The sequence below is a fragment of the Vidua macroura genome, chromosome 1 (assembly GCF_024509145.1).
Source record: "Vidua macroura isolate BioBank_ID:100142 chromosome 1, ASM2450914v1, whole genome shotgun sequence".
Classification (NCBI taxonomy): Eukaryota; Metazoa; Chordata; class Aves; order Passeriformes; family Viduidae; genus Vidua; species Vidua macroura.
This window is the reverse complement of record NC_071571.1, coordinates 22535356-22607444: the sequence shown is the minus strand read 5'-3', so window position 1 is coordinate 22607444 and position 72089 is coordinate 22535356. Positions and strand designations below refer to the sequence as shown.

The following is a 72089-nucleotide window of genomic DNA, read 5'->3' as shown; positions in this document are numbered from 1 at the left end:
AATGGGAGCTATTTTTTACTTCAATATTATTTGAATAGTAAATGTTGAAATGCATGTGAAATGAGTTGCCTTACAAAGACACAGAAATTTCTGCTCTTCTTTCTAGTGCACTGAACAGAAATTTATTCTTGTTAACTGCAGCTTCCAAATGAGACAGCTCACAATATTTAAAAAATTGAAGTAAAATCACCATAGTAGATGGAGTGCTGACATTGTTATGCCACATTCAGAGCTTCATGTTAAAAACCCAACTCCTAGATCAAATGACATTTTTGAAGTACTTAATCACTTTTCAACATATTTTTTTCTATTACTTTTCTGCTTACAGAACCTTTCCTAACTTCCTTGGCTTTACCCACTTTTACTTTGGGGATGATAAAATTCTGATTCACTTCATCTGAAAGCCTTATTTTCAAGAAACAGATGATATTTCAGTAGACTACATCAGATCTAGGTTCTGTTTGAACTACTTCATCTTCTTGTATTTCAATTAATTGTCTGAAGAGGAGGCAGTCCATCTTTCCAAATGACTCTCCAAGTTTCTGTTTGCCAGTATGACCATCTTGTTGACCCCTCTAACCCAGCTTGTAGATCCTAATCCTTCAACTGGTATCTGAAGCCATCTGTGGCCTTTCCCATTCTCTCTCCAGCATTGCCACTGATAAACGATGGAGTGTACCACTTCCAGTTGTCTTTTTCTTTCTGTCTTCCCATTCACTTCCCTTCCCTTCCCTTCCCTTCCCTTCCCTTCCCTTCCCTTCCCTTCCCTTCCCTTCCCTTCCCTTCCCTTCCCTTCCCTTCCCTTCCCTTCCCTTCCCTTCCCTTCCCTTCCCCTCTTCGTTCCCTTCCCTTCCCTTTGTATCTCTGGCAGATGTTTCTGAACAATATACACTCGATTCCCCTTTATGGCATTCTCTGTATCAATGGCTGTGTGCATGTTTTTAGCCAGTCTCTGTTGAATGGAAGTTGTTCAGCACATCAGAATCTGCTGGGAAAACAGGCAAATATGGGAGTAAGACATGAGATGCCTTTATGCCAGAAGGCATGAATGGATCAACTGTTTCTTTTTTGTTCTGTAAACAACTACAGAGGTCCTGGACAATGTGTCTTTGCTAGACAAATGAAAGGAAACTAGGATGCTGTTCCTGATGGTTTCAGAGTCAGAGACCTTTCCTCCAGACTGCCCTCTCCCAGCAAGGAAATCCCACAAAGATGTAGAGTAAAAACCCACAGACCACTCATGCTAACAAAACCAGATTAACAAAAATAAGATCCAGCAAACTTCCAAGTCACATCATGAAACACAATCTAGAGGAGTGATCAGGATATAAAAAATCATACACACATCTGTCATGACATCAGTGTACTCCCTTCCCTTTAAGTTTAATATAAAATATAAGAAACAGCAGTTATTATCAGAGGTTTTCTGGTGCCATTAGACAGTTTAACGGCATCTGGTATCATTATTCACTTAACAGTAACAGCAGAAAACATTTCCTTCATAAACCCCAGTTGCTCTGGGAAACATGGTGCCCTTAGAGCCATCAGAGCAGGAGCTCCAGCCTCCAAAGTACTGCAAAGTCAAGGTTAATGCCCTTCCAAAGCATTTAAGTAGGGCTGTTTGTAGCAACTTGAACTGAGGAACAAGGTAACACTCCAGACCTTCTCTGCCTCTCACACTGCCCCCATGATGTAGGCTGAGCACGGGCAAGGACTTCAGGTGGGCAAGGACACAGCTAGGACAGCTGACCCCAAGTGACCAAAGGGATATTCTGTGACACATAACATATGAAAAGTCATAAAAACTGAGGGTTTGAACTTTCCAAGGTAGCTGCTGCTCAGAGACTGGTTGGGATCACTCTTCCTGTGGGAGGTGGTGAGTGGCTGCCTTTACATTACTTGTGGGTTTTCTTCACTAATTAAATAGTCTTTATCTCAACTCAGAAGGTGTTCTTGCTTTTACTCTTCCAATTCTTTTCCCACTGCAAGGAGCAGGAGAAGGAGGGTGTGAGGGAGGGGTTGGTAGGTGCTTAGTTGCTGTCTGGGTTAAACCTACCACATAAGGTCTTGACTAAAAAGCTCTAATGTGAAATGTGAAGTTATCGTGCTGCTTAAAATATATCTCTGTTACAGACTTAAGCACTCATCGCTTGCTGAAATGAAATAGCAGAAGTATCATATTCTCAAAGTCTGTGAAAACAAAGTATTTAATACAAAAGCATGCTCATGTGGGCATACTTAAGAATAAATAGAGATTCTGTATTGTAAAGCACTTTCAGAATCCCCATCTTGTAGGGTTCAGAACCCTGGATTACCAAGAAACATCTCTATGAATGGAAGCTGTTGTGCAGAGCACCTTTAGGAAGTGCTGTAGGTACTTTAAATAGATTTTAATAATTAAACAAGGGACAAAACAGAGCAAGTCTAGTATTTCTTCCCAGTAATAATGTAACTACAGTTTCTGTTCCAGTGTTATGCAAATATGGGCTACAACTGCAAGTTATATCTTTTCTGTGGAAAGAGGCTGCATGCCAACAGAAGTGTACATCCTATTCTATTTTTATTTTACCTTTATTTTTGGAAGGAAAAAAAATGTCATTATAAAGGAGGGAATATTGGCTAGTATTTTGGGCTTCTGTATTTCTTTAAATTCAGAACATAACTACAACCCCTCCAGCCTCCCTTGTTTTCTAGGTATTTTCTAAAATATTCAAATGGGAGAATATTCAAATAGACAAAACGACCTACTGAGGTTTCTTCTAACTGAAGTATTTTCTTTCAGATGAACTTTTTGTATGCCACTTTTCTACACAGAGGTGTTCTACTGCATACTTATGAACTTGTGGAAATGTTGAAGTTTAATGGCAGGGCTGTCAGACCCCAAACAACAGAAGCACAAACTGCACCACCACTGCAAAAACTCTACAGAGTGAAAACAAAATGAAAAAAAAATGCTAATTTAACACAAGCGGTACTCTGAAGCATAAGCACCAACATAACAAAAGAGGAAATTAAACTGATTCCACAAAAATAGTCATACAAAGCAGAAAAATGAAGCTGGCATATACAATAGCCTGTGCTATATTACTATGAGAGCTACAAGCAAGATAACTGAACTCTTGTACACAAAAGATTTTGAAATATAGACGATGATAAGCACAACTTTAAAAACCATGTCAAAAGTTATACATAACCATTATTAAATATAAAGCATTATCATGTATCAAATCAAGAAATAGAAAAATACAAAAAATTAGGCTGGTCAAAATTTTCCACTTTTTTGCAGAAGCATAATGGTTTCTGGAAAGATGCCATTAAGAAAAGATTTTTCAGAACAAAAATTGGACCTAGCTGTCAACTCATCTCTGTAAAAGAGAATATTATCTGGTGATCACAAAATACAGCTGGGCTGTGTGATACACATGCTGAAACACTATCAGCTTGTCTAGAGTGGGCTGGATCTTCTTTAAGAAGAGGAGAGTTGGCCTCTCCTCCTGTTACAGACAAAAAAGGGATCTGAAATCTCAGTACTTTGAAGAATAGATAAAACGTTTATTTCCCAACTCAAAATTAAGGCATACTACACTTCTACAGTAAAGGAGCCTTTACTCACAACTCTTCCCTTATGTTAAACAAAAGAGCACATACACCTATACACAAGAAAAATGCCCACAGAGATATCCAAACTTGCAGGAAACAGAATACAAACAAATTAAAGCAACAAGTCCCTGTGGTCCCATTTGGAAATACTGCACAGGAAATCCAAGTTGTAAGGTGAAACTATTCTGACTAGGAATGCAAATAGAAGCTAAATAGAAAACAGTTTAATTGTAAGTTATTTTGCAATATTTAAGAATTCAAGAAGGCAGAAAGAAGACAACTTCATAATAAAACACTTGCTTTTCATTAGCATTTTTGTGGAGTTTGTAAAATCTCTAGAGAATGTGTTGCCTGAATATGAAGTCACATTTTGAATACTGTGTAAGTAATAAGACATCTTCCCCTCCCTAGAAAACACCAGATCCTTCACTATACTCCAGTTTTCCTTCACTGTTCTTCTCTTTACTCTCTCCAGGCTGGAGATGGATTTGTCAGCAGCTCCAGCTCTTTTGTAAAAGACAACTCATTTCTGCAAAAAGAATTATTTTCTTCTCTTTTATTTATGCCAGGCATTTGAGTAAGATAAATCAGAAACTGTAAAAGATGAACCAATACAAAGCCAAGACTACACCTGGAGTTTTGCCAGCAAAAGTAGCATTGTTTAACAAAATTACCCCTAAGAAACATTACCACTATGATTTTTATGTGCCCCTAGCTCCAAACATAAAAATGCCAATATTGGATGAAACCACTCAGCCAGTGTGCTTTCTCTGTCTCTCAATAGATAAGCTCTGTGGTTTCTGTTGAGGGAGTGCACATATCCTTCCAGTGAGAGTCACCTCCAGATGTTTTCCATTTGTCCCCTCCTCCAACATGTGCTCTGCTGTCCTCAGACATGCTTCACTGTTCCACATCTTGGGGAAAAACTCACCCCCACCCCAAGCCCTGCCAAGGCTTTTACCAGTCCTGAAGTGCCTTTACTGCAGGAAGGCAGAGACAGCAATATCAGGCTATGAGGTCAGTTCAGTGGAGCTCTCCACAGAAACCTTCCCTCTGTCTGCCTATTTCTTTTTTTACTCAACTTGTCCACATCACACATAATTTTGTGTATCTGTCATAATTCTCCTTGGTGGTCTTTTCCAGGCTTAGCGATCCTTACTCTATTTGCTTTCTCCTTACAACACAGCTGTCCCACAACTGCCCTACTTGGGTTGTCCAGTTCCAGCAAAGCCTTTCCAAGAAGGACTCCAGAGGGCACCTTGATAGATTACTGAAGAGAGAGCAAGAAAACAGTGACATCTTAAGTAAAGGCATGCAAAGGAAGAAACATCCTAGACTCCCTCTGCTATCACCTCCCCAGATCCTTCAAAGTGACAAGTTAAAATCAGAGAAGGAGCAGGGCAGTATGTCTACCATCTAGAAAAGAACACACTAGCAACATAGCGCTAGCTTCCTCTCCCAAATGCCTCTGGTTAGCATGAGGGAAATCATTTATAGCAAGTAAAGACGGTAAAGTTTATACTAGATATAACAAATAAAGACAGGATTCAATGAGCAAGTAAAGACCCAACCTGCCTGACATTGATATCCATAGTTTAAATATATTGTCTTAGAGACAGAAATTAATTTATTCTGTACTTGCATTCATGTTTGGATACAACTGCTTTGTATAGCCTTAGAATAAATACCAAATTTCCCCTTATACTTGCAAGAAGATTTGTGTTTATTACCTTAAAAGATTGAAAGCCATTATGAATATTTCTAATATCCTTTGCTACTTCTTGAACATACACTTCCTTAAAACCAGCCAATCTTTAAAGTTATAGTCAAAGATAAATGCAGCATAAGTTAGAAAACTCATTTTCTTAGAAGAAGCCTAAAGAAGAATTCATCTGTTCATATTAAAGCATAACATAAAAGGACTTAGTAGTGGGGAAGAAAAATGATGGGGGGGAGATACCTATGCATGCATCAAAGCTTCACTTTAATAATATAAAAGAAATAGGTATCAGGCTGAAGCAGCATTAAATAGAGACTTCATAAAGAAAACTTAAGTATGGAAGAATTTTGATTTTCTCTCCCAAGTTTTTTGTAACACACTTTTTTTCTTCCAAAAGAACTAAACTAAACCTGAAAGACCAGTTTATATACCTGCTGTGGCTGCAAGGGACAAAAAAATTTATGACATGATTTGTCAATTGTCATGTTAATCACTTCTGCACTTCTTGTCAGCAATCAGTCAAGGCTGCTAATATTTACCTGAGCAATAACCATTGTTTCCAACAAGAAAAACTACCACCTTGTGCCCATTTTTCTTATTAAGTATAATTTTACAAATTAAGGCTTTGATTCCATAAGTACGCACATTTTTGACAAGTTTATGTATTTCCCTGCAAGCCAGTGAGGCTCTCAGCACACAGAGCACAGAGCACTTCATGCTTTGCAAAAGCTTTACTAAGAATTTAGGAACCAAATACTAAAATCTAGTTCAGTATCTAATAATATGAATCCAACTTAGAAATACATGGTAACCTGCTTATTAAAAGGTACTTAAAACATTGACCCCATCTAGGTTACCAGAACAGTAGGTTTTTGAAATGTGGTTTTGTGATCAAATTCAAGAGATTTATCAGTCTATATGGAAAGGGAGAAAAATAACAGACACAGCAGAAGATTAAAGAGGGATAACAGAAAACATAGGGAATGATGAATTTGAGGACTCTAATATTTAGGCCCTGCCCATATCTTCCTAAGAAATAAAAAATAAAATGGTAATCAATACTCATTTTCAAATCCAGAGTACACAATAGGTTTATAGCTCACATTAATTCTAGAGAGAGCTTTATGATGCTTTTAGTAGCACAGGACAATAATTAGAATTGTCAAAATACACCTCAGCATTGGTACTTCATTTTCCATTCGTCTTGGTTGTTAACTTCAGCCATTAAGACAAAAAAAAAAAAACCTCAAAACCAAACAAACAGCAAAAAAAAATCTGCTTTAATGTCCACAATTCACTAACCCATAGCTGATTTTTGTTTATGAGTTTTGGGATTAATTTTTTAGTATTTACACACTAATTAACTAGTTTGAGAGAAAACCATCTCCAGGGGACCATTAATTAATTACAGACATATTGTTTATTAATCCATATTCTTCTTTTCCAAAACTGTGCAGCTAGAGTGAACATAATTTACTCCCTTCTCTTATAAGCTTAATAATAAATCTGTTTCACTGCACTCTTAATTACAGCCCAGTTTTAAAGCATCCCCCACCTTGATCAAGCAGGACCCTAAGGGTACCATTTTTTAGCATAATGAGCACAATCTTTTGAACTATTCCAATGAAGAAGTTTGGTGTTCAGGACAGAGCTTTATGAACCAGTTTGCAAGGTGCACTTCATCCTGCTATTACAAAATGGCAGCAATTCTAGCAATTGCAATACAAAATGCAAGCAAACATAAGGCAATTCACCTCTTAAAGTGTAAACTGGAAAAAAGAAAGTAGTAAAATAGTAAAATAGATGATCATGCACCAGTCTTAGGCAGAAAAACAAAATAAAAGTATGCTACTCTTTCAAAAGTAGAGGTTGTTCAGCTGTGCTTTTTTGATGTTGACAGCAGCTTTATGCATAAGCAAAAAACTTACAAGTACAACACAGCCTTTTCAAATTAAGCATACAGCCCTACTATCATCAACTCACAGACCCTTTCCTAGAAATCAAGCATTAGACCGCAAGGTGTTAAAGCCAAAATTACAACTGGGAATCCTGTTGACAGCCAGTACAATGAAATGAGTAATTCTGGCTAGACTCTGGTTCCCTGGCCTTTTTTTCCACAGGATATTTCTTAATGCTAATGCCAATTCCAGAACTGGAAACATTTCAGGAACAAGTCTATAAGCGGAGCAATTCACCATAAGAAGCACTTAAAGGCCACACTTCAAATCAAGAATTGAGAGGCTTCAACTAACCTGCATTTGCTCCACACAACTCCATATAAAGTTAGAAACATATCTAAGGAAGAAGTAAATGTGAAAAATGAGGTTAAAAAGTGCACACAGCAGCAGTAAGTGGGATGGGATATTCCCCCTTCCCCTAGGTTTATGGAGGAAGAACTACATGTTAGAAGAAGTATCTCCCTTCCCACCTTACTATGTAACCCGCTACTAACCAGAAAAAAAGTTCTTCATTTTTCTCTTCAGCCCTTCCAGTGTCCTTTACAAAGGGAATACTCAAGACATGTTGCAGAATTCCCTTTATTTGACAAAGGTTATTTTTGCTCTAATGCTTTTGGCAGCACAAATGTTTCCTCTTTCCAGATAAATCAATCTAGAGCCTCAAAATGACTGACTTTGCTAGGAAGGGATGATTCTAGGCAAAAGATACTTTATTTCTGTTGGAAGCATGTGGTTCTTTTAAAGGTTTATAAATATAGGTGATTTCCATGGATAGGTTATTCCCTCAGAGCCTCTTGTTTTTGAAACTGACCTCACGGAAGAGCAAGCAGAAGAGAAGCTTAAATACACATCTTACACATGTTAATAAAAACAAGAGCCCCTTTTTTTGTAATTCCTCATGGAAACACTTGATAAGAGGTAAAACTACAGATTCCTGTAAGAGGAAAAAAATTCAAACCTCAGCAATAAGCTCTGTCTTGCTTGCTCTGGAGTACCAAGTGTTGGGATCTGGAGAGGGAAAGAAACTGAAGGACTATTCCAGGGGTGTCTTTGGCAGATGAGCAGTGGATAGGAATGAGTTTCTAAAGGTAAACATTTTATTACAGATGTTTCTAGAGAACCTTCACAATTACATTTCTTCTAAGCTTTAATAAACAAGTGGTTTGAAACAGTATCTTTTACAGTCTTTACAGTACTGGACCTCAGTTATTTCCAATATACCATATGGAATCACAGATTAAGCAAATGACTTCTCCTTACAGAAACAATTGGAATATTACAGGTGATCACACATGGAAAAACTAAAATAAATCAATCACATGTGACACAAGCAATGCAAAAAGCTTCCAAAAATGCAGAAAGAAAGCAGCCTGTAAAAAAGTTCACAAGTCACAGAATGGTGGAGATTGGAAGGCTCCTCTGCAGGTCATCTGGTCCAACCCATCTGCTCAAGCAGGGCCACCTAAATCACAGTGCACAGGATGGGCAGGTTGTCCAGATGGCTTCTCCACAGATGGTGACTCCACAACCTTAATGGGAAATTTCTCTTTCTGCTAGGTCACTCACAGTAAAAATGTGTTTCCTGATGTTCAGAGGTTTTCAGTTCCCTGTCTCAGTTCATGCCCACTGCCTCTGGTCCTGTCACGTGGCACCACTGAGAAGAGCCTGACTTTGTCTTCCGTACATCCGCCCTTCAGGCATGGGTAAGATCCCCCACTGCACCTTCTCTTCTCCAGGCTGAACAGTCCCAGTTCTCTGTCATGCATCACAAGAGAAGCTCCAGTCCCTTAATCACTTTAGTGGCTCTTCTTCATGTCTCTCTTGCACTGAGGAACCCAGAACTACCTGTACAGCAGGTGTGGCCTCATCAGTGCTGAGTGGAAGGGAGGGACCACCTCCCCTTCACCTGTTGGCGACACTCCTCCCAGTGCACCCCAGGATACCAGCACCCACCTGTGCAGCAAGGGCATGGTGCAAGCTCACATTCAACTTCATGTCCACCAGGACCCCCAGGTTCTTTTCTGCAAAGCTGGTCAGTTTCCAACATAATAGGTTTTAATAAACAGTGTGGTCTGAACCTGGAGACTGAGCCTCTTTTTGAACTCCAGGCAAAATTCCATCCTGTATCCATCTAAAGGCCGTGGTGAGTGACACAGCGCTCATTCTGGATGTTGTTGTCTCTCACAACGTGGCTCATACCGCTAGTGACACACCATGAGTGATCCTGAGGCAAAATGGTGAGGTTGTGAATGATGACGGTTTAATCCAATTTCTTCCTGATTAATTATCTATTTGAAATCTTGAAGAAGGCTAAGAAGCAAACTTAGATTATAACTAATATATTCCAACTGAATATCTCATATTCCATCTATGTTCTTTGGCACAAGGAAAAAGAATTACATTTTCCATTTTTTGCCTTCCTCTCCAAGAGGCCTTCTCTCTGATTTTTCACAAGCAATAGAAACTGAACAAGGAAGATAGCCACAGCATTCTCCCAGATCTTAACAATAAAGTAAACCCAATTCACATAGGCTTCCAAGATAAGGATCCACTTACAGTAGAATATCTGCTCTGAAGTCTTGCATCACCACTGAACCCCAGAGGCCTCTTGAAATCACCTCCTCAGCAGTGAGAATTTAAATATATTCATGAGTTCTGCTGAGTCCCAGGGGACTGGGTTCACACTGCTGTCCTCTCTGAAGCTTAACTGACAATACCAAAATGAAACATCACTTTGACTGTAAAAGTCTACATAATTTCTGCACCACCTGTAGGTGAATGAAATCATTCATTCATTCACTGTGCTGGGAATAAACCTACCAGAGAATCTCAGTTAGAATATTGTCTAAATTAATGCATAAGACAGAACTTTAAGAGAAGGATTATTGTGTTCTATGACAGTATTTGCTCAAATATGATAGAATTTTCTTTCATAACTTTTTTTTTACTTTTCAAGAAACATTTTATTGAATATCATAGTTTTGTGTCGTTGAATAGCATCACAAACATAGTTTGAGCCTATTGTCTTTGTCCATATAAAATGCATGACTAAGCATTCTCTCCACACCACTGAAAAAAACCTGTTCTTAAGATATAAAAAATATATGCAGTGTAACTTATAACTGCTTAGATACTGAAAACTTACTTTCAAAGATAAAAATACCATTTTCTTACTGATTTGAACAGAAAAAAGTCCTGAAGTACTACACCATATCTTTTTGAAGGGCAAGCAAATTAGGCCTGTCCCTTCATCTTCTCTGAGCTTCTGTCATGATTTGATGATGGCCAGACAAATCACATTTAAATGAGCCATACCAGAGTAATAGCTAACTAAACAAGTGGGAAAATAAACAGCCACTCAAGTATTTCTCCAGATGCTGTCCTCTAGTTTCTGGAATTCTGTGCATCTCGAAGGTCATCAGGAGGTGCCTCTAACAAACATCCTGTTTGTATCTGGTTCCTCTCTGTGCATGAAGAGCTAAACTAAATCATCACTGCTTTTTTCTTTATTCTTTTAAACAAAAAAACTTCTTTCCCTCCAAATCAAGCAAACCTGCAGTCATGAGAGACTTCCCATATCTGAACAAGCCAGGACACGGTAAGAATGATAATGAATTTGACAAATGGAACTGGCATCATTCTTCGCATGGATAAGCTAAAAAACCTTCTTCTGAGCAAGCACAGATTGCTATTTTAACTGTAAAACTGCATCAGTAATTGGCATCGACAAAGGAGAGCAGGTTGGAGATCATTTAATCAATCTGTCTGTTTAGAAGGCCAATAAATAAATGAAAGCTACCGACCCACACTTTGCGTGGCTTCTGCCAGTGTCTGCCAGCGCCAGCAGCCTCCAGCAGCCTCCCCTCCCTGCCCACTCCACTCAGGACAGGAGCTGTGCTTCCCTGCAGCTGACTCAACAACTGGCAAGGACTTCAGAACATCCTTGCCACCACGGACAAGGTGACAACACCAGCTAAAGAACAGGACAAACAGGATAAAGGCATACAGTGAATGTAGATAAGTACACTGAGACTAAGCTATAAAGGAAAAGAGGCACAAACAGGAAAGCAAAAAGAGGAAATCAAAGAAGCATATCACTGCCTAAGAGCTAACCAACAGCTACAGGCACTGTACTTGAACTGTGATGCAGCTTTTGTCACCATATTGGTTAAAAGGAAATAATTAAAATGAAACCAAAAATTGTTATAATAAGAGGACCACCAGTTACAGAAGATAAAGAAAAGGATGGACATTTTGGTCCCATGGGGGGATGGGATAGATGTGTGCATAGGTAGTTTTCAAAAAAAAAGAAGAACACCAAACAAAACAACAAAACTTAATAGAACTTCCAGAAAAAGTAACAAGTGAAGATCTTGTTTCTCTGTCAGAAAGCAACAATAACTGTTAATGGAGAGATAAAGATAAAAATAATTAATGATTAGGCTCTCTACAAATTTCAACATGTTCTCCTTCTAACAATACAGAAAGGAAAAATTCTTAATCTGAAACAGTATTAAGAAAAATAAGCCAAAATATGCATCCTCTGCACTACTTCTTACAGCATACTTGGCATAATGAAAAGTCTTCCAGATATCAAGGCTGAAGGGCATATCTCACCTAACTAATCACGGCAAGTGACCTCCGACAAATTCCTTCAGTGTTGAATTTTCAATACAGACAACAGAAAACAAGTCCAAGAACAGCACGAAGCCAACCTCAGGTGCAGTTTCAGGATCACCATGCCTGACTCTCAATGTGCATCTCAGTGGAGAAAAAGGAAGGTAAAGATCCATTTTAAAAAATGGTGCTGAGTGTGATTGTGTACAATAATAATCCACTGGCAACAAGAAGTTTACCCTCCCTAAAATAAATAGGAAGATGCCTCAAACACATATGTATGGAAGAACACCTTTTGTATACGTGAGCTATCAAACAAGTTCACATGCAAAGAAAAGCCCTGCTGAGCACATGGCAATAAGAAAAATATTTTAAGCCACTGGATTTCCTTGGGTTGGCACATCAGTGAACATTTTCCAAAGCTAGTAATATTTTTATTTCTCAAAACTTAAGAAGGTGAACACCTGGATTCTACCAAAAAATTTAATTCAAGTGAAGTAATAACCTCAGACAGCCCCAAACACAATCAATTCTAGCTGTTACCTAGAATTGGTTATAATGCATTATGTGTTCTCTCAGGAGTCCTGCTTCCATCATTTATGATTGTTTTCAGCAGCATTCACACTTACTTTTACTTATTAAATTACTGCCAATATTTCATATTTAAATAACCTGTAATATTCAATTTTGAATTTTTAAACCTGATAAGGAGAATTTCCATACCTGAAATGAACATAAGAAGTACTAGCAGGACTCTGATTCAACTGGCTTAGAAGTAGAAAAGTTTCCTGGAAGGGGAAAAAGATAAATTCCAGAATATATAGAAAAAGAGGTGTAATCCAATAACAATTTCTTTAAGCCTTAATATCATCAAAATGACATTGTTTTACATACATAAAATCCATTTTGCTTGAACAAGCCTGTAATCTCCTTTTTCTTATCCTTTCCAAAAAATTAAGATATGTCAATTGACTCAGAACTTTGCTTACTGTGGATAAGTATCCTGCAAATATATGGTTGTCAGCAATATTGTGACACACAGCAGATGAGGCACTATACATGTAGAATTTCTCAGGAAAGTTAAAATGTAGACTGATAATTTTCATTTAGATCCCTTTATGAGAAAAAGATTTAGATATAGTCATATGTCTGTTCATAGTGTGTCTTGGAAGAAAAAAAGAACAAAAGCAATAATATTTAAGTACAGAGTAGATGGAAAAGACAAACCTATTTATTTCTTGCCTCACAGTCGGGAGATTGCCCACAAGGCCAAGAACAAGAAGATGTGGATCCCATATATAGCATATTGTGCTTTGTTGCTCTATTTAATCTATCAATAAATTACTATATCCCATATGTCCCAAGAAAATCAACAGCAGGATTTACATGTAAGCATATTTATCAAAATAATAATGGCTTATATTCAGAATCCACATTCCTGGAATGCATACACCCTCTCATCTGATGAGCAGAAACATCCCAAAATACACATGCACAAGTGAAAGAAGTAGGCCTGGAAATTCATCTTCATTTCGCAGTGTTTCTCTGATAGCTAAAACACTTGCCTGCACATCACAACAGAGCTATATATGTCAGCATTTTGGCCAAATCCTCACCAGTCATTGCTGCAGACATGGATTCAGACCAAGTTCTGCTCCTTTGCTCCATCCATTTTCAAAAAAAGTTAAGCAAAGGACACAGGCATATTAACTACTCACAAGAATCCTTCTTCTATCCAGTTTCTACAGAAGAAAAGGCAGAGAAAAGGGAGAGTAAGCAGGTTCACACTTAACCACTTTCTTATGTCATGAAAACACTACACATTTTCTACAAGGATGCACTCTCACCAAACACACCAGGCAGCAGAACACACAACAGAACATATCTGAGGCAAAAATTGAAACCACTGTCACTCCACAGATTTAAGGGATGTGCCAAGATTAAGGCTCTTCCTCAGCTACAAAAGAGGACTTTCATCTCCTAAAGGCAAAGCCTATCCCCCAACATTAAGAACGATTCCTGTACTGAACGGGTAGAGTCACTGCCAAGTGTATCTCAAAACCTTCCACATGGTCTCAGGTTTTGCTTCAAAGCCTTGAACTGGCAAAAGAAAGCAGCTATTTCATAGTCAGTTTTTCTTGGTGGCTTTCCTGCCACTTCTCAGTTACTTACCAGCTTGCACTGTGGTCACCTAGATCTGTTTCAGAAGTGTCTCACATCTTCCAGAACCTGATTTATTTCCATGTGCAATATAGCACAGGGAAATGACAGGAATCCCTGATCACCATATTATTCTAATAAATATTAGAAATTCTCTGAGTAATTGTGCAAGGCTGTCCAAGAGTTGGGCTTTTTTAAGCCACCAGGAGTTTCACAAACTAGGGTTTTTACAGAACAATGTGCCTTCTGTCCCACAGAAGGCACATCTGTCCCACAGCTGATGCAATAGGAAGCTTTAGCAGAATGGCAGTATTTGCTCTCTTCCATTCATGTCCTTCATTCTCAGACTCACCCAAAACACAATTGCTAATAATATTATCAATCTAGGGAAAACAATCTTTCCCTTAAAGCAGATGAGAACAACTTTCTAAGACCTGAAATGCTGGCACTATTCTGTTACAGATGCACACATTAGCATCACACAGTAGTCCTAAGAGATAGGACACAATTTGTATTCATATTTTGTTGGAATGGCCTCAGAGAGATGCAGAGACCAGTAAATCTGTTGGTCAAGCTGATGTCTAAGCCATCTGCTGCTGGGGAACCACTGGACCAACACCAGATCCTCAGAAGTGTAAGAGAACAGTACTGGGGAAAAGAAGACATAGAATTAGGAGCAATAGGAACAAAACCATCTCCTGGGAAATCTCTGTCATGTACAGGCTCAGGAGACAACATCATCCCCACCCATCTTCCCTCCCAAAGGTGGCAGTCTGGAAAGATCTTTATCAGGCACACAAAGACCTTTCTAACCCAAGAGGGTGGTCCTCCTGTAGGAGGTATCAGATTACACTATCAAGCTTTTACCTCCTTCTTGTCACCAAAAAAAATATTTGCCTGTGTCGTGCATCAAGTAACATTTCAAAAGTAGCAACTTCCAATACTGAGTTGTCTTCTGCCTGGAATTATGTTTCCTTTCATTTGCTCTGTGATAATACATCTGAACAGACACATTTTTCCAGACACTTGAACCACCTTTGTACACATTTGGCAAAGTAACCTAACTACCAGATGAAGTTTTTCTGACCCAGTTCCCTGGTATTATTTAGAAAATGCTCTGACACCTACATTTCTGGCATTTTTTTTCCAAATTCAATTTTAAGGGTTTTTATCTTTTTGTCATACATGTACTTCTCTCTCAAGCTACTTACTAGAAATAAAACAGTAAAAAAATGCAGAAAAGTTATTTAGTTTATTATGTGCCACCTGCATTATGGCATTCAAATACCTCTTGTTCATGCTTTACAAAGCTTTATTTTTTTCCAACTACACCCTTTCCTTTAACTGTTCAAAGTCAAAATAATCTCTGTGCAAAAGTTCTGGTTCAGAGATGGGTGTCCTTTAAACCAAGACATTTTTCATGCCAACATCCCACAGAGGGAGTAGCCTTTTTATTTGGGGTGAGAGAGACTGTGAGAGCAAGCACATTACAGCATCAAGAAGTAACTTGGCAGAGCTCCCTCCCCTTTCACACACTTCCACTTCAAACACACAGAAGTTGTTCCATGAATGAAATAAATAAAATTTGGCTTCCTCAGATTTGGAGACTCTAAATGTAGTACGGAGTAGATGAGTATTAAGGATTTTGCTGAAGTCAGAGTATTCATAACACCTCCAACTGCATTCTCATATGCTCACAAGAACTTGCATTTCAGCTTTTCCATCAGAGGAGATTCTTATCTCTACCCCTCAGCCAGCTCACATGCTTTTCCACCAAGCATCTAGGCATCTAGTGTCAGCCAGCTTCAAAGTTACTGGGTGAAGTCAGACAGCATTACAAATGCAGCAGGCACAATCACAGTACCCCAATTTCCTAAGAAAGATGGCCTTAAAAAAATGCTCTTGATAGCAGTAAAAATTAACGTTAAAATACAGCTAAACAATAGCAATAAAACTCACTATAAGAAGCATTAATCAACAAAATTCATGTTTATTTTGAGTCTGACGATTATTTTCTTTTGATTTCATTGTGACATTTTCTTTTGATTTCATTGTGACATTGATATTAATTTATTTTGTGTGTAAACATTATTTAAGTGCTCAGAGAAACCATCAACAGAAGGACAAGAACCAACAGCTTGCAACTGCTGACAATCATTTAGAAATAAATCATAATAGCAAGCAGCTAACCAAAGGAGTAGGTTACCACCAGCCTTGAGATGAGTTTAGTCACAACATCAACACTGGCTGTTATTCCAACAAATATGCTACAATTCAGCCACTTGATATTGGCCTTGATCACCTTGTAATGAAAAATAAATTTGTTCCATCATTATACGGCAGAGTGGACTTGTTACTCCAGTGGTCCAAACACATCAAAGCAATCCTGCATAGTTGGAAATTATTAATCTAAACTTTGACAAGCTACTGAAGCATAAATAAAATGTTCACTCAAGAACACTTATTTGTTTTCAGACTGCTCTTTTCATGTAGTGCTGCTCCTCAGAGGTGCTCATTTTCTATCATGATATTCAGTGTAGATAATCAGAGCTTCACCTAAAACAACAAAACAGATGCTAACTGTGCCAGAACCTACACGCAGAGTGTGAAACTTAGGTTGCTTTGAAAAACAGGGCAGCTACTTTGGGAGGGGAGGGTGGTTCACAGTTTGCCATTTTCACAGAATAGATAAGGTACATTTAAGAACACAAGGAGAAGGTGCCTTACTCAAAAAAACATGAAAACAGACAAGAACAGCCCCCCTCTCCCATGATACTCCATGACAAGGAAACCAATCCACAAACCACTGAGAACCTTCCCACTGATTTCAGCACGTACTGACACAGGCCTATGTTTCAGTTCCCACAATGTGACCAGTATGACAAAAAGGAAGAGGCTAAAGGTTAAAAAGGAAAAAACAAAACCACACGATTACTGCTTTGAATGAAAGACTGTAGAAGAAGTGGTCTGTATCCACTCCCTTATTCATATGAGTCTCTGGAAGATGTCACAACATCTTAGGAAGGTGAGTAGGCTAACACTAAATCCATTAAATAGATAAATTTAGTGTTCTCATGGACCAAAGCAAAGGTTGGCATCATTTACAGAAAACTGTTTTTTTCATTTAAAATTTAATCAAAGCAACACAAGAGCAGGTATTAAAAAGTGAGAAATCCTACACTACGCCTTCACACTATTGTTGTGCTCTCACTTTATGGGTAGGACTAAATACAGCAGTAAGATCCCTGAAAAAATTCTACAAACATAAAGTATTTTCTAACACATAACTTAATCACAGGCTTCACTGCTCATGATTCTTTTGGTCCTAATTTACTGGAGAGATTCAATTCATAACTGACAGAAAGCAATTATATGGTACACTTGCCTATCACATCTGACATCTTCATCTTTAGTAGTTTCTTTTCAAAAGACAGACAACTTCCAGCAGTGTTGTACATTTTTCAGCTACTGCAAGCAATTAAAACAGGTAGAATTAAGAACCACTGAAGTCCTCAATTTATTCCCCTCAGTTCCTGAGAGACAAACAAGTAAGCACCTCATGTAGCACCTACAACACACAGAATGAATTGACAACCTATTCAGCTGCAAATGCAGACCTTGCAGCTTTAGAAGGGTCATCTTCCTCTTCATGCCACTTTCTCTCCTCCATCAGAGATTTCAGGTCCCTGCTGGCCAGCTTCTGCTCCTGGTGTTCTGGTCACAGCTTGAAAGGCTAAAACATGAGTCCTCCTCCTCTACCTGTCAAGAGCATAAAGTCCCTCTGCAAGTTCATTGCTCCTTGTTCAAGCACTGCTTCACAGGTCAGCCTCCCTTCAGGAAAGGGGAAACACAGGCTGAGAAGAGACACACAACATCTGTCAGCAACATAAAAGAGCATCTTTTCACTAACCATACAAGGAGATTGCACTGCTTGTTAAATGAAATTTCTGTTTCAATAGTTGACTATTTCATTTCTTGTAGTAGGAGGTCCAAAGCTGACAGCTTTGGACAGCTTGGAAAATTATTTCCTCTCTCTTCTCCTTATCTGAGAGTAGCATCTGATATTCCCACTTATTGTCATCTTAACTTTCTTCATAACTGTTTCCCTGTTATATCAATACTACATATACAAGCCAGAAGACTAGACTGCTTTTTTTAATATCATGCTACGGTCTTAGTGTTTTTCAGGATGGCCTCCTAAGACCAATATGTGCATCCACTCCTCTGTCCACAGATACTGTCTTCCTTAGGTGTTATTAAATTGAGTACATTATTGTTACCAATGTCTGTTTCATCTTCTGATTTGAAGGATGTTTGAAAAGAAAGGAATTAAGTGATACCTGGTACAGCTCATTCTCTGATTCACACTTTAGGCTAGAAAATCACCAAGAACTGTGTAGAATTTGAAGAGATAATAAGGACAACATAAAATCTCAACACACTTTTCTTTCTTCTAAGAAATGACACCTAAAACTATGGAACCAGTTGATGCAAATGTCACATCAAGCTCTTCCATATTTACAGCAAATGGAAGAAAATTCTTTTGTGTATCCTTCCCACTAGGTGTCCCTTACTGCCTTTGCAGTACCTCATTGCAACAATCTGTCAGATTCCATTAAAAACATTATTTGAAAGATTATTTCTCCCCCAAGCCCCTTGAATTTAAATAAAAATTTGCTCAAGTTGTCTCCTGTTAAAGTAGAAAACCAGGTTTAAAGAAAATAAATGCAACCTGCAGATAAACAATCCTGGGAAGGGAAGGGGACAGAACTTCCATCTTCATATGACAATGCTTTTTAATAGATCCTTTTAAATTCTGAATCAAATTTAATATGAGGTATTGCTACTTACTGAGTAGGTTATAGCACAGATATACCACTGCAGCCTTCAGAAGAAAATACTGAACAGAACCAGAACAGATTTGTAAAACAAGGATTCAGAGTTTACTAAGCACGTATCTGCATGTATTTGTACAGGTGTAACTCCTAGGGTGGAATCAAGTTCCATGAGTGTTACAAGAGAAATAAAATAGTCAGGACCAAGTAGTCAAGACCACTGCATGATGCAACAGAGTTCCTGAAAAGACAGCCCAAACCCATGACCCTTCACTGCAGACCTGAGAGGGGTCGAGGTGAGTTACAGCTTTTGCAATGCATGTCAGAAAATCATGAAACATTTATATTGTTACTGCTGTATTTGAGCATCAGTGTGATCTGTTTAGAAAGAGATGGAGTCTAATTTGATCCAGAATCCAGGACATTACATCATCATTTATTTATTCTAGAATCTGGCATTACACAACAGCTATCTCACTCTATTAAGCCAAGAATTTAAGCTTACAGCAGGCAATGAAGAAGAAATGCCAGAAGCATAACATCAACACATGAAAATACTTCCATTTGCTTCCAGCTATGGTGGCAGAGGAAAGTACAAGGCAAGCATTGACTACAATATGACCAGTCATCACAGCAAGGCCTACACCTCTTCCTGCAGAAAGTTGCTCTGTGGCATGACTTGCACTGACCTGGAACTCTCAAGCACAAATTGTGAGCAGCATATTTTACAAGTTAACTTGCAAATCACATCACAGATAGGTCAAGACCCCAAACTGGTTAGACTGAATAATCAAATATCAGCTTTACCAATAGACTAGATGTTGGTTTTGTGCTCTTGGGTTGGGTTTCTTTTTAATTTAATAATAAGCATCTCTCTCAGTTGACATATTCAGCAAGAAGCCAGTGCAGCAGCACTTTACGTAAGGTATTCTCTCAGGAGTGCTGTTTTGCCCCTGCCTGTTACAGTACAGGCCTAAAGTTATAGGAATTATCACAGGCAAAGTTCTATAAAGTATTTTCCCTGCATGCAACATTTCTCAGCATTGAACAGTTTTAAATGGCCACTTTTCTTAAAGCATCCAGACGTATTGCATTTAAAAAAAACCTCTAACTGTTCCATGCAGACCCTTTGACTAACACATTGTTCTGGTAGTTATTCAGAAAATGAAAATACATAATATGCATGTATTAATTCACATGCACATCATAACACTACTATCTGTGGGTTTCTTCTAGCATCAGTGAGAAATACTAAAGGCATACCTGGACTATGTAAGGTTCAAAGACATTTAACCTACCTCATCAAAGCTGCTATCTTCCTTCTTCAAGGCTTTAAAATAAAAAGAAAAAAGAAATTATTATCTGTACTGCATTTCAATGAACACAAACCGCTAGAAAAAAAAAAAAAAAACAAAAAAAAACCAGGGCATCATTTTCCTGTTATAATAGGAAAGAATAAGCTGGCGTGAATAACAATTTTATACTCAAAATCTGAATCTGTAAATGGAATGTAGAGCAGCACAGGGAGCTTCTAAAAAAGTAAATTTACATATTTATGAAAAAATCCTCTCAGGTTAAAGAAAATAAGAGTTTGTAAGGGTGGGTTTGGGTTTTTGTTTTAATTTCTAGTGAGTGTGAAAACCTTTTATAGAGAACTTGACTGAACTTCAAAAATTAAAAGTATGACAAACACCTAACCATGTATTCAGTTTTTCAAGTACTAACTCTTTATGAAATAGTACGCACTGTAACATGCCTTTTTCTTTTCTTTTTGTAATTTTTAGTATGACTTGCACTAAAGCAGAAGAGATTTCTTTCTTACACTGTTAACAAGTAATTAATCAACAAACATATGAGAAAAACAGTTCAGAAAACATGTGAACTGGTAAGAAAATGAAGACATAACTAGTTCTGCAGTTGTAGCAAAGATTAAGCTGATGGAAAGTTTTCCTTTAGCATACTGGACTTCTTCATTGAAATACGAAGAAAATTGATTTCTCCAAATCTGCACTGAACTGTGCCAGTCGAAAGGTACGAGACTGGTTCTTTTTCTCAACCAGACCCACGAGGGACTGCACTCCGTGTGCTGCACGCCATGACCTGAAGGTGCTCTTTGTTTCCCTCTCTTGAAGAGCTAAAATTAGATTAATCATTGCATTGGTGATTGCACTCGTTCTTTTCAGTTTAAACCACAAAGGTTTTCAGTTTGAGGGACGTCATCTGAGCAACCATGCAGCTCATGCAGTGCTGCACCAGAAGTGTCCCTCCTCATAATTTAAGCGGCATAATGTTTCTTACACTCCTGCATATTTCTGCAGGAGATAAATATTTAAGCACCTAGCATGGCTGAGGATCTAGACTCCAGTTGTTCTTTTTCTCTTTTAGATGCTCCTTCTGCCTTCAAAGCACTAGTAACTTCTAAACATCTTCCAAATTTTGTCTTCAGAAGCAACTGTGTTACCAGCTTCAAAAACAAAAAACAACCAGAAAAAAATCCCATCAAAACAAAACAAAACAAAAAAACCTGAAAACCCCCAAAACAAGCAAACAAAAAAAAAGAAAAAAAACAAAAAACCCACAGTAAAAATAAAAAACAAAAAAAAAAAAAAAAAAAAAAACAAAAAAAAAAAAAAAAAAACACACAAGAAACAAACAAAACAAAAGCAATGCCAAAACTGTAGAAGTGGTATCAGAAATGGTACAGAGGCAGGACCACCTGTGCAAACGGTGTGAACCTCCAGAATCTCCACCATAGGCAGCAAGGCACAATTCCCAGTTATCTTTGTATGGAAAAGCAGGGAGTGTCCAGCCTTCCTTTCCTTTTGAAGCCCCATTTCTTTAGGACATGAAACATGGCTTCCCTGAAACCTTTGAAGATCACTGCTTTACTCTTCTAGATGTCATGCTCAGTGATAAAAACAATGAAAAAAACCCTGGTATTTTGCTGTGGAGATCTGAGGCACACATTGCACATTTTGATAGTTAAATATATTTTTATGGTTTTGAAGGATGATCAAAACATTTTCAGACTGCCAATCCCAAGTACTCAGAGCTATGAGTCAGGAAAGAGAAGGAAAGAGAGAGAGAGAGAACCCCCAGTCTGTGGAACACTTTTTCAGAACATGCTTCTAATATTCCCAATTACCATTCAGGTCACAATGACATACAAGCTATAAATTAGTAAATTACACACCTTAAGCTGTGCTGACAAGCTTTTCTCCCTTACCAAAACACAAGATTTTCACATGACCAGAATACTACAGGAATAGCCAAACAGATAGCTAAACGAAATTCACAGTGTAACAGAACAAGCAGAAATGGGAATCTGTGGTCCATTGCATATATTTGGCTTGTCTTTAGCTTCTACCTTTGACTAAATGAGGGCTTTTAAGAATCACAGACAGAGTATGAGCGTTCTGGCCACCCATTTAATGAGATTCTGTTTAATAATAATATCAGTCTCAACCAATTCACTACATAGGATCTCCCAAAGAAGACACCAAAGCAGCATATTTTATAGAACAAACTATATTAAAAATACCTTTTCCTCCTTGATGCAATCTTTTGCTTTTTAAACTGTTAAAAAAAAGTTCTGCTGAACTTAAGAAAAAAATAAACTGTTTACAAATGAACTTCTCATTATCTCAGGTATGTGAGCTATGTGGATGTACATCAGAGAAGATTAGTGGAGATAACCTTTGTATCAGTGAGGAGCTAGTAACAAAGCCCAGGGATGCTCAGAAAGGCCAGTTGCTTTCAGCACACTGTGATAAATCTCAGCAATGTTTTCTCTCTTTCTTTCTTTCTTTCTTCCTTTCCTCCTTCCTTTCTTTGTAACCCGGTGTTCGTTTTTGACTAAAGAAACTCGTAAGAAAACAGGAGTTAAATGAGCTGAAGTGATCTTAAATGTGATTCTGGTACTATATGAGCTTCAACAAATGCATAGCTAAGAACTCTTCACATGATTAAGAGATGACTATTGCTTTTATTAAATTATTCACTAATAATTTAATTACATAATTATCAAAGGGCAAAACTAAGAACCAAACCTAATAAAGGTTTAAATGCTAAATTAAACAGTGAGTCAACTGAATCTCTAAAAGTTGCTTAACATATAGTTATGATGTGTTCATTTGTATGGTCAACACAGTCTCTAAGCAAGGAAACCAAATTTTTTAAACTAATATGGATGTTCATATAAAAATGAACAGGCTGGCAGAAACTTATGAATGAAAAGAATTATGTCTATTTTTTCAGATTCTTAGCAATAGAAGTTCTTTATGATAAGATAACTTTTACAAGGGACACACCTAGAAACACCAGAAAATTTCTACCAGGAGAAAGGGTACCTAAGCTACAAAGATAGTTCATTTCTCTAGAACTGGAAGCATACAATTTCTGTAGCAAAGAGCCACCCTGTAGCACCACAGACCACACACATTTCCCCCAGCACACCACAGCACTGTATCATCCTCTGCCAGATTTGCACATAATGGAACAAAGTGAATGCTCAGGAAAAGGCTCACTGAGTGGGCAATTTCACACATCACAATTTTCAACTCAGCAAAATAAGCATTTTAAATATTAGGTACTCTAAGAGTTACAGGACCGAGCCCAGTTTTGTTTGATGAGCCAGATCTTCATCACCCTGTTCCAGGAAAGCTGGTGGATGCAAAGCATCAGTTCACAGTTAAGAAAATGGGTCATCTTCCTGAGGCTGCTGTTAGTACCCTTTGGGCCTCTGCTGTGCCTCAGGAACAACTACACTGTCTGGAAATGGTGGGGAAATAGCTACAAATGTTACCTAACATACTTGAGTGCACTGTAAAAAAAAAAAAAAAACTCATAAATTAATTGCAGCTACAATTTCTCAAATTGAGAGGATTACTTCGTGGGGAGAAGTGGGTCTGAAATGCAGTCTATTGAGTGTTAACCTGCAAGCTCTAACAAAAAAAAAAAAAAATCTCACTGCCAACGGCAATCAGGATACATTTCCATCACTCCTATCCAAAAGGCTAACATAAACTTGGGTATCTAAATCTGGTACTAAAGTTTGGAAGAATTGCATTTAGTTGACAGAATACTTACTGCCAACACTGGGCGAAGGTGTAACAGTGCTTTATCATTTCATGCATGATCATCGGATCTTTCCTACTGCAACACATGAAGGTTTGACTCACTAATTATTTGATTCAAACACCATAGTACTCTCACATCATTTACATGACTATGCTCATGATACTATGTTCTGTACTTAAACCTGCAAAAACACAAGACATTGAAGCAGAACAGAAAAAGTTAATATATCATCACTCTTTTATAGAATCACAGAATGGTTTGAGTTGGAGGAGACCTTAAAGATCATCCCAGCTCCCGTGTTATGGGCAGGGACACTTCCACTAGATCAAGTTGCTCAAAGCCCCATCCAACCTGGCCTTTACCACTGTCAGGAATTTATTATTCATGGCAAATCACAACTGAACAGATGACTGAAAAAAGTTACAAATTAAATACATATTTAATGTAATCTGCTAACCATACCAAGCAACCAGCACCTACAAAAAGAGCTTTAAAACCCAAATGTCAAATATCCAGAAAGTGTTTTTCCAATGAGGTTTTTTGTTTTCTCCCCTTCATGTCAATATAAGAGTTAAGTGCAGCACATGTTTTAACCAAGGATTTCCTGGTATGCAAGTTTAGAATTTATTTGCTTGGGCTTATCTGTGCCTCTAGTATCAGGGAGTGGACTATCTTCAAACCTCACACAGATAAATTAGAAGTTTTTTTGCTCAAAGTGCAGTTACCAGAATGATGATCAATATATTTGAGCATCTGAAGATGGAACAAACTTGCTGTCAGCAGCTGTATTTTAATCACAAAACAACCACCAGCAAACAAACAAACCAACTGCATACCAGACCCCACTCCTACACTTCTGTGCATACACACACACAACTGGAGGAGCTTTATATATAAATATCCGTGTATCTAAAACCAGGCCAGAGCTCCCAAGGAAACTAAAAGCTTGTTTAATTTGTGCAAAATGACAAGAAGAGATGATCACCCAACCGAGCCAAATAAAACATGCAGAAATTACCAGCCAGAGGGGCCTAAATCCCTAAAAGGCATTAACAGGACTGTCACTGTTACAATAAAGCAGCATCCTCGTTCAAAACATTTTCTTTGTTAATGACATCCACCATTAGTAAAACCCTTTCACAATTCTGTGGAAGAGTGTCTCTCTGTGTTTATACATGCACAGAGACATATAAGAGACCAAACACCTGACTGCTTCATTTTTTTTCCTTCTAATCAAAGAAAGTTAAATGCATTTTACAAGTTTAAGACTGATGATAGGTGAAAGCTGTTTTCATATGGAGACAGAAAGATTTGTAACAGTGACTTGATATTTGCTTTACAACTGTAACTTTGCATTTCCCCTTGAAACTCTCTGGTTTACAAGTAAGAATAAGCTTTTCTCAGTCTTTTTCATCCTGGAGTAGGACAATAAAAATACCTGATTTCAAAGACAATCATCCTCTTAAAAGCTTGCAGTGCTCGAATGCATACACAGCACGTTAAAAAGTTAAAATGCCCAAGTGTTCCGGCACAGATCCTAGGTAGGGTTACTGGGGGAGAACCAAAGGCCACAGCTCCTGGCTGCGGCACAGGCACTTCACATCCTCTCACTGGGACAAAGCAGCTCTGCAAGCTGACCCACTCTGCCAGCCAGACTGGCTGTAAGGGAAGACCTCCCAAATGGACAATGCATGGGTAAGGACTGCGGAAGGACCCACACAGAAGGTCTGCAAGCACAGGGATGCTGCATCTGCTCTCGTGTGTTACAGCACTTCCTCCAGCTGCTCTGTCCCACCAAGTCGGGGATACTTCACACCTCCTCTGAGGTGCCTTCTCTCCCTGCTCAGCTGCGTGTTGATGATGTCAGTGGGAATTAATGCTTTAAACAGTGAATTAAGCAACATAGTGTGCCAAAGGCTAAGAGAAACATCAGTCCAAGCAGACCAGAACTCTTCGGCATTGTTCTCAATAACAAATTCAACTGCAAAATAAACTGGTGTCAAAACCAAACACGGTGTGGTGGCACCGGGAGGTAACACGCTTGGCAGTGGCATTCATATGACGCTACCTCGGGATGCTTTATGTCAGTGACAGAGCGACAAGGCTTCACAGAAGATGACAGATAAGACTTCTTTTGTCTGGGCCGCTATTACCTGCTTCAGCATCTCACACCTCAACTAAAAACAACCTGCAGCCCGTACCAAAAACAAATTAGCAGACCTGCAACAAAATGAAAATAACCGACTGCTTTCTGTTGAGGTTTCTCTTTGTCAGTGGGGGCACATGAACTAACTCTCATTTACAGTTTGTTCTTCCCAGCCGATTTTGGGCTAACTCCATCACAGACCCATGCAGTACTGCTGGGGCTACCGGAGTTGTTGGTTTCGCGAGCTTTCTTCCCAAGAAACGTTTTTCGGGGACGGCGTCGTGGCGGGTGTTTCCAGCCTGGCAGGGCTGAGCCCACCGCCCCCCGTCCCCTCCCTGCCGGGACCCCCGGGTGCCGGGCAGAGCCGTCGGGGCCCGGGCCCGGGACTCACCTATTCGGCCGAAGCTCTCCGATAAAGTTCTCCGCAACTTTTTCATCCTGCTGATTTTCTCGGCGGACTGCGAGTCGATCATGTCACACATCGGGGGGCGATCCCCCCCTCCCGCCAGCCGCCAGCCCGTTCCCCCGGCCCCGGGGGGAGACACCGCCCGTGCGGCCCCGGGGCTCTCCCCGCGCCCCGAGGAGCCGCCGGGCGCCGCGGGACGGTCCTGGTCCCGCCCGGGAAAGAGCCCTACACCGCGGCTGCCGCTGCCGCTGCCGCTGCTGCTGGCCTCCGCGCCGCCGGCGCCCGGCTCATAGCCCCGGGCCGCCCCTGGCCCGGCTGCCCCGGCACGGCCGGACGCGGCGGGCGGGGCGGGGGCCACGGCAGTGCCGACGAGAGATGGAGGAGCGAAAGCAAAGTCCGGCCAGGGGCTGCGGGCGCCGGCGGCGGGAGGGAGGGCGTGAGGAAGGGAGGGAGGGTGCGCTGAGAGAAAGGAGGAGGAGGAGCCTGGGCGGGCCGGGGAGCCCGGGGAGGAAGGGCGGCGGCGGCGGGGGCGTGAGGGGGGCAGGCGGGGAGCGCCGGGGCCGGGCCGAGAGATGCGCGCTGTCTGCGGCGCGTCCCGGGCGCGGGGAGCGGTGCGGCGATTCCCGTCGGGAGCGCTCGGGGCGGCGGCGGCGCAGAGGGCCCTTGCGGTGGCGTTCGGCGGGGCAGCGGGGACACCGTGTCCGCCCGGGGCTGTCCGCGCCCCCGCTGCTGCTTCGCGGTCTCGGGACGCGCTGCCGTGCCCCCGGGCAGGCGGGGCCGGCGCTGACCGAGGGTCTGGCGGTGGAAGGAGCGGGCGGCGGGTGGGGGACGCTGACCCCGCTGCTGCTGGGGCACGGGGGGAAAGGGCACCTACCCGCCGAGAGCACCCGGCCCGTCAGGTTGAAGCTTGGGGTCCTCTCCATGCGCGTCTCCAGGCACAGCCAGATAATGTGCCTTCAAGTGCCTTAGCCTGCAACTTAATGAATGTTGGGAGCTTTTGAGCTTGTTAACTCAATTGAAGCAACATTACTGAAAAAATAAATCAGTTTAACCCATAAAAACGGGTGGTCATGTCTAGTCTAAAGCAGGTACTTTTGGAGAGCAATATGTTAGGTAAGATTCTAAAGTCCAGGTCTTTGTGGCTCAATTTGTATTTTAATGCATGTTTTCTGGTTAAAATGAACTTGAGTTTTAATGAGGCCACCTAACACAATTTACTGGGATTAGGTGGTATCTAAGCTCAGTTTCAGGAGTACATTTGTCTAGACAAATGTTTAGGTGAGTTGGGTTCAAGCCATCTGCAGCTCTGTGCTCTCGGATTGGGATTGAGCCTTTCTATTATAATGCAACGAGGATGGACAGTATGCAGCATCTTGAGGTGGAAATCGATTGCAATTCTCTATTTTAATCTACTATATGTAGAATATGCATGTATCTCTTGTGGCATACAAGATAATGGGAACTTGTCCTGCCGTATAGCAGTACAGTAGTGCTGATAAAATGTCTTACGCATAACACCTGAATGTACAGACAGTTTGATAAAAAGGTTTTTGGAAGTGTGAATCCTCTTGACCCTGCTAGCATCTTTGAAACAGGAGCTAAAATGGCATTTTCAGTGTTGGCTATATCGTGTTATGGAAGGAAATTGAAATACGGTGGAAACTGGAACCTTGCAGAGACCAGTACAAGGAAAAGGAGGATAAATAAAAATTAAGAAGAAACAGACAAAGGCACTAGAAGAAAAAAGGGAGGGAGAACACAAGTGTTTAAGGACGTTTAACTAAATAATTTCAAGAAAATTACATTTAAGTACTTAATAATGGCTCATGGTTTGATCTTTGTCTGAATCTGACATTACTATCCCTGTTCTTAGTGGAGAGGAAAATGCCATCATCATAACTAAAATATGCTGATCCAGGAGCTGAAACAGAGTTTAACATCTGAGCCCTTTGCATTTTCTGTATGCACCATTCACTCCAGGTAGCTCTGCTGTTGGCTGAGACTTGTACTAACACTGATATAATTCAGTCTGTGACTTGCTTTCAGCAATTAGGGATATCATTTCTGAGAGCTTCTTAGGAACCTGTAATTAACCATGTTTAATTGATAGATGCTGTCTTACCTAGTGAATTAGCCTAGATCCTAGCACCTAGTGAATTTGGAAAAATATTCCCTTTTTTCCTCCTTATTTCTAAGTAAACTATCACTTTATCACTTGTGAAGGACAAGTCTCTGCCAGGCTACTGCAGTCTTTCTTTCACAGAGAAACAAGCAACCCAAAAATTCTCAGAGGCATCTGGCTTTGCAGCTGCCTGGGAATCATCTACAAGCATATGTCAGGGTCTTTTAAATCAATGAAAATTTTGCCTAAATTAGACACCAGTGTGATGCCAAGTGAGAGAAACCCAGGTCTTGCCTTCTGAAAATTGTACAACCTCAGGATGCAGAGATGTTACACAGACTTTTTCCACCAGAGGACAGACAAGCTTCCAGCTGTGCACAGATTCTCCAACTGCACCCTGCAATTTGTGTCATTCTTCCCACCGTGGTCTTTATTTGACAGAAATAGTTCTGTGAAAGTCCTTCTTTGTTCTCTCCCCAGCCCAAACCTCTTCTGTTTCCAAGAGCAGTAGTATTGAAAATTCATTGAATTCAGGAATGTGGAATCACTTTTGTAGCTTTGATCAAGCTCATAAGCAGGTGGTTGTTATTTCTCATCTCTGTATTTCCTTCACCCATCTCAGGAAACCAGTAAAGCAGAAACATGCAATTAGGAAACCACAGAGATAGCAGCTACTCTGGTGATGATGTTTTGCTTCCTTGTAGGGACAGGATTTTGGCTCTGTTTTAAGTCTTTCAATGTGAGGCATAAAAAATTAGCGTGAAAAACATGCAAAATGATGTTGTTTGCTGCCTTCTTCCACAAGCCTCTACCAAGTTAAAGCATGTTTGCATTTAATGGGGCATCTGTTTTATAAAAAGCCAGGCACATTATTTACATCACCTTTTCTTATATCAACTCTCCAAAGAAACATCCTAAATAAAAACTGCTTGCAGTTACTTTATGACCCAAGCATCTCCTTTCCTGGCTTTGGTAAGGATTCACTACAAATCCTGGCCTCTGCTGCTGACACTGAGTCATGCTGAATCACTCTGCAAATGTAAGTATTATCAAGTGCAGGAAAAATAGTTGCCAAGATATCACTTGCAAGTTGGACAACAGGGAAACATTCACCTCAGTGTATCATGCAAGCCAGGAGCCCCATCATTTCAGTGTTTCACGCTGAGGTGTGGGTTATTTCCGAAGAAGGGGAGAGAGCAGGGCTGGCAGTTTGCTCATTATTGTGTAAAAGAACATATTGTTTGGAGCTACAAGCAGTGTGGTCATGGGTCTGGAGCACAGGGTGTGCCAGCAGTCTCCTTGCCGCAGATGGAGCAGCCACGGCTGCGCTATTCATTACTTGCAGGGTAAGATGAAACGACAGAAAAATAAATCCGTGGTACATGGTGCAGATGGTGGCTCGGGGTGTAACACAGATCTGTGCCCTCTCCAGATTTCAGGGCACTTGCTGTTGATTTTATGGGGTAATTTTATGTGGTCTGAGCTCTCTCTAAACCCCAGTGTTTGTTGTGTGTCCCCCCACCCCCGACCCTGTAACACTTCTTAGGGGCTCTTGAAAGGCCCTAAGTGTACTTAAGTTACATTCCTGGTGTTTGAATTTCAGAAACCTTAGGAGCACATAAACAAGCAGTGTGTGTTTGTGAAAGAGGAAGTTAATGCTGTTGATTTGGAGTGTTATGTGGGCAGAGTAAGACCTTGCATGAAGTGGTCTGTTGGAGGAAGGCAGTAAAGCTCTCTAGGGAGATGAAACAGTCAGTGTAACTTCTCTGGGGAGAGCGCTGTCTTGTCAGGCCTTCTGCTGCCAGTATCAAGTAGATTTTCATACATCTCCCTGGCTGGAGACATTCTGCATTAGGCCAGTCTGCTCACCTTGAAAAGATCTCTCTGCTGCAGCGTCTGGGACCTGAGTGCTCAGAGCTGTGTTGCTTGTTAACACACAGCAGTCCTTTTGTGACCCTCCAGTGATGAAGATGGATGTACAGTCACATAATGCACCCCCTCCTCTTCCCCCCTCCCCCAATCTCACTTTCACTTGTCCTCTAATAATACTCAGTCCAAGATGACTATTATCTGAAGAGAAAGCCAGGCTCTGCTAACACAAATGGTGTCATATCCTTAGGGACATGACCTTTAAGCTCTGCTAGCAAAATGTATTAGTGATAAAAATTAAACTTTGGCAATAGCAGAACAGTACACGTGTAATCTGCAACCACATCATAACTTGTTCCCACAAAAAGTTCTCAGAGCTGATATATTTTATGTTGCCTTATTGGTGATTGCCATTAAATCCCAGTTCTTATGCACCCGTGGAAATTTTCCCCTTGTTGATATTCCATGCACCCCTGCTGATTAATGGAGGGCACATAGGCCCAGGTACTGCCTCTCCAGCCTGGCTGCTATTGCCAAAGCCTGCTCTGTGGGGTAAGAAGGGATGAGTTAAGGTTCACACACATGGTTCCAAAGGCACAACAGGAAGAAAGTGTTTTTCCTGCTACCTTATAGCCAGCTGCTGATTCGAGGTGACCTGCGGAGCCATCCATGGTTTTACACCTCTAGTACCCCCTCGTGGTCACTTTATTTCGTGTATTAACATACGGGGTCACTTGTTTTCTGTTTCATTCTTACTTTACACCATTACATGAGGGGTTAAATGGCTGCAAGTGAAACACAACATCTTTAACCTTGATGCTTGTAGTTGAGGAGGCAGTTAGGCAGTTTCCTTGTGGTGTTTGTGAGCAGTTAATTTCCCAGGAAGGTATGGATTCTTTTTGGCTTGGCCATCACACAAAGCTGTGGGTTAACCCCCCGTAGGCAGCTGAGCACTGCACATCCACAGAACGGAAAAATAAGAGCAAACACAAGAAAACTCATGGGTTGATAATTTTATAAGCAAAGAAGTGGAATAAGAAAGAAAACAAAAGATAAGTGATGCAAAGGCAATCCCTTGCCACCTCCCCCAGACAGAGTGATGCCCAGCCTGTTCCTGAGGCAAAAGACAACTGGCTTACCTAAACAGCACTCTTCTCCACTGCATTGCTGAACATATTGTTATATGGCATGGAATATTGCTTTGGACAGTTTGGGTTGTATCTACTTGTATCCCCTCCCAACCTCTTGTGCACCCCATATCTATTCACTGGTTGGGTAGCAGGAGAAACAGAGGCAGCCTTGATGCTGTACAAAGATAAATAAATAGAGTCTATATAGCAGCATTGTTTTGGTCACAAATCCAAAAGACAGCATCGTGCAAGCTGCCATGAAGAGAATTAACTCATCCCAGCCAGACCTAGTACACACAGATGTAGAAAAATCCCACTGAGGATGCAGTGTGCAGAAAAAATAAAAAAGAAAAAAAAGAAATTAAAAAAAAAAAAAACAAAAAACTTAAATGACAATGTATCAGAAACCTACATACTTCAACTAACAAAGTAGCATTATTATTATGAACTTAAGTCTTTTATAATATATGCTTCTGTATAAAAGGTGTCATCTCAGAGATTCTGCTGGGCAAGTGTAGGTATGCTAGGTTTGCAGGAATGGGCTGAAGTGCTTTCCAGCTTAAAATCACCTGGCTACCTAGCAACATAGCATTGATACTGAATGTTGTTCATGTGAAATAAGTGGAAACACCTTTTAGTGAGCTCATTTTCTTATGCTATCTTGATAAAAGTCTAGTAAAAGGGAAAATGGGATTTAATATGCAATGGCCCCAGCCATTGTGATTTTAGATACAAATGTTTTGAAGTCACCTAAATATTCAGCAAATACTCATGATGAAAATTATGCAAAATGAAACAGCAGAAGGGCTGAGGTTGATCCACTTAGATGCACTAAAAAAACATGTGTGCATCATGTCATTTTATCACAAGCATTGAATAAAAAGTGTTTACTGTGACAGCACAAGTTTTCTTCACAGCAAAATGTCATCAGCACTGTAGCATTATTTGTGCAACTCAGAGGTCTGTGCCTCTACACATAAAAAGCCCAACTGATTTGGGCTGGGAAAATATGATAACTGGCATTCACAGCAGGGGAAATGTCTCATGGGTGAGGGTCCTCTTGTAGGTAACCCATGATTTTGAAAACACACAGGCACACAAAGACTATGTTGATTCTAGGTGTGAATATTTAAGCACTACCTGCAAAATTAAAAATCCGTATACTGATATCTCTTAGAAACAAGCTTGAAATATTTACCCTACTTTATTTCTAAGATATCCTAACTTTTTCTTGCTCTGCTTTTGGATTTTTTTCCCCATTTCTTAATTAGTAAAGTCATTTGCAATGACTATTACAGACACATGCTATAGAAGCAGCTGAACTCCATTTACTAATATTTCTCTGTGCCCTTTTGGACTGCTTGAATCTATGGGACAGAGCATAATGGGAATGTTATCTCTCTGTGGAGAGAGAAACTCTCCCTCAAAAATAATACAAAATACTTGCAAGTATTGTACACAAAAGGTTTCTTTGTCAAAATGGAGATCTGCCCTCTTAACATGAAAATCTGGATGGACTTCAGGCATGCAGGAAAACATTGCTTGTTCTTTCTGCTCAGTTCTATCCCAAAATCAACACCTAAGGCAGTTAAAAACAGTCCAGCCCACATGGCAGTCTGCTGAGGGAAGGTTTCAGAACCTGTATCTTATAGTTTTATTTAGTTCCTATCACTGTGGTAACAAAGCACTGCACAAATTAAGTGCCAATTCACAACTGAATACTGTCCTTCACTACCAGCTTGCAAGATGGTTGGCCTTCACAGAGTCAGCACAAATGAGTGCTCCTGATCTCTCAGTCCAGGTTTTTCTTACGGTGCAGTAGCAGTAAAGCTCTGGTTGCCATTTATGGGGCTTATGTAATGATAAGGAGCCACACAGAAGCGATGTCTCTGCAGGTAATGCAGGTATGATCTCTACACAAAAGTGTTGCAGTCAAAATTTCCAATGGACGCTGGCCACAGTAAATGTGACAGTTGAAGGATGGCAGTACCCATCATCTGCAAAATGAGTCAGAAGCACAAGAAACAGCAAATTGGCCACTATGGAGTATAACTCCCAGGCAATATGTGATTTTGAGAAAGATGAAAGAGAGGCTTTGTGTTTGTTTAAAGCCCTGCTTCCAGGAGTTAGGGGAGAAAGTATAAAGACATTTTAAGGAAAATTCAACTGAAGACCTGGAAACACTAATTAGAGGCAGGGGTTGGTGGCACCACAGAACTTGGGAAGTGCAAAGATTTATGTAATTAGGAGTTTTAAAAGGAAAGAAAAGGTGGGGGTGTTTAATGCAGCAGAAGATGGAGAGGCAGCAGAAAGAAACAAAGTGGGAAAGAGATACTCAGGATGATAAGCTGGAAAGATGACCTATAAAAGAGATTTTGGAACCGGGATAAAGAACCTTTATCAAAACTGAAGGTTAGGAGCTTGTGGCAGCCAGTCTGCAAAATGAAGAGAATTTTAGTTGCATGGAGAAAGAGCAAAAGTCATTCTGTACAAGAAGGAGCTGCCAGATTTAAAGTACCTGAACCTGTGTGAAAATTAGATTTCCTCCATTTTGTTTTAAAATAATGTATGAAGTAAATGCTAAAAGATGAGACCTCCTGCAAAATTAGGAGGAGAAAAGCCCAGGTTATTGTAATAAATTTGTGATGGTCTCCAGGCACACCAACTAATTATCACCCTTGTGACAGTCTTGTCAGGACAGTGCTGTGAAAACTCGAGGTGGTTGACCTATGAGCCAGTGGCAACACAAGTTATTTTAATGAAGTGTTGTTCATACAAACTAGCAAGAAACAAGTCAGAGAATAGAGCATCTGCATTAGATGTAGTGGCATCTTCATTCAGCTCTCTCCTGTGGGCTGAGCTTCCCAGAGTCCATTTCATGCATTGCCTGAGCACTCTTTGACCAGTGCTGCACAGCAACAGTCCCCACTGGGATCCCACTGCCTCTTGAAAGGATTGTGTGTAAAACACACAGCTCTCCAAGGGTGATGGAAAATGGAATCATGAGCAAATATTGTTGGAGCATGTTGCTAATAACACCAAGGCCATGGGTTCAATTCCCATTCACTTAAGAGCTGGACTCGATGATTCCAACTCAGAATATCCTGTGGCTGTGATTCTGTGAGATGTGTTGGATGGAGGGAGCGCTCTCCAAGGGCTGAGCAGTCTCTTGGAAACTTTCATTTTTGAGGTACCAGGGTTGGATGCAAGGAGACAGAACCGAGGGATGTGTGAGATGATGATATGAGGAGGAAGGCAGTGGACTGGGATGATTCAGCTGGACAAGAGGAGTTAACAGAGAGGCAGGTCCAGATCTGAGCAGAAAGAAGTCAGTCTGACACAGAGAGAAAGACCTTAGAGTCACCCCTGCAAAACTGGTAACCAGAACTGCACAGTGGCTTCAGAATTTAATGGTTAGAGGTCCTAGTACCCCACTGAACTTTCAAATTAATTATTGTTGTTGGTCTATATGTAAATACGGATTATTACAAGATAAGTCTGCTTGCATCAGTAATGAATTGGTCCCAAAACACATGCAATATTGCAACTAACTTTATTCAGCATTTACATCCTTTGGTTAAATATCACATTTAAAAACCCATAGATTTCGAGCCTGGGATACACTCATGTCCACTAGCCTCAAATTTGAAATCAAGTACCTAACCCCTTTGTCTAATTGATGAAAATGAGAAGTTGATTCTCATTCTCATTTTTATTTCTAAGTTTATATAACAAAAATTCACTGCTCATAAGCTCCTCTAGCAGGACTTCATTTACTTTTACAGGAATTTTCAGAATATGTATTTATGTTTCTTCGTTATAAGCAGAAGCATAGACAATGTGGTAAAATGAACAGGACTTTCAGTGTGATTCATTTTATTACAGTAAGAGGTTAAAAAGTAAATAATCTCACATTACTTGCTAAAGCATTTACAATATTTCTGAAAATTCATCTTGCAGTTACAGCCATCCAGAATGGATGTGTCTTTAAGATTTATAAAAAGTGATACACAATATAAATAAATGCATATACCCAGGGAAAATGGTCCCTGGGGAGTGATTCAGAAGACAAATTCACTGGAAAGTAATTTTTTTTCCAATGAAAGCTTCACTTGACAGAGTTTCTGCTAAGAAAAATCTCTTTCAGAAAAAAAGCTTGTGAGTGATACAGTCCTAAGGAAAGCCCCTGATAATTCCAGCTTCCTGAGTTCACAACACAAGGCTCTCATAATTGCATGTGGTTCTCCAAGCATCCCAAAGGAGGTGACCCTAAGCCCTCATTCCTCCACACCAATTAAATGAAACAAAATCTTTGTTGTTTTAGACCCATCTTTTCACCTAGTGCCTCCAGTTCATATAGCTACTTTGCCATAGAAGAACCTTATGCTGATTGAAAATCTTTCAGTCAATTTCTCAGTAGCTGTTGGGATCAAGAAGGGGAAAGATGGAAAGCCAGTAAATCAGAATAACTGATGTCGTCACAAGAAGCTCCTTGTAACAAGAGCAACAGCAGAGAAAAGAGACTATCAAGCAGAAGAGAAGGAAGCATATTCTGAATATTCTTCAGGGTGAAACAGGTCAGGAGGTTTAGGACAGGGTCATTCAAGGAGCTGCATCAGAACAGCTGCATCAGAACAAAGGAAGGAACTTAGCTGTGATATGTACCTCTTGGGTAACTTCTTGCCATTCATCTACTGCATGATGGAGTTACTCTTGGTGCTGTCTCTCTTGAACCTGGGTCATTTTGAATTTCAAACCAACAGTGTTGTAGTGCCCAACCATCACTATAAACCAGATCCTTCTCCAGTGTGCTCCAAGGCACAGCAACCACAGACCTCCTGCTGCTCTCAAAAGGTAAATTGGATTCTGCAGCTCCAGGTACTGTACAGAAATGAACATTTTCTGTCATTAAACTGAGTCCAGTGTTGGGTGCTGTCTTAATTTGATTTTTTTATTGTGTACTTGAAACAGAATGATTCCACAGCATCACTCTATTTTTTTTTTCAACTTTTACACTGAGGATTAGAGATTGGCCTTGAGAAGTGATAGCCAGTGACCTAGCAGGGCTTTCTGTGGTGCAGTGTTATCCAAAGATTATCTATCTTTCCAAATAAACAACTCAGCTGCTGTAATTCATGGTCTGTGTTTGATGTCAACAAGAACATTGGTCCCAGTAATGACAAACAGCTCAGGCTGCTTCTAGCCTTCTGCCCAGCTGAGCAGCTTTCATGATGAGTAAATGAGCACACTTTTGTAGCATAGATCTTCAGAGAATAACTTGAAGAGAAGACTTGCCTTACTGTATTCAAAATGATTTAAAAAGATAACTGATACTTTTTTTGCTGCAAGTCCCAGTTCCCAAGTTATGCTCCTTGCTGCTTCAGTATTCTCCTTCATTAAGTGTATTTTGTCTGTCTTAATTTGGCTGAAGTCATGTATCTGTATTTTAGAATAAGAGTTCATCAGGTAATGCAACTAGGGAATAAAAGGAAAATATATTTTTAATTTATTTGGTGTACTGAAAAGAATGCCAGGAAGAAAATTTTTAATAAAAGACAGTTTTATGGCTCCTTTTCTTGCTTCACAACGTGATCTAATTATGTACTCATTCAAATGACAGTTGCCTTGTGAATCTCATTTAAGAGAAGTGCTAACCAATGCAATGATCAAAACCAACATTGTAGAACAATTCCATCATATTCAGGATATAAGTCCATCACAGGACTGTCTGATCACCAGATTTGCTGGTGTCTAGCCTGAGGGCATTAAATACATGACTGACACATTTGTCTATTTGCAGAGTCTATCTATTCATGTTTTCCAAAGTTTAAAAATCTGTTCTTCTGGGGAAAAAAAAAAAAATCTTTCTTCATGAATAAAAATTAAGCCAGCACTGTGCTTTTCTTCCACTGTCTGAGCACCCTGGTAGTGCAGCCAGGCCATGGGCAGGCAGCTGGAGTATCCCTGCACGGCTGTGATCTGGCACCCAGGCTTGTGTGCCTGCCCCAGCAGTGGCAAATACAGAACACTCAAGGTTCATAGATGGCAAAACTCACCTTCGAGTGTAGGTGAGCAACAGGAGTTGAAGGGTTTCATTTATTTATCTCCCTACTCCCCCAATGGTTTATGAACTCCCTATTTATCCTCTGAGGGAGAGGGCTCTAGTGTTTGTGTTGCCAAATTCAGCAATATGTCTGAAAACACCACTGACTTCCTGCACTCTTCCAAATGAAAGCAAAGATATTTCTATCTTCCGCTGCTTAAATCTGATTTATAATACAGTTTAACAAAGGATCTAGAAGCATTTTAAATGCCATGTTAATATGAAAACAAGAACCTAAATTATTGTAATTATTTGTGTTCTTTTTAATTCCAGTCTGAAAAACTACACAGATAACATACTATATAGATAACATTTTTAATTTATTCGTTATATTCTGATAATTTTTCATATAAGTAATTACTTAATAAACTGAGCATAGTCCTTTGAAGTTCAATTTGGAAAGTACCATGTTATCTGCATGTAATAAACCTCATGTATCTATCCTCCCTCTTCTACTATCACATCTAGTGACTACTATTACAAGCTTTTTAAAATATTCCTCTGCTCAGTTTAATAGGGATTTTTACAGTATCATTACACATTCTAATTGGGTGATTAGGGGTTTCATGCCACTAATCGAAATGCAGGGCGAGTGACTGAACTAGTGCAAGTTATGTAAAAAGAAATGAGCTAAAAGGACAGTCCTAGTTTTACCTGCACAGAGTGACAAAACCCAGAGTCAAATGTCAGGCATGGCTGGCACTGCAGCGCAGAGCAAAGCCCCTGAACAGAATGCATCTGGTCAAAAATTTACCCATGGAAAAAGGGATTCTCTAGATTTCTCTGTGAAGATGGGTTTGTACCATCCCTCACTACTATTTTGATTTTGAGGCCCAAATCCCCTTGTGCTAGAGGATCTCCTGCGTTCAACCATTTTATTGCCCATTTTGGAGTACCTTCAGCCTGGGCAGCTTTGGCTAACCATTGGATTCTACGTTTGATGAGGGGACAAACTCATCAGCATTGAACACTGGGATAATCTTGAATTCTCCTTTTTCACTTCCATAGCCCCATGTTAGAGCATTAAACAGTCTCTTCTCTGACACAGGGGCCCATATGAATGTTTGGTAAGCTGCAGGGGAAAATATTCACTTATTTTGGTAATATGAAGCACATTGCAGTCTGATGAAGCTGGTGCTTCTGATATTCCTAGAACATGGACATATAATAAAGGCAAGAGTCATCAGGGCTGATGGGTTCTGCCTTAGAAATATATTCCTGTGTCGATCTGTTTGTTATTAGAAACATGTTTGGGTTTTTTTAATATTATTTTCTTCACAGATGGAAATGGCAATTTTGATAAAAGGCGAATTGGAGATGGGCCTGGATCCTGATTACCTCAGGATAATTTGGGTATTTCCCCCTTAGAAGTCATAGTCTGTCTGATTCCATTGACTCAAATTCACCACGTATCAACCTACACCCAGTTTTAGTCGTGTGGATCAACCTCATTTTGAGGATAGAACTGAACACCAAAATGAAGTCTGTGTTTCAGCAGGACCTACTCAGAGCACCAGCTAGTCATGACTTTAGCAACCCTGGACAGATGTTCAGTCTGTTTAAAATTATTTAATAACCGCTTTCTAAATGTCTTTATTCTTTGCTATTCAGGTGTGAAGCTCCCTTGCAGCAGCAAGAGACACTCAAGAGGATGACACTGCTGTGCTGACATTTGGATCTTGGCAAAAATTCCATCAGACCAACAGTAACCCTTAAGGGAAAACTTGGGGATATCACTGACACCAGGAATACTGAAACCCAGAAAGAAGTTGGTTCTTCTAATCCACCGCATCTGATCCCTTCTGGTGAGTAATGAAGAATGGAAATGCTTTTCCAGACCACAAACTGTCAGGAGCCCCCCACCCTGCCCATGGTATTGCATCTGAGGGGAGGCCTGAGTGAGCCATCTCTTCACCAGCTTGCCCAGAAATGCAGCCATGACAAGATGGTGCCATGCAAATTCCACATGCCTCCTCTTGCTTTGCAACTGCAATGAAAGCAACATAGCCATACCAACAACCGTGTCCCAGGAATGAGCTGAGGTTGAGCCTTTGTCCTGCTGTTCAAATAAAGCATCAAAGCATCTGTACTGGTCTGTTGCAACAATTTCAGCTCTGCCACAAACCATCTTTTCTAAAATAAGTTACTCAGTGGTGGTAAAAAAAAATTATTAGTAGTCAAGTGGATTTTCCCTGTGTGCTCAGTATTACCTTCTTACAACACAGGAGGTCTGGGAGGCAGGATTTCCCCTTGCAGATGCCATGCTGACTCTTCCACAGCAGGCTCAATTGTCCAGGGTAACTGATCTGAATTCACACCGTAGTGATCTAGGTTATTGGAGTTTCAAGAACATATGTGAAGAAGAAAGCAGCATTAAAGCAAACTACAGTACTGCAGTACAAGAAGCAAAATAGTCATTGTGGAGATTAGCACCTTGAAATGCTGCAAACCCTCTTTTGCCAGGACTGAGAACTTAGGTCATCTGGTAAAAAGAATTGTGATGTTCATAAAAAGGAAAAAGAAATAATGAAACCAAGTAATGGGAACTTAAAGGACTCTCCTTGAGGGCAAGAGGGCTATGTGTGTGTGATTCCTGAATTGATGCATGGGAAATGAGTAACTAGGGCTGGTCTGAGAACACCAAGTGCCAGATACTATTTCAAGCCAGATGACCATTAGGGGTATATGAAAAGTTGCCCTTGGGATGAAGGTCAGAGAAGTATTGAGCTTAGCAACTGTGACAGAAACAGTGGTATGAAAATCCACATCAACTTGGGGTAATTAAACATTTCCTAATCCTTTCTGCCATGCTGCTACTTGACAAGTCCTTGCAGAGATTGGACTGGAGGTCAAATTAAAAAGAAAAAGGAAAAAACCCAACAACAACAAACAACTGCCAAGTCTCTGGACCAACTGTAAATATCTTTATCTTCTTCCTGCATCTTACTTCAACATGTTAATACATAAACAGATTCAAGCTTAGAGGGTTCTCAAAGTGACTTTGCTTAGTCTATCACCCATTTATCTGCCATGCCAGCACCTGACTCAAAGTGACAGCTCAGAAACTCTGCCCTCTATTACTTTTTCTTGTTTAAAAGCAATTGCTATATCAGCAAGAGAAAAGTCACTCCATTTGATTAATAATACATACTGATGGTCAAGACAATCAGTCAGAAAACTGATAAATTGTTCAGCTGCTGAAATCCACCTGCAGGTTTCTTTAGGTCTGGACTTACCTTCTGACCTTCCTGCTTCATGGAACCTCACTTCAGACACCACTAAATATTTTCTCTGTAAACTATGTAAGATAGGGAAAAGGAAATTTTGTGCTTTTCAGACAGCCTTCCTATAAACAAACGCTAAGCCTGGTAATTGATGCAGCAAGTGAATCAACCTGGGAATTTCTGATGTACCAATACAGTGTAGTTGCATATTGTAATTTCTATTAAAAATGACAGGACATAAAATACAAAACTGCAAATCTAATCAAAGTTGTGCAAATGAGAACACCATTTGTTGATCACTGCTTTAGTGTTTTTCCACTATTTCCCTTTTGCCTCCCTTCACAACTCACAACTCTTCCCATGATTTGGCTCATTCACTACTTGCACATATCCTAGCCTTCACCACTTCACCATGGCTTTAATCAGCAATGAGGAGTTGAAGTGGAATAAAGAATTTTGTTCTTATCTCTGACATTTAACATCTCTTGTAGGAACTCAGCATCAGAAAAGAAAGCAGAGTTTGTTTTTCTTGATAAATAAGGTGTGTTGTTGAGAACAAACACACTTGAACTCACACATGACATGGCCCAGCCAGGAAGCTAATGTCGAGTTGACAAAATAGTGCTCTGGGCTTGAGAGCCAGTGTACACTTCTACACATTTAAACATTTAATCCTCTCACGCCAAGTCTAATGCCTTAATGATGCCACAATAAAGACTAAATGTATTTGCTCAGTCAGATACTGAGTATAAACCATGTGAAATAAATAAAGTTAAACCATTAAAATAAATAAAGTTTTCCAATGTTGTTTGAAGGTATCAGAATCATGACCCTTTCTTTTACGTTTGGGTGAAGGAGCTTTTGAGGAAGGGTCTCAGAGGATTCTGTCAAGTGCCACCAAGCAGAAACACAACTATAGGAATACTCTGGAGACATTTATACTTCAGTGCTGACATGCCACTTTCTACATACTTTTGACAAGTTCCTTCCTCTCTGCCCTTCAAGTGGCTCTTCTAGCACCCACAGAAAGGATAAATCAATCAACAGTAAGCTTGGCCCTGCTACATTTGGAAAGATGAGTGCCTATGTGAGCCTTGAAAAGCTTCCACCCATGTAAGCCCCCCAGCTCATGATTTAAAGTACAGCAAGAAAAGCATCCTAGCTGTTTCTGCCCCACTTCCCTCTGGACTGGCTCAAATCTAGAGAACTGCATGTCCAGCAGCTCATTTGGGGCATCCTAGGGTTATAAGTCACTGGCACACAGCCCAGAGCCACTCCTCGTGCACCTGCTTGGCATAACAAGAAACTTTGAAATGATACATGGTGAAATCTATGTATGGGAGTCTGAAACAAATATACCCTAAGGAAAAATAATTTACCATTTTCCAAAATTACTTTTGTACATCTACTCAATAATCAAATAAGAAAGACATGGTACAGACAACTCAGTGGAGTCATCATCAAATCCAAGATTTCTGAAGTGGCAAAAATGTTCCTGCACTATGACAAGTTAAAACAACATGCTTAAATTTTCTAAAATTTTCTTCACTTACATAAATTACACCCAGCAATATCAGTCTCAAACCTGTCCCACCCGAGTTTTGAGTACTGGAAGCTGTATTCTGTGGAAAGATAAACACAAATTTTATTTTTTTCACTTCCCAGACTGCTCTTCTTTTCAGACAGCAATACCTTCACTACTAAAATTAACAAGCAATAACCACTAAAAGTGTAAATAGAGGAAAGAGAATAGATTGTGAATGAAGGGGAAATCAGAAAATCACATGAACAAAGATACAGCTCTTGGGCCTGTTATGCTGTTTCCCTACTTTTATTTTGTTGTTATGTTGCATACCTTCTATTTCTTTTGTTGAAAAAGTGTGGAGGAGGGGAAGCTCACACCCAAGATGATAAATGCCTTAGTTCATACACCTAAGAAACAAAGATACAATGATACCTCTTTCTACAGCTGTTTTCCCAATTACTTGTGGCTACATTGAAATACAAAGGCAAATAACCCTTCTTGTGGTAAGCCAAAGAAAGAAATAGTGACATACAGAAAAGCAGAAAAACTAATTAATATAATGAAATAAGGGTATTTTCCATCCAATTATTTGCTCCAATGAACAAAGAAAAGAAAGGTTAAATAATCCAGAGTCCAGGGATTTTGTGAGGGTTTTTGCATTTTCTATAAAGCTCTAAAGCTGGTGTCCACAACAGTCTCATTAAATTAAGTCTTAACTGTGTAAGCAAAAATATACCATATTCAATGTCCAGTTTAACATTTTGTATAAAGTTAAGGTTTGACATAAGGTAAATTTGACCACAGTCATTACCTTTTCATGTCCACAACTGCCACTACTATTTTGGTTCTCCAAGTACTTTACCATCTTTGAAATGGTAAGAAAGGTTGTCCCTCCTCCCCTTTTTGATCAAATACACGACAGTCCTTCGTACACTGTAGCAGGTGCTGAAGAAAAATGCTTTTCTGTTAAGTCAGGAATGTCACTACTTGGTCATGAGACAGCAGACAGACCTTCATCATTTTTGCAAAAGTTATCTCCAGGGAAAACCATCAGCATGTTTCATTTCCACACTATCAACTCACTCTTATCACAGACCATCATTCTTCTATGACAGGCATTTGAATAATACTTCAGATTTGACAATGGCTGACAGATAAAAAAACATGAAATTAAACACAATGCCTACTAATAAAGTGCTAAATGTAAGATAAAGAACAAAGGAAAAAGAAAAAACAGACTAGTATTTCATTAACACTAATTACAATTACAATTAACACTAATTAACACTAATTACAATATTAATACATATTCAGAAAGTAGGAAACCTATTTTTATATCAATTCCTGAGAAACTATATGGAGAAACAGTTTGAAGATGTAAAACCAGTGAAAGAACACTGTACCAAAACCAGTGATAAGTGTTATTTACTAAACCTAACAGAGGCAGGTTCTTAGACTCTGCAAGAAATGGTAATTTACATCCTCATCCACAGGCATGATCTAATTCCTGCCACAGACAACCAGCAAAAATGCATTTTTTTCCTTCTACAAAGTCATACTTAGAAACTTTTTTTAAACCAAGTAAATTTAAAATGGTATGGAGCAACAGAAGTAAACAGAATCATATTCAAGATGTTAAAGAGTTTATTTTAGGAACACGGACAAAAATAACACAAACATCTTCAATACTGTACATTTGTTTAACAGATAATAAACAACAAGGGAGGTGATTTAAAGTGTACAGAATAAATGGGACCATACAATTAGACTGGGGGTATAGAAGAGCTCTTTGCTTGTCACATCATACTGGCAAGCTACTAAAAGTGCTCAAGGAAACCCTTTATGAAAAGTAAGACAGGAAATAAATCACATTATGGAAGTATCAAAAGAACAATAAAAGGTTAAAAAAAATACTGCCTTCTTACTGTACTGGCTCTGGCAGGGACTGAGGTAACTTTCTTCATAGCAGCCCTTATGGTGCTGCTTTGCTTTGGATTTGTGGCAAAAAGAGTGCTGGTAACACACCAGTGCTTTGGCTTTTGCTGAGCATTGCTTGCACAGCATCAAGGTTTCATTTTTCCCTCACTCCGCTTGCTCCAGCAACTAGGCCAGAGGGAGCAAGAAGCTGGGAGAGGATACAGTTGGCCAAAACTGACCCAAATTGACCCTATTCCAGGCTCACCAAGAAAACTGGAGGGAGGCTGGGCAAAGGTCTGCTTCTGGGAGGTGGCAATTGCTTTGCAGAATTTGTTCCCTCTACCCTCCCTTTCCTTCACTTACTGCGCCTTTATCTCAACCCTTTGCTGTTCCCATTCTCTCCCACATCCCCCCGAGGGAGGGAGGAAGCAGCTGGGCAGTGCTTAAGCTGCTGGCCAGGGTCAGCCCTGGTAAACTGCAGAATCTGGGCAACTTTACACTTTTTTTTTTTTTTGCAACATACTTTAAGTTTGGAGAAGAAAGTGCTCACACAGACTGATGCTTCTTAAATATAGGAACACATAACTATGTTTGTTTCAAGATCAACCTTCCTCCAATTTTGCTAACTGCATTCAAAGTACATATTAACATTCCCACAACTGAATTTAATTATTCAAAGACCAATATGCTCCTCTCTGTCAACCCTTACGCATTACACTCTTGGAAGATGCTTTTCCAGGTAAAAAAACCTCCACCCACAAGAGTGTGCATGATGTATTCTTCATCAACTATTTCTGCTATGCGAAGCTGGCTTCCATGTTGCTTTTTGTTATATATATATAAATCTGTCTATTTAGGAACATGAGAACAACTGTTTTAAGTAGCAGTTAAGACTGAATTCAAAATCACACTATTGTGACTATTAACCATCTAAGTCAAGTAATGAAATATAGATTTTAAGAAGAGGAAACATAAACCAACTTCAGCGAACATTTCAACAATAAAAAACATTTATGGAAAATTATTTCCATACACGTAGGAGATAGAAACATGTTATTTCAGAAAGTCTTTAGCTGCTTCTAGTTTTACAACCAGGAAAAAATACTTTGGAGAGAAAAAAAACAGAAGTGAAAGAGCGAAAGGGCTAATGAAAACAAACTGTCTTCCTGCATTCTGGAATTACAGCTCTTGTGGAAGGTGCTCATCTTTATTCATTCTCAAATCTGCTGTAGGGGTTATCAGAATCCTGGAGAAGACCTGTAAAACAAAATGAAAAACTTCTGAGTTACTGGCTTCACTGCTATTGGTACTGCATGTAACAAATCCAAAAGGCAATTCTTGTAATAGTTGCTCCATTCCCCAGTCAGTCAAGGATTATAACAAATTGGAAGTGTTCTAAAGCACTCTTATTTCTGAGGCAATAATAATGACTAAGTATTTCATGATTTAGCACGGAGAGAACATTTCTCTATGAAAAATTATTATGGAAAAAACATTTCTCATCTGTGAAGTAAACTCCAAAAAATGCACTTGTGAGGGTCAAGTTGACAAAAATCTAAGTAGAGAGAAGTCTCAAGAAGAGCAGATTCCAAGTGGCCAGTTCATAAATGCAAGTGACTATAAGATCATCATCTTTTAAAATGTAAGATGTTGCTACTTTGACTTAGTTCAACTTCAATTATACCCAACCATCTGTCACATTCAGCCACTTACAGCTTTTCTGCAACAGGACAATAATCTCTAAGAAAAAATGAAGATCACTTCTTATGTGCACTAAAACCTCCATGGACCAGAACGAGAGCATCACTTAATCCAAGTTACAGTATGTTTTCCTCACAAAGATTCTTAATGACTTTATACTAGAATACTGTTACAGAAAGCACAGCAAAGCCATCCAATTATGCTGAGTGCCTGGATATGCAGAGCATCCTCTGTATAGGTTAGCTGAGCAATCGCTGTTCCACACAGAAATTATCTCTAAGAGAATTTAAACCACACTTTAAACCTGGGGTAGGCAGAAGACTGAAAATAAAGGAGTCCTTTAAGAGTCCAGAGGATGACCTTCTGCTGTGAAAGGACAGGACATTATTGCTATCTTTTCTGCCAAGATTTTTATGCATCAGTATAAAAATGTCTGACAAGGACTCTTCTGTAGCTCATTTGTCTAAGTGTGGAGACAAGACAGTGCAGCCGAGCAACTTCAACTCACAAATGTTCAGATTCACAATAATGAAAAAAAATACTTCTAGTCACTGCCAAATCTTGTAAGAACTTCTCTCAGTCCTTTTCACACCATACCTCTTTCCACATGTACCTGCACACAGATATTGAATATTGATATATTCACTGTTTTATCTGGAAGTCAAAACCTAATGGTGCTGTAGGCAGACTACACTATTGCCTACCTTGTACAGTTGGTGAGCTTCATTTGAACTGCCAGGTTATTTAAGATGCCAGTCAAGCAGCACAATTGCTCAGAGCTGATTACTGTATCAGTTACTGCAACTAACTACCTGATAGGGAACAATAAATATTTGGAATAAAGAATAAATATGAAAAGTCCTATAATAACTCAAATAAACAAGATTATGAGTAGTCAACTTGTAAAACGTTAATATCAAAACTATCCCTCATATATATGACCCTGACTTGTCCAAGGAGTAAGCCAGTAACATTTATAAAGCTTCAGCCAGATAACATGACATAGAGTCTATTTACCTGGTGTGGTACCTTGTATTTGTTTTTTGAAAATAAAATAAAAATGTAAACATTTGTTTAATAAGGATATGCTTAGATGATATAATTGTGAAAAATAATCTACAGTATTTTCAGATTTTGAATTTTTTATCTTTTTAAACTTCTAGAAAGTGGTTACTTCTCAGATATTGTAATATTACCTTTCATGCATTTAAACAAGCAGTGGTGATGTCCACTATGTCTATTCTAGCTGTCAAGTAAACTAATACACAATAAAAAAATCCTCTCTTATCCTTGGCCTGCAATTCAACCTTCAGTGCCTTCAGGTAATATTGCTGCATTAATTTAACCCCAACCCAAAGAGAAAAGAAACATTTCTTTTACTCCCAGATCATCACCACCTCCATGCTTCCTCCAGACTTGTTAATACTTTGGCAGTTAGGATATACAGCTCCTAATATATTCAGTTACCTGAAACACAACTGAATAGTCCAATTAAAAAAAAAATTGCAGTATTCCTGTATTTCACCCCTTTGAAACACAAAACACATTTACACAACATTCACCAAAAATCAGCATCAATACTAGAAATTACCAGTATTATTACAATTACAATTGCTTAAACTCCCTGCACTCGTTTAGTTCCATTTACAAATAAATGCACCTAACTTCAAAAAGCTTTCCACAAAGTGGCAAGAGGTGGTACCATATTTCCTGACAAAATGAGCGTGGCCTGCAGACTTTTCTCTGTAGAGTCTGACAAGTGCTTATTATATTTTTTTGATATTTCATTCAAGACACATACTCAACACTTCATAGGTCTGAAAGCAGCACAGTAAAACACTAGATACTGTTATTTACAGCTTAAACAGCTGAAATCCAATGGAAAAGATTTTCTACAAGTAGTGCCAATTTTAAAGTAACCAGAGGACTGTGTAAGAGTCCTGATAAACCTTTCCTACATCATTATGAGGAGTGAATATACTTTTCTCTTCTCCTGCCCCAAAACATTCAGCTAAAAGCCATTTTAGAAAACTAATCCTCATATTTCAAGTGAATGTGTCCTTTTTACTCCTCACTGGATATACCATTCCCAGCAGTACTTGCTTTAATTTTACTGAATTATGTTTAGGAATGAACAGATCTAATCACCACCAATCAGGCATTAGTATGTGTAACTTAAAGTATTCTCATCTGTTTCATCACAGAATACTGAAACTAAATAGGCTTTAAAGAATGATGGGTCAATCCAGTGCTAATATTATTGGCTCTGACTTCAGAAATTGATCTCCCAGGAGAAAGGGACTCCAAGAGAAATGGCAAGCCCTCCTTCCAAATGAGGATAACCAGGGGTTACAACACCTGATACACTTTGCTTTCAACCTTGCTCTTAAGCCTGCATCCAGTATTTAAATTTCTTTTACCCTCAGCATTTTAAGTACATCATAAGATTACATTAAGCAAGAGGAGTGAGACAGCAGCTCATCACTTGCACCAACTCTTACTGAAAAAGTATCAGGCTCCAGTAAGTGGACAAAAACTATATGGAGAGACATACAAAAAAAGGAGCATGACAAAAAACTTCTGTCAGCTGCCACAGCTGCTCTGCCAGTGCCACTCTGAGGAGCTGGCAGCCCATGCTAATGGAGCAGCACATCTGGCTCAGCTGAAGCTCTCGTGCTGCCTGGAACCAGACAGGAGCTGTCTCTCGACTGTTTCCTGTCTGACATGAGAGTCACTACCCAAGTTGTCATTTACCCTCAGGGGTTCAGGGAAACCAGATGTTTCAGGAGCCTTGTTTGCAGTCAAGTCCATCACATGCCACTGGTGAACTTGAATATTGGCACAGGTCACTTAAAAGTTCTTACTACTATTTACCCTCATTTTGAGGTTAGTATTTGACCTACTTAGCAGTATCTATGAAACACTCAAAAATTCAAAAGGTATAGTAGTCAAGTATCTTTCGTTAGTTTATAGGAAATAATGAAGCATCTTAGTAAATATGAAATGACAAAGCAATGGTCAAAAGAAATTAATACCTTTCCAGCATATTCATTTATATTGCATACTAACTATGCATGTTCAGAGTCATTGAGATCTGACTCTCATCACATATCAATGTTGCCCAAAAACAGAATTAACAAGTGAAATACTTACAAGAGACTGTGTGTAGTTGGAAACAAAAAACCCAACCTAGTTTACTGCATGTCTTCACCCCTTACTAAACCTTTCCTCTAGTCCCCCATATTAACAACTGTATTCTTAATAAACTAAACAGCTTTCAGTGTTTGGCAATGCAAGGTTCTCCTGCCTTGTGTTCAGAACACTAAAGAAGGTCAAGGCAAAGTATCTACCTTGAACAGAAGAAACATTTACTGTCATAAACTACTGAAAAATCAATGTCATATAGAAAATAAACAAGAGAGGATTACATATCATTAAAATAGCTAATCAAAACCTTTGCAGAACTAAAGCAATGAAGTGATAATTATTTTGCAAAAATTAAATGAAAAAAATCCTTCCACTAATACTTGGCAAAATCCTCAAATAAATAAATAATAAAGCAGTTTCTCACTAATGCTATACTGAACACACAATAGAAGCAAATGCAGCAGGAATTAAATTGTAGTTCCTTTGTGTACTACACAAGCTGCAAAGTACTCTGAACTCTACTTTAAATTTTTCCTAAGAGTCAACATATAATTTGTGTAATCATATTGCATTCATATATGTGAGCAAATGAAAAATACTATCAAATTGTGCAACAAAGAAACAATTGAAAATGCCTACTCCTGGTTGCTAAAGCTCTCTATTGCTTCCAATGCTCCCAAAGGATTGTGGCTAGAGTGACACCTGCAGTGCATTATAAATGTGTAATTACCATTTAAATGGGGTATGGAAAGCTGGGGATGAAATGGGAAAAGACATTCCCTTAAAGCCAACCAAATACTGAAATTTCGGGCATCATCATCTTTATCTACAGTCAGGTTAACAAAGTCATTGTCATTCTGCCACTCATCCATGCCTACTTAACTGAGAATCCTCTCTGCAGTGTGTAAGAGTGCAAAATAATCTAGTGCCTCCCAATTATTTGCAGCAAGCAGTTTTTATTAGATTATGTTTAATATGTTAACATCTGTATTTTCTAGACAGTAAAAACTGTGGACAGAAGATCCAAGTCTCATGGAATTATTCTGACCACTATTTGTCTGTGTATTATCAGAATGCAACCCTTATATTCAACAGCAATTATATTTTAGAATTTCAAAATTTATACATATTTTGTATTTCCTTTTTCCTCAGTTACATACATCCTTTAAGGATGTGCTAATTATGTTATGTGAGAATTAAATTTTTCTTTAAAACAAAAATTAACCATGAGATTCCAGGCCCCAAATAGATATATCTGATAATACAAATTAATCTTTGTTTAGGCAATACAGCAAATCTGTCAATAAACTTTATATAGAAGTTTGCTAATAAAATTTAAGTTTTATAGTCCAATTGCAATCCTGTGGAGGTAAGATGAATTGCAAAACCTAAGTGCAGGAAGAAGTGAGTATGTCTGACTTCTTACAAGAAGGAACACTTTCCATTAACACAATGAATGTACGAACTTGTTTCTCATTAATTCATTGATAGTGGAGGCAAAATGACACTACCTCTCCTATGACTGTGGACAGTGTAGCTACAAGCAATACTTGTTTTATTGAATTTGATGTCTGTATTCCAAGGGCATTGCATTATACGGTTTCAAATTTCAGGGAACTCAAGTACTTCAACAAGATCCAGCAAAGCACTCCACAAAGGTCTGAAAGTTAAGCACTGAACAGGCTTCAGCAAAATGTAGAGCCATGCAGAGACAAGTGAACCGGTTTCACAAGCAGAACATAACTGAATGCAGCTTTCACATCACCGAACTCCAGTGCAGGGCTCTGATATGGGAACTGCGATTCTGCACCCAGGACCTGCATCTTGGCTGCATCCAGGAGATGCAAAGGTCCATCTGCACTGAGTGCTTCAAGTTATTGTGGGGACACAGCCATTGTCCTAAGCTCTTCACCAGATCTTTCCCAATGATTCAAACTTGCTCAGATTGACTGTGAGGTCTCTTCTAAGGAGAAACAATCACGAAAAGGTTGTATTGTTTTATGTTGTGCTTGGATTTTGTTTGCTTTTTTTACATCTGGACTACTGTTGTCAATCACTCAAATAACTCTTGAAACTGAATTGTGGTTGAAATATAGGGTTAATTATCCTGTAAAATAACACAGAACAACTTCCCTGACTAATGTTTAACAAAAATTACTTCCAGTTTCTACAACATTTTTTTTTCAGTAACTCAAGTTTTTTCAGTAGCTCAAGCTTCACAGTGTAGTTTTCCTCCATTCCTGCAAGGATCATTCTTTTACAAACATTCTCCAGAATTCTCTGCAGACAATTCCCTACAGAATTTGTCTGTATCACTTCTGCATCAGGCAAAGGGCAGGCTGCAGATTCATGAAGGCATTCCTAGACTCTGCCAATCAGTTTAACAAGAGGATGAAAATTAACAGCTTTGAGTGACTGTTCAGGCCCCTAGAAACACTTTCTCTGACATTAGTGCAATTTGCATAATAAAAAAATGCAGCAGAGTTTTAGTATATCTGTCTCTGAATACACAGTACTATTAACCCTATGAACAAATGAAACGAAATGTGCAAGCACTGACAAGCCTATATAATAAGAGCCTCCTACACAACACAGCAGGTCTTACAGTCTTGTGATATTCTTCTACAACTGGACCACAGCTCCACTTAAAAACAAAGAAAAAAACTTTTATCCCTACATTAGGCTGCATCCTCCACCCTTCTTTTTCAAGCTTGATTTAAAAAGCTTGCTATCTACTAGTCAGTCTCTCCTCCTTCAATAGTCATGACTCCAGTAGCAAAGTTCAAGTAGGTTGATTTATCACATTCAGTAACCAACAAAAAAGCCCCCAAAGTCAGTCTTCTTTCTTAGGAACAGACAGAATAAACCACTTACTTTAATCAATACATTTAAGTGCCCATCCCAAGCACACTGTCTTCTTGCCCAGTTTGACAGTCAGTGCAGGAAGAGAACAAGAGCATAAACGTGCTGAGATCAGGTGACAGGCATCAGCAGAAAACTGGGCTTGGCTACTTCTGACACTCATAAAGCAGCTTATTTCTGCTGTGAATTTTAACAATCATTAGGGAAAATGAATCAACTTAGGCATAGTATCAAAACAAGATGACACATACCATACTTCTTACGTATTTCATCATGCTTCAGTTTTCTTTCATGTTTCCTACAAGAAATAAAGGCATCAGAAAAACATTCAGACTCTTTTGAGCTGTAAACAAATATAATTGCATCCAAAAAGGACATTAGCATTTTTACATTAGTATTAGTAATTACATTACAATTAAAAAAAAAAAATCACACTTAGTAGTTATATATATATGTTATCTTTCTATTTACGCTTCATCTGTATGTATCAACACACACTGTACCTATAAGACTTATCATAAATTCTTACTAATTTATAGTGTGAACATAAGATGTATTACAATAATAAGAAATACTTTTCTATATAAAAGAAATATATCCACATATATGCACACATTCACACACTGAGGTGTTCATCTATACATAAAAAAACAAGGCACTACACTACACTGGAGCACTCCTTAATGCTTTCCAGCTGGGAGCATAATTGTAAAATTTAGCTTTGCACAGAACATACTTTGGAATACTAATAAAATATAATAATTCTAAAAGGATAAAAAGGTGCATTACTATTTTGTATAAGACGTAAAGCAAGTATAAGTGAAAACTACTGCCTTCTAAAATCCAGCATGGCATCCATGCAGAGAATAAATTAAAATATTGTGCTAAATATAAATTGGTTTTTATGTCGTCTGACCATAAGACCGTTTGCAAGGCTGTACCTAGTACTGCCAAACTTAAATTATTCACATAAACCAATTGTCTGATGAGTTGATTTCTCCTTCCCTTTTGCAAAGGTGAAGGAGAGAAAAATGAAAGATGTTTAAATGGAAAAAATTCCATCTTTTCTCAGATAGTTTTCCTATATTACAAAGGAAGGATCTATTTTGCTTATTTTAAAAAACAAACATAAAAGCTCCTACACAACTGCTTCATGAGTATGAGCCAGGATCTATATACCTTGCAGAAAAGACATAGAATTTGGCAAAAAGAAGTTCCTCTAACAAAAAAAAAAAAGAAAAAAAAAAAGGAAAAAAAAATTTAAAAATACACCTTTTGCTACCCTCTGTCAAAATTTTACCCAGTTAGACAAGTTGTGACTTCTGCTGGATTCCAATTTGCACATATTCAGCAGAAAGCTGTTAAGCACTGACAGCTTAATTCATCAAAGATCCCATCTGCCCTATGCATATTCCACCTCCAAACAATTCCTACTGCTAATCAGATCCTGTGTGTCCTCAGAAGCAATTATCCTGCTTCCTACAGAGCTGAGGGTTGAAGTGGCCTTTTCCAGCAATTGCACTTCTGGGAAAGCATGTAGATAAAGCGCGATGAGAAAAACCAAACAAGACAGACTCAAAACCTTCCACTACTCTTTCCCAGAGATACCCACGTCCCTTACATCTCTCTGCATTATTAAGCCCAGGCAGAATAGTAAACAAAGCAACCTGGCCAAAATGCAGTAACAGAAGCTGGAGAGTCAGGGTAATGAAATTCATGTAGAAGAAGAAAGTCAGGATTGAGACATTGAAGAGAACAGAAAAAAGAGGAAACAAATTTACCCACTGAAGGTAACCTGACAACAGGATTTCTGCTTTCTGTGGTACATAAGAGGAAGATATTATATGGGGCAAGGGATCTCAGGAAAAGAATAGAGAAATTCTGCTTAAAGCAGTCTTCTCCAATATAAAGCTAAATCCTTCTACTGTATAGTTTTCATGTGAGCTCAAACCAGGTTTATTACTGGTGGTACTAATGACATTTCTTCCTTGTTTTGCATATCCTGTCTGAAGTAATGAAGACTCATTGCTGCAGGTTTCAGCTACTGAAACCTCAGTACTTCAGCAGCCAGTGTGAATCAGTTCTGAATTCAGAATGCACCTGCTTAAGAAGGGGATGGTGCAAAATCAAGCTGTGTAGGCTTTAAACCTCAGAAAGGCTTTAGGATACTTCTCTAGGTTATTCAAAACAAACCACCAAACATCTAATTATGATTGAAGGGTAAAACCATTAATATCAGTGAAACAGTCAAACTCTGACAGGCAGCCACAACGGCATCACTTCACCCCTGACTAAATCCTTGCTCAGTAAATAAGGCTTAGGTACACATTAACCCAGAAGAACCAGACACAACTCTGAACTGGCAGGCCCTGAATCAGCCACCCAGAATTACTGTACCACCCACATCTCACATAATGATCAGCTCAAGTCACTTCAGTCTTCCGAGTTGGTTCTGTTTCTTAACACTACTGCTATTACTCCATCTTATACATGCTGCAGTCTTGGCTTCTCATGCAAGCTGTCCCCACTGCAATAAGGTGAGGAGGCATTTTTCTCAATACTAACAATTCCCATAATAATCTTCAATACTCAGTTCTTCACAAATAAACTGCCATCCTTTCTTTCCCTGGCCTCTCTCCTTGTTCTCCCTTACTATCAATTTATACTTGGCATTAGATCTTATTGCTTAGTATTTGTTTATAAACTTCAAAAATAAATAATGATTTATAAATCATATAAATCTAACCTATTCATATACCATATACTTGAAGCTGTAAATAATTGAGTGTATAGAAGAAGACTCACTACTCAATGCCATGCTTAAAAATTATTTTTCATGTTAGAGATGATGAAGTCAAATAAAGGATTAAAATTATGCAATAAGATACCTGTTTTAAGTCAAAAATTGAACTTCAGACATCTTTCTCTTCGTGCCCCTCACTATAGGTGCAAACTCAAACCATTACCAGTAATTTTCAACCCTCTCAATAAACTGACAGCTACTTTCAGCCTTGTGTAGATAAGCAGAGAGCCAACATAATAACCCTTACTTTTAACAGGCATTTTCCAAAGAGACACTGAAGTATGCATAATTAACTGATTTTTAATGCAAACAAGTATTAAACTTAAAAAGCAGACTTTTACAGTGTACCTGAAAGACAGAAAATACTAGGTGCTGCAATCATCTTAAACCTTCCACAAAAAATATTTCCATGGAACACTATGGAACTTGGGCCTCCTTGCTTTGTTTTTACCATTCACTAATGGAATCATGAAATGAAGCTCAGGCTAGTCCTGTTCACCTTCCATTGCCCACTGATATGAACCATATATGAGCTGATATGAGCTGTATTTGAAGTAGCTGTATCCCACAGAAAAAACAAACAACATTTAAGATGACAAGAAAAAAACAAAACCAGATATACACAAGGTCAATGCTGTGCCTATTTTTCTCCCGTATTTATCTGAACATTTATCTGATATTTATCTGAACATCTATTCAGATATTTTCATAAACTATGTGAAAACTTCAAAGTAGAAAGGAAGGACTACACAGTAGAAGGCAGTGTCTTCCTCTGCAGGTTGCTTGTCAAAAATGGGCTGTTCAGAATATTAATTTGTTTTACAGCCTGCTAGTAGCAATTCATTCTCCAAAGGTCTTAGAGGAAACAAGCGGTGGGTAGGGTGAGGTGCTCTAGGTGCTGGAAGTGGCTTGTGGCTTATTCCTTGTGTTTTCCCATGACCCCCAGCCACACACACAATTGGTATGCGTGTTCAGAACATGGAAACACCCCAGGGCTGCTGCTAAGCTCTCTCCTGCAATTAAAGCAGTTTCTGTTTCACAGACACACTCCTGAGACAAGCTGGGAAAGTGAAATGCTGCTCTAAATAAGGCTGCAGGAATCATTCTGGCAGAGCAGCCTGCTCCCAGTGATCCTTGTTCGTAGGCTAAATTCAAGAATGGAGCTGATATTAGCTCTAAGTTGCTAACTGCCTGGTGCAACACCACTTGCTTTGTGTGTGTGCACAGCACACCTTACACTCCAGAAGCATCAGACTTCCTACAGATTAACTGTACGAAGAATTTAAAGCTGATATACAAATCAGAGTGGAAAGGTTACGGAACACAATCATCCCATTATGCACGTAGTCAGAAGTCTTTGCTTTATAACTAACACAGCTAAGTGCTGTCTTAACTGAACAAAGCAGCATAATTAAGGATGTATATTTCACCACAAGGCACATGGTTTTGGCATACAAAAAAATGTTGATATTCCTCACTGGATCCTTCCTCTTTTGAAAGAAACAAAAGCATTATAGGAGAAACATCACTTTCATAGTAGCACTCGGCCTACTATGCTGTGACTAGTTATAACTGGATTAACAAATAGAGAATTCCCCTTTTTACTGATCCATTGCAAATATTCAACATAACTTATCTGAGAAATTGTGTGTGAGCATACTTCCTGAATTGGACACCTATTTCTTCCCCTTCCATGCACATTCAAGTCTGACACTTTCAGCTCACAAATTCAGATCTTTATGAAAATAAATTTGCATCTGTTCTCTTCTTGGATAATGTTTGTCATTACCTCACAATGATGCACAGAGCAGTCATGGTACCTGCCACACTGAGCATCAGTTTTGTAAAAATCTGATACTGTCATGCCTAACATTACAATGCCTCTTTGTTTAGTACTCCATGTATTTCTCAGAATACTCCTACATCATCAGGAAGTGTATAGCTATATATCAAGCTGTCAAGACTTACCTCTGAAGAGACTGTAGCCTTCGTTCCTCTCTCTTCCTAGCTAGTTGCTCCTCTTCTTCCTGTAGTCTGCTAGAAAAATGAGGGAAGGAAAGCATAAGAGGAGGAAAAAGCAACTTTCTTGCTAAACTATCACTATTTACTACTTCATAGCCATGTAAAATTTCACAGCTGAGTAAGTATAGTTTACAAGTTTGTGTAATTATTCTTTCACATTTTATAATATCCAATTACTCTACTCATTGCAGCAATATGCCCTTCAGCCTCCACAGAACTATTTACTCTATAGTAACAGAACTACATCCTCTTCTTAGGAAAAGGATGCAGACCGTTCCAGAAGCAGGATTCCTAACTGCCTTTTTCCCCATGTGTCACACCCCATTTAAGAGTCACTGTTCTGCATGTGCACAGTTAAGTCCATTGTTGTCCTTTGGAAGAAGATTGATGGCTCATAAGCTTTTGATGCCAGAACAATTTATCTTTCCAACAACCATTACTATCCAATCTCAAGCTGCCCCCAGGAAATGAGTCTGTTCTGGAATAAGCAAGGATTTACCTGAGCATCAGCTGTGTGATTCTGGGAAATGCTGAACCTACACAGTACATCTGAGCAGTGCATGTGCAGATATGCTCTACTGAATTCTCTGCTGCACTTTAGCTTTGTGTCCTGCCTTGGAGAAAGCTCAGTTTCACTTAACCATTAGACAGACTGTGTAAGACCTGTATGACTCTAAAGCAAATGTCAAATAATTTTTCTTTTAGTTCTTCCCTGACAGAATTTATGACGATTCTTCAGAATTAGTAAATGGACAACTGCCATGCTTGTCCAGGTGCTAATCATCTTCCAAAAGTGAATACAGTTCTGAAGATGTCTGAGATGAATATTTACAATATTAATACACCTGAGCAGCATTACCACTCATCTGCAGCCACCAACATCTAAGTTAAGCAAGAGTGACATCCAGTGGTTAATTACAGTATGTCAAATGCTTTAATACACAAAATTCAGACACATTCAGCTCTGGAAATATGAACTCAATTCCTTCATGTGCTCAAACAGTCCATATATCTCTCTCAACATTTTAGTTATTTCAACACAAGCCAGTACTTAAGAATCCATGTAATGTTTCAGAAACAAATTTCTTAGTTCCAGCTTTTTCCACCTAAAGAATTAAAAAAATATTAGGGGAGCAGGAAACAAATGCAACAAGGTCACTTTTATTTGAAAGCAATGTTAGACCCTTTTGGAAAACTAATCAATTATCCACATCAGCATGTCCAGCATAAGAAGAAGCTCCCATTTTTGGGCACCCTTCTGTAAAACTGCTTTACTGGAGACCCATGTCTTATAACTATGCAATAGTCTTCACAATTGGTGTTGCAAAATATGAAAGCATCAAATAAATAAAATGTTGGTGTATGACTCAGAAAATAAATTTCTTCCCTGTAATTAAACAGCATTAAGTATTTTCTGACTTCTGGATACTTGGAATTGTTCTTCCAAATTCAGAAAGTTTGAGATTATACAAATAAAAACATGGTTGAAAAAGGAACTTCATAAGAGTCTATTTAGTAGAGTTTCATGAATAATAGCTGTTCATGAAACTGTCATGAGTACAAGAAACCAGACTCTAAGAAGTCCAAAAACAAGGATAAAAATAAAAACTATGCACCAATATTCCTAGAATTCCTGTGGTAGGATAGACATGGATGAGCCAACTACATTACTGCTATGGGGGTTAATGCACTTAAGTATTCTCTGTGTTTAAGGAAAAGGTAAATTCAGGCTTCTCAAACACTTAAACACCACAGCTTAAGAATTCCCTAAAGAAACACTGATATTTCTGCAAAACAAGGTTACACCTCAGAGCTCAGATGATACATTTAAAAAAGAACCAGTTAAACAGATCTAGTATTACATTTCCACAACCTTTCCTTCCTCGTATTCACAAAAAAAAAAACTTTCTTTTGTAGAAAATTAGTCCCCCAAAATAAGGAAGACAAGAGCAAAAGAATTCCTGCTGAAACCAGTGGGCTTAAAGCCAATAATGCACCAGGCTTCAGTGTAATAACACATTCTGACTCCTCCTGAAATAAGCTGGACCCCAGATTGACAAGACCTTTAAATCCTCTAAGGGTCACAAGATTAAGCTTGACACCTTTGGAGTCTTGGCATAAGACGACTCTCAACTAACCCTCTATTTTTAGAATTAGATGTTACACTACTGATTGACAACTTAGCTACTAAAACTGAAGTCCAGCACAAATATCTCTTTTCACAGGATTCAAGCTTTATTTGCTGACATGTCAGCTACAGGGGTCTACTCAGTTGTTCTGCAGAGGATGCTGGCAGATCTTATGTAAGATCTAAACCTGTTCTTTACATTTTCAGGGCTTATCAGCACAGGGCTAAAGAGTATTCAGTTTTGCACTAGGACAGATTTGGGATACTAGCCTACCAACAGAACAGATACACGCTTCTTTCTCAGGGAAGAAAGAAAGGAATGAGATGTTATTTACAATTATTTTCATATTTCTTTAAAGCCACAGATATACCGTATTTCTCTGGCTTTAAGGTCAGCACTAAACAATGTACAGTTACATAAATTCTTTTAAAAAACCCAAAACCAAACGTCAAACAGGAACAATGACCCAAAGTTATTTAAATAAGTACAGAAATCATCTCAGACCAAGAAATAAGATCCCCATTTTATTTGTACAAAAAGTATTGAAAGACACAAAGAACAGAGCTAGCTGAAACTACACTGTCCAGAAAGCTTTAAAACATGAGTGATAAAGGGAAGCATGTTGTGCTGTCCCACTTCACAATGCAGTACTGACATACCTATTTTAGCTACTCATCAACTACTTCCCTCCTTTTAAGAATATTAGCTACTCAGAGAAGCCAGTTAAAAAAAAATTCTCCAAGATCTCAAGAACACTTAATTTCTGCAGTACTACTTTCCTTGAAAATAAGTAAATTATTCTTAGTATCTTAGACCAAAGAAGTATTATCTTACACGTAGAATATCTTTTTGAATTGGCAAAGACAGCTAATCCCTTATATACTGACTGCTGACAGATCCTAGAGCAACTCTGAAAGATGGATACCAAGTGCCATATAGGACATTGTTGCTCAGTTACTTTCTACTCACCTTGTCCCTTTTTGCTGTACCATGAAAGTACAGCTTGCCATGAAAGTACAGCTTGCCTTGAAAGAAATTATTTACACCATTATCAGAAGAAGCAAGGATTTACTTGGTCATTGAAAAATTTCATATCCAATGTTAATTAGAAAGTGTAAAACACAGAAGTGTTTTTCAGCTTGCGTGAAATCAGACAAATCAGTGCTGCTGTTACCACTGATGGAAGAACAATTCCATCAGTGTTGTTCCAGCATCATTTCCAGTGTCATACTACTTGTCACTAAATATCTCTTATCTTCTTGTCTTCCTCAAACAAATAAAGCAAAGTGACCAAAACTGCTTCCAAATGAAAATATTCTTAGAATACTAGAGAGTAAAAATTGTAGGTAGATAGGGAAGACCAGGACCCAGTGTTAGGAAAGAAAACAAATACATGTGTTTACCTCCTGGAACGCCTTCTGCAGTAACAGCAGTAACAGCAACAGACTGCTAGGGACACCAGAATGAGTCCAGCTACCACAGCCATAGCAATAATTAAAGCCTCAAAGTTTACTGAAAAACATGAATATATTCAACTTGTTAGACTCCATCAGTAACATTTATCTTTCTGATAACTCTTCCCTTCCTTCCCAGATGTTTTTTCATCCTTATATGCAAAACATGATTCTGTTCCACTACCCCAGATAAAATGCAGTATACCACATTCAAACTTTGCTATTAAGCATAATCTACACTGAACAGACATGAAGTAAAACCACATTTCTCATCCTCATACTTCCCTACAAGATACAAATAAATATATTTCATCCAGTAAAGCAAATTTTTTTTAAAAAATTTGTTTTAAACAAAATTAATTTTTTTTCAAAAGTATACTATTTAATTGAAGCAAAAAAAAACAAAAAAAGGGTTTTTGGACCTATTAAAGTGCAGAGAAAGACTGTCAGTTTCCAGGCTACATTCCTGGCAACAGTACCTATTTCATCTGCCTACTATTAATGAAAACACCCAACACAATCAAGCTACTTTGTATTACACTGTTCTTCACTCTGGTTAATAATCTGTCAACACATGTAATTCATATAAAATTGTAACTGGAAGCCAGTCATTTGTTTTTGACTTTGAAAGCTGCACTATTCACCTTCATTTTCAGCAACAATGAACAACATTAATCTCTTAATTTTATTTGCTCAAAGAGAAAAACCACCACCACCACCTTCACAAGTTAATTTTACTGCTGTGTTTGCAGGGGTCTCAATAAGACCATATAACCCCATTGCATGCTGCTGCCTGTAATTTGTAAAAAACCTATTAAGGAAATGCATATTTGAGGGTGTTTTTGTAGTTGTTTTGATTTGGGGTTTTTTTTCTTCTTTTACTTCTTTATGAAGTTTTCATTCTGTGTTTAAGCTACAATCAATTAGAAACACAAATGGCACACAAGATAGAAGCCATTTCCACAGCAGCAGTAAACTGTCAAGACCACCCTTAGTATCAGTAGAAAAGGATGTGTTTCTCTACTCAATGTGTTTGAGAGTGTTAACTTACTTCATAGCAGCTCATTTGATGCTGTGTTTCGGATTTCTGGCTCAAACATGCTGGTAACACACAAATGTTTTGGCTGTTGCTGAACAGGTTTGAACAGCACCAAAACATTTTCCCACCTCCCCCCTGGCCCCTTGCCCTCTGTTCCCCCCAGTGAGTAGGGCTGGACACAGACAAGAGAGTGAGAGGGGTCAGGAGGGGTTGCTGAGAGAACACTTGACCCAAGCCAGCCACCAGATAATGTCATGGTCAGCGAAAATATCTGAGGTAAAGGACAGGTAAGTGGAGGGCAGTACTGGCTTCCAAGGGGAAAGCCAATTCCAATGGGAATTTATTGTTTGGGGACTGGCTGAGCATCAGTCTGCCTAGGAGGGGTGGTAAAAAAAAATTGCATTTTTTCCTCTCTCTCTTTTTCCTTCCCTTTTTAAACTGTCTATCTCAATCAAGAACATTTTCTGCTCTTGTTTCTTTTTCCTCCTCCATCCCACTGGGGCCATGGGAGAGAGGGAGGAAGCAAGCAGCTGTGTGAGTACTCAGCTACTGGCAGGAGTCAACCCTCCACACTTTCAGAAAAAAGTCTGCTAAACATTTCGTAACAAGAGCCTTTACTACAACACTGCAAGCCCATTTTTCTTAAAAGTGAGTTTTATCACTGAAATTATATTCTTATCATACCCTAAAAAACTCCAACAGAAGTCTATGCACAAATGCCTGCTGTCAGAAAACAAAGCATGAAGCCCTTCTCTGCAAACATAGAATTGATAAAGTTCACCTGTACTTTTTCATCTAGTCACTCTGCAGCAGTCATTAAGTGGTAGTGTTCAGAAACTTGCATGTTCCACTTTAACAGCAATCTTCTACTTCTGCTACCCTAATTTAGACTACTGCAAAATCCCTCTGTGCTAAGCATGTAACTTTCTTCAGTCAGCACAGTCACTGATAGTTCACCCCCACTTGTTTGTCCTTTAGCCTCCTGGTGTCCATGCACAAACACAAAGAAAACTTTGCTCTGCTGGACTGAAGCTGTACTCTTGCTTCACACAAGAAGCCTTCCAATGTGTTAGATGTTCTCTGTTCCAGTCCAGTCTGAATCTAGATCTGTACACACATTACTACAAAAACAGCTCCAATATTTCACCCTGACGGCAGCACATGCCCAGTCATGTATTTTGTAGTAAAACACACACAGCAAATGGAAACTGAAGAACAATTACACCATGTATGATTACAACCTACAGTGGCAGAATGCATATTCCTTTTAAACCTTAGCTACATTGCCTTTGGCACCCATCAATTACACTGTTATTTCAGTTGTTTAAGCAAAAAAAGCATTCAAGAATTTCTGTGTGACTCTATTCCTGTGGTATTGGTTCACTGCTGCCACTGGAATATAATAGAATTGTGGATCTAGACAAATCATCCAACATTTTCAGAAACGTTAAAGAAAGTAAAATGTTTTAAAGCCATTGCATCACCATACCTACACTGACTGGGGCTATGGCTCCAAATCATAACCACTGCCTCCTCACCCAAATAAATTATCAGGAACAAGCTTACTTTAATCATACTCATAAATAATTTTCTACAGCAAAAGTAAAATTAGTACCTACTCCAGCAAACTCCCCATCGAGCATTTGAGAGAGAACACAATGAAGATGGTGGAAAAATACTTCTTACAGGGTAATCAATGCATGTGTTGTTGGTGTAACACCAAAGGCACTGTGCAAAAGAAACAAGAAAAAATGCAAATTATTAATCTTCAAAAACAGTTAACAATTTAGTGCACCACTCCAAAGACAAATTTCTTATGTAAATGTAAATATGTAAATACTGGAGAAATGGAAGCGCTTTGTCTTCTAAAGCCTACAGAAGTTCTCGCACAATTTCTCAGTAAAACCTAAACTGAATGGTGAATAAGAACATTTTGTACTTACAAGTAACACTAGCCTGAAAATATCTGAGAACATATTGAGGTACCCTGCATACTTGAGGGTAAAATGGCTTTGGGTTTAAAATTACTGGAATTAACAAATACAAAATACAAAATCACACTGCCAACTATTCAGAATTTTAAAACACCTTGTATCTTTAAGGAATAAAAATACACCTATAATCTTATTTCAGCCTTGAACTTGATTATCAACTGAAAGAAAATAGTAAAGAATCCTTATAAGTCTACAGGAGCTTTTGCTGCAAGGTAGTGAATGATACAGCCTCATCCAGTCTGAGTTGCAAAGTACTCTGTGTACCTTAATTGCACATGCTCACATATCTGGATATTTTTAAAATTTCAAGTTTTTATGTGTATTATAGATAAAATTCCAGCACAGCATTTCTGTTTCTAAAGTCATCTCTAAGCATCAAGCTTGGGTTTTGGTTTCCATCTGTTAAAATAAATACTTATTCAGAAGTCATTTACCACACAACTCAAACAGTGAAATAGTTTTGAATAACAGCAGTAGAAATCTTTGACAGGACATGTTTTTTTAGGATTCATTATAAAAAGAGTTCAGCCAGGAACTATGCTTTATCTAACTATCAAGAACATCTCTATCATACATCTTCAATTACACAAAGTCTGTTATCTTGCTCTCAATGGATTACAAAACGTTACATACAAAGGAAACCATTTGCAGCAGATGCTGCTTTCTTGAAAACTGTGTATACAAGAAGAATGTATTACTATTTTGTGGTTGGTAGACTGTACAATTTAAACATACCCATATGCACACATCAAGAAAAAAAACAAAGAAAAGAGAACTCACTTTGCAAAAACTGTGCCCTTTTAATTATGGATGCTAAATGAGAATATGCTTTTTTTGGTTCAAATATTTAATAAGAATAAACAGTTCAAAAATAACAACTAAGAGGGGGCATAATAAAAGTCACTGTTAAACTCTGAACGTAATGCTGACCCTGTTTTGAGTAGGAAGCTGGATTAGGCGGCTCATGAGGTCTCTTCTAACCCAAATGACTGTACACTGCTGGTGACAACTAGGAGCCCAGAAAGGCCAGCTGTATCCCTCTGATGGAGACTCCTGCATCTGGCTACTGAAAATGTGTCTAACCCAAAAGGCAAGATCTGACACAGCTACTGGCTGGAGCAGGGGCTGAAGTACAAGAAAATATTTCCATTGACTCATTCTCAATTATAAAAGAATCTGACAATACACAATCATCGATACAATTCAATTAATATTTTTCCCTTAAAGCCAAAATATGCGTAAGACAAGCAGGTAAGTTCAGATATTTCTCAATCTTCCCAGGTGAAAAGGTCTTCAGTAAGGGAAATTCATATGCAAATTTAAAACTCCTGAAATGTTTGTTTTCAGTGACAAGATATCTTAAGTTTGAATTTGCAATAATCTCACTTCTGCTCTGCACAGGCTAATGCCTTTTGCATGCTTATCACAATACTTTATTACAGAGCTAAATAAGTTTTCAGCAAAGAACAGAGAAACAAATTCTAACATTTAAATGTCTGCCTTATTGCAATCTCATTGGAAATACACTTTGCTACCAATAGTGGCTTAGCCCGGCAGTCTTCAGCACACAGAGTCAGCAGAGGGACTGGCACACTCTGCCTCAGTTACTGGCACTTCTTGGGGCATCTTTAGAGAAAGATATTTCCAGTTTATTTGCATTAATTTCCCATTTTTCCTAGCACAACAGAAGAAAAGCAAGGCATAGTAACTGCCTAACACTGAATTTATTAGATGGACATTTAACAAAGTGCTAGCACAAAATGAGGATGAGTCTGAGGCAGCAGCAAGATCAACTTGCTCAGCTGAGCTAAAAAAGCCCTGAGCACACACTGGCACTGGAAGCCTGGATTCGGGATGTCATCTCCAGACAAAGCATGGAAACATCCTGAGTGACCAAACCATGGAGCAACCCTGGCAAAGTGAAAGCACACTGGCATCACGTGTGACAGACGGGAAGCAACACATCAGTTGATTCTATCACTTCAATAAGTAACAAACAGCCAAAGAAAGCCTAACAATTAGATGTTATATTAAGTGGAAATTCTTATCAATCAAAAAAGATGTTAAAAATCTTACCGAAACATTCATTAGACATTCTTCACAGGACTTCTGGGAAAATGCTGAACATGCTAAAAAAACCAAACAGAACAGACATTATATACTTATTTTTATTCCATAAGGTATATATCATAACATTTAACCTTTTTTTTTCGTAATCCTAGATACAAGCAATAATTTTGACTGAAGTAATGAAATGTCAGTAATTCCATTCCAGGAGAACTGCAACAAACAGAGATAAAAAACATTTAAGTTTAACCTCAGACATAGGGGAACAATTCAAGCTTACCTTTATCTCTTTTGCTTTCTCTAAGGACAACACAGAAGGTGTAACCCAAGAGTCTCCTGGTATCTCTGCTGAAATTCTAGAACTTACACACTTCAGTTTAGGGAACATTCCAAATTGCGCAGCTTTGGAAGCTTTGCAAGAGCTGACCCTTGCTTAGGATTTATCCCCTTCCATAGGTATTAACTTTTTTTAAAAGATAAAAGCTCTTCAATTAGTATGATTTTAAATAACAATAAAAAACACTTCCAAACATAGGACACAAAGTTAATATGCAGGATTTCAATAAGAAATTTAACAGAAGCTTGACAAGTCAAGCGATACATTTTCTCTGAATTAAAAAAAAAAACTACTTAGTGGTGTTCACATTTACTTTTTTTAGAAGTACCCCATGTTTATCATCTTAAGAGCAGTCTTTTTTTATCCATAACTCAGACATAATTTGTTGGCCACAGGACCACATACATGGCATAGTCTTGACCCAGATGAACTATTTGAAAGATGAGGGGGAATCTCCTTTCCTAGTGTGAGCCTGGATTTTTATTCTAGTAATTGTTGTTCCTATGATAGTTTTTTATACCAGTTAATGAAACAAGGTTGTTCTTATTTCACTATATCACAAATACAAGGGGAAAAGATCTCCAAATGGAGCATTAGTCACAACAAGTAGAGTTGAAGTACTCTTTGAAGTAGAGTTACTAGCTTGTGAGACAACTATCTATTTCAATGTTTTATTTTCATAATTAACTATTACATATTTCTGGTACTAATTCTTAACATTAAATGCATTTTATGTACCAATATATTTATCTTTAATTTATATATGCATATAGAAAACCCCCTTACCAGTTCATCTGGTAACAATTGTTACAGGTACCAATTAACAGCCTAAGTGTAAGGCCCATATACCAATTCATAAAAAAACAACATGAGAAGCAGGTTCAGAAACTGTTCTCAGTTTATACTCAAAAATTTTCAAATGGGAGTTTTCAACATGGAGTACCACCACGCTGATTAAAAAAAATATTTCATCAGTTTTCCAACTATGAAAATAGCTGGAAAACTAATGAAAATCTCTCTCCAATGTGAGATTTTAAACACCCAAACAAACAAGCTTTCTGAGTATGAATTAGTAAGGCTAATTTGTTTCAAGTTAGTTGTCTCAAAAAGCTCGAGACTCCCTTTTCAAGGATAAATCCTTCCCTAAAGGAAATTAAACACCTCTAGCTAGGATCTAGACACAGGTGTCAAAATGCACTTGAGATACCCAAATTTGATGCCAGCCAACCTGAGGTGCACCTTTGTGGTCACATCTGTTGGTGGCAACTAAATCTGAGGCGCAGCTTCACCAACTGCCTGCCAAAAGCAGCGAAGAGATAAATGATTCCCACAGAACAGGAAGGGACGAGCACCTCCGTCAGCTTCTCCCGAGCCACATTCCTCACCATCACCCAGGGTTGAACAAACCCCGGCGACTGTGTACTCTAGGATAACCCGGCTTCAGCAAGGGAGGTTGGACCAGAAGACCACTGTGGTCCCTTCCAATCTGCCCCATCCTGCGATTCTGTGACTGCTGCCGCCAAGGTGGGGACTTCCACACGGCCCCGCAGGCGGGCAAACCCCAGCGCCACCAGCCCGTCCTTCGGCCGGGAGCGGGCTGTTCCCTCCTGGCCCACGGGACGAGCCCGCCCCGCGGACAGCACCACGGCAAGCCCCGAGCTCTCCGGAACTCTCCTGATGGCGAGCCCGAGCCCGTGTCCGCCGCCGCGCCCTCTGCCCGGCGCAGGGCCGAGCGCGGGCCCCGGCCAGGCCGCCCGGGAAGGCCGCACCCGCGGGACGGACGGGAAGCAAAGGGAGCGACGGCGCGCTGCCCGCCCCTCCTTACCCTGCGGCGGCGGAACCGTGCTGCGGATCTGCTCCAGCCCCGCCACGGCGCGGCCCCGCAGCAGCGCCAGGCCCTGCAGCCACAGCGGCCACCACAGCGGCCACCGCCGCGCCGCCTCCATGGCCGGGACGGCACCGGACAGCACCCGCTCGGCCCGGGCCCCGGCCGCGCGCAGACGCCGCCAGCTCCGGGGGCGGAGCGGGCTCGGGGCGGGAGCGCGGCCCTGCGGGAGCGGGCGGGGCAGGCGCCGGGCCTCGCCCTGCTCTAGGGGCGGGAGGTGAGAGGCTGGGCTGGGGCTGCCGCTTATTTGCAGTGACTGCAGGCGGAGGTCTGACATGCACGGGGTCTTTTCCTCTCCGTTCTTCGTTTGATGTGACGCTCTTTTGCTGTGAGGGCAAGGAGGTGGCGAGGGTCCTGTGCCCTGCCTCCTGATTCCTGGTTTCGTTTCTTAGTGAGGATGCCCAGCAGGCTGCCAGCCAGCGGAGACAACAAAGCCAGAGCTGGACAGAGAAATTAATAAATTAATTAATATTAATAAAGAGATGGAGGCAAATTGAAAATTTGCCATGACCTTTCCATTTTAAAAAACTAACAAGCTGTTGGTTTTGCATGGTGACCCACTTTACAGGGCCTTTGGGAAGCATTTAGCACTCTTTCAAGTGCCAGGGATATACAGAACACTCAGATAAGTCTGCAATATACAACCCAGGAATAAAAAAGGACACACAAGACATTTTGGGCATCTTAATGGCCTTAGATAGCTGTGCTTAGGCACCAAATCGAGTCCTTAATGGCCAATGAAGTGACTTGCCATGCTGTGACAGCCAACCTTGCTTTAGTTAAACAATCCTACTGCTGAACTTCATTAGCTTCTCTGTAATTTGTTCAGGACTGGGAAGTTTGATATTTGGCAAAGGATAGCTGAAGTACCATAGTACATAGTGTAGGTTTTGGTAGCGCTCAAAGATTCTGCTTCAAGCAGGAAGCAAACACTCCTTCCCAGTATGGCATTGTTCAGTCAGTAGTGACTCCAGCTGCTGGTGACCTCCCTTCTCAAACACTCCTTCTCTTTGGACCATTTTTATTACTCTTGTGTAATAAGACCATTGTTGCTATAGAAAGTACTGCAATTGGTTTGTGGACATAGGGACAGCAGACCTGGGCTATTAGAGAGGCTTTTGTAAATATACTTCAGCCTTAACAAGAAATAAGAGGAATGTTTTTCACAGTGCTTGACCTTCCCATCCTATCTGTTTTTAGACACCTGATTCACCTTCCTGCAGAGATCAGTCTCCCTAGAGTCCTACATGGTAATAGATGAGTAGCTCCAGGAAAAATTCAGAGGGAATTAGGATAACTGCTGGTATCTCTGGTGGCTTAGGCCAATGTGTAAAACTGAAGAGATCAAACCTGAGCAAAGTACCCTTACCTTAAATTAAGTTTCAGCCTGTGCATTAAAAAGTCATTTACATTTAATTTTATCTATGTTATCTTCAGATTTTTGCCAGCAGCACTAGGGTCCCTGCTTCTTAGTCTTCAGGGATATTAGAAAATTAAAGCCAAAGTGTGGATATACAGGCCATATGGAGACAAAGATTTTTTTTTTTTTTTACCTGAGGTTAAATATAGGACAATATTGTTATGACTCCAGTATGCTTCAGCTGGCAGAATCCTTGAATGGTTTGGGTTGGAAGGAGCCTTTAAAGGCCATCTAGTTCCACTCCTCTGCAATGAACAGGGACATCTGAAGACCAGGTTTTGCCACGTGTTCAAGTCTATAAATCTTTATGAAGAAGGCTGACCTAGAACAGAGACTAGATGGAGCTAAAAAGTAAAGTAGATATTTATTAAGAGGTCTTAAATAGATCCACCTTGGGCAGCACAACCCAAAATGGCCAAAAAATGGACGACAGATCACGGGGTCTCACACTTTTATAAGTTTTGGTCCATTAGCATATTGGAACTAATTGTCCAATTACAGCCCCAGCCCATGAAGTATCATCCTTCTTGTTTTCTCTCTTTGGTCCACCGTTGTTTATGCTCTTGGGCCTGAGATCTGGATTGGCTGTCCTTGGTCCCCAGCTGGAGAAGGAATTGTTTTGTCTACCTATTCTGTGAAGAGAGCTTACTATCCCCTAATATGAAGCCTAGACTTACACACTAAAGCAGAATAGAATCTGAAAAATATGAAAGCTAAAACCTGAGGCATCATTTATACTCTGAAAAACTTTTTTTCTTGTTTCTTGAAGTCACTTGGAACAGGCTCTTGGGATAGTAGAGAGACACAGGTGATAGACAAAGACTGATGAAGATAAGGAACTATTTACAAGTAATAATTCAATAGGCTATAGCTAGGAGGTATATGCCAGAGATGTATCAAGTCATGAAAGGCACAGAAAAAATGAACACAGAAGGGCTTTTTTCTAATAGAAGACCTAGAGGGCACTGAACACAATTATCATGTACAAGACTGAAAAAAAAAGTTCGTAGAAGAAAATAAAGTGCCTTAAATTGCAAAACTCTGGATATTAAGGACATTAAAAGTTTAGATTAGGCCAAAAGTTTGGATTTTTTTCTATAAATATGTCTGTTAACAGTTATTAAATATCCAAATACGTCTGGTTCAGGAAGTCCCTGAACCATGCTGCTTGAAGTTGTGTGCAATTGCTGAGGAAAATGCATTACGTGATTGCTTTGTTCTGACAGTCTTCCTTAGGCTTTTGTTGTTGACTGCCATTTTCAGTGAGACACTGAGTTAAAAGTGCCCTTGAAATGACTTTATAGAGCTGTTCTTATTAATTTTCTTTTTCTTCAAAGCTTATGTTATGTTCTACCTGATTGCACTGAATTATGTTTGAGGCAAAGGGGAAATATTTTTGCTTTTTTTTGTTTTTTTTAATCTTATTTTTGGATGTTTTTATGTATTCAGTGAAGAGTGACTTCTTATAAAACAGTTTAAATTCAAGCTTTCCAGAATATGGGATTTTTCATTGAGTTGCTTCTAATACAGTTATGTTAGAGGAAGTATTTAGCAGCAGTCAAGTGGGAGAGGAGGGGAAAACAGAATTTGCTGAGAGCTCTTGAGAAGTATGGGTACATCTATCTTCTCAGATTAAGTTTTATTATGCCTTTGGGGGAAAAAAAACCCATTAATATAATTTATGAACAGCTGTGGTAATTCTGTCACAATAACTATTCCTACAATAATGAAACACATTCTTTCTTGGTTAGGTAGCCACTCCCTCAGCAGACATAAATTGCCAGGAAATGGAGTGTAGATGACAAGAAAAAGTGATCTACCAAGAAACTGACTTTGGAACAAGTCAGTTCCAAAGATTTGTTGGACTTACTAAGACTGCAAACAAAAATGAAATCTCAGAACTTAAAACATTTTGATTATTTTGTAATTCCATACATATTTCAAATTATAAAGATTTTTTTCAGCTCTGTAGATTTCGCCTGGGGTTTTGAACAGTGTTTCTACTCATGCATTTTCAGCATCACCTCTAGCACCTTTGCCTCATCTCTGCTCCAGCTCCACCGTTGTGATAGAAGAGCTGAATGAGCCATTCACTGGGTATGTAAACAAGGAACAGATTGGGCTGACAGAATCTTGTCATCTTTTTTTAGCTTGTTTATTTTCTGTTATCACCAGTGCTAACAATCTCAAAGGTGATATATGGGTTACAAAACCTGGGTGTGTTCAGTTGATTCCCTTAATGGCACTACTACTTCATCACTGTGGCAGAGTTTACCCAGCTTTCCTGATTGCAGTATGTGTAAATAATTCAGCTGATGAGTCACAAAAGCAATTAGAATGTCACTGTGGTTTTTTTCTGTGTTGGATTTATGAACATAGGCCCTGGTAAAAGACTTTTACTGCAGCATTACATTGTTCAAAAAGCTTTTTTTGGTTTGTCACTGGCTGGACCACGAATGTATCTTCAGGTTGCAATTTGGTTTGTAATTAGATCAGTGTTCCCACAAAAAGCAGTCTGTACTTCTCTCTCCCTGAATACTTGTTCTTGCAGCTGAAAAGCACTGTGGTACATGCAACAAAAACATACCTGTAGTCCTATAACTGATGCTACTGGAAGTTAGTTTTTGAGTGAGATCAGGGATACTCTATGGGTTCACTGAGCAGGGGACCAAATTCTTATGCTGGCACAGCAGAGGAGGAATTGTACCCCATGGGCTTTTGTTTGTTTGTTTTCTCAGTTGCAGGACCAGCTTATATGTCTGTTGGCTTCATATAAAGGCTTCAGGGCATTGTTGAAATCATGTGAGAGGGTTCGTGT

General features: G+C 39.2%; 2 protein-coding genes across 5 annotated transcripts in view; both read right to left on the bottom strand.

Moving 5' to 3' along the window:
- CDK14 (cyclin dependent kinase 14) overlaps positions 1-26825 on the bottom strand; it is a 323842-nt gene extending 297017 nt beyond the window's left edge. For both annotated transcript variants that reach the window (XM_053989755.1, XM_053989764.1), the window contains exons 1-2: positions 26507-26825; positions 20189-20220 (exon numbers count right to left, since the gene is read on the bottom strand). In XM_053989755.1, coding sequence (XP_053845730.1) covers positions 20189-20220; positions 26507-26597 — 123 coding nt within the window. In that variant the 5' untranslated portion in view covers positions 26598-26825. The remainder of the gene's footprint in view (positions 1-20188; positions 20221-26506) is intronic.
- A 17295-nt stretch (positions 26826-44120) lies between these two features.
- LOC128814196 (pituitary tumor-transforming gene 1 protein-interacting protein-like) lies at positions 44121-67967 on the bottom strand. Of its 3 annotated transcripts, XR_008439296.1 has the most exons (8): positions 67792-67967; positions 65639-65691; positions 63188-63296; positions 60479-60587; positions 56893-56961; positions 52373-52419; positions 46817-46924; positions 44121-45668 (listed from the first exon to the last, which is right to left on the bottom strand). XR_008439296.1 is itself a non-coding variant. In XM_053989810.1 (7 exons), exons 1-7 carry the CDS (start codon positions 67910-67912, stop codon positions 45619-45621), a joined length of 558 nt encoding a protein of 185 aa, XP_053845785.1. In that variant the 5' UTR covers positions 67913-67967; the 3' UTR covers positions 44121-45618. The 3 variants fall into 3 exon arrangements, 2 of the variants coding, with proteins under 2 accessions (XP_053845785.1, XP_053845792.1); XM_053989810.1 differs by lacking the exon at positions 46817-46924; XM_053989817.1 differs by lacking the exon at positions 46817-46924 and having other exon boundaries at positions 56893-56958.
- Between the last annotated feature and the right edge of the window lie 4122 nt (positions 67968-72089).

What these genes read in the sequence shown, in the direction of transcription:
- LOC128814196 (XM_053989810.1), bottom strand. Translation starts at nt 67,912, where the DNA reads ATGGAGGCGGCGCGGCGGTGGCCGCTGTGGTGGCCGCTGTGGCTGCAG. An exon ending in TGCAGAAGGCGTTCCAGGAG is followed by an intron (nt 56,962 to 60,478) that starts GTAAACACATGT and finishes TCATTTTTCTAG; the next exon opens with CAGACTACAGGAAGAAGAGG. An exon ending in TGAAATACGTAAGAAGTATG is followed by an intron (nt 45,669 to 52,372) that starts GTATGTGTCATC and finishes TTTGTTTTACAG; the next exon opens with GTCTTCTCCAGGATTCTGAT.